General features: G+C 44.2%; 2 protein-coding genes across 4 annotated transcripts in view; one reads left to right on the top strand and one right to left on the bottom strand.

Moving 5' to 3' along the window:
• Positions 1–22014: 22014 nt before the first annotated feature.
• Positions 22015–55637, top strand: MAX (MYC associated factor X). Of its 2 annotated transcripts, XM_056545303.1 has the most exons (5): positions 22015–22337; positions 45905–46012; positions 46103–46150; positions 52471–52594; positions 54978–55637. In XM_056545303.1, the coding sequence occupies exons 1-5, from the start codon at positions 22302–22304 to the stop codon at positions 55163–55165; spliced, it is 504 nt and encodes a 167-aa protein (XP_056401278.1). In that variant the 5' UTR covers positions 22015–22301; the 3' UTR covers positions 55166–55637. The 2 variants fall into 2 exon arrangements, with proteins under 2 accessions (XP_056401278.1, XP_056401279.1); XM_056545304.1 differs by lacking the exon at positions 46103–46150 and having other exon boundaries at positions 22020–22337.
• A 9345-nt stretch (positions 55638–64982) lies between these two features.
• LOC130295132 (galectin-related protein A-like) overlaps positions 64983–72089 on the bottom strand; it is a 10789-nt gene continuing 3682 nt past the window's right edge. Inside the window, exons 1-4 of one of the 2 annotated variants that reach the window (XM_056545505.1) lie at positions 71014–71205; positions 69086–69174; positions 66456–66627; positions 64983–65392 (exon numbers count right to left, since the gene is read on the bottom strand). In XM_056545505.1, the coding sequence (XP_056401480.1) occupies positions 65249–65392; positions 66456–66627; positions 69086–69174; positions 71014–71073 (465 nt within the window). In that variant the 5' untranslated portion in view covers positions 71074–71205 and the 3' untranslated portion in view covers positions 64983–65248. Of the gene's footprint in view, positions 65393–66455; positions 66628–69085; positions 69175–71013; positions 71206–72089 lie in introns of those variants that run through there. The other variant, XM_056545506.1, reaches the window with a different exon arrangement.

Genomic DNA, 72089 nt, shown 5'->3' with positions numbered 1-72089 from the left:
CTAATGCGGACCAAATAAAAATATATATATATCAAGCTTTATTAATATTCAACAAAAATACATGTATAAACGCAACATGGCATGGACACAAAAGAGAGGTGGGAACCAGGGAGCAGGTGGGAGAGAGAACAGAATGCTGGATGGTGATCCAGCACATATGGACTACACCACAGTTAGGGTGTGTTACAGTAGTAATAGGTGTGTGATATCGAAAAAGTTACGTGAATCACAGAAAAAGATAACCAAGAATGGCAGAGTAAATAGAGGGAGCCAGGGAGCAGTGCCAGCTGGCGTCCAGGCTAATAAGCCACAGGTTACAACAGTGAAAGGTAAGTTACAAAAGGTAACAAGAGATGACAAGAAGCCCCCCACACACACTCCCCGGTAACACACCAAACCTCCAACACATTTCGCCCAGTGGGGCTTTGTCCAGACTCCTGGGCAAAACGCGTTGGACAAAACAGTGGCTATTTTCTTTGTTGGTTTCATTATTGATGTAATCTACCACAGGACCTTATTGAATCACATTTTATATTACCTGTGTGTATCACCCTCAAGCTTTTTGGTTAGGTTAAAAGAAAATAAATACAGATATGTAGCTGGTTTGTACTGCGCAAAAGAACCTCATATCTATCTCATATCTATCTATCTCATATTTATCTATCTATCTCATATCTATCTCATATCTATCTATCTATCTCATATCTATCTATCTCATATCTATCTATATATCTATCTATCTCATATCTATCTATATATCTATCTATCTATCTCATATCTATCTATATATCTCATATATATCTATCTATCTCATATCTATCTATCTATCTATCTCATATCTATCTATCTATCTATCTATCTATCTCATATCTATCTATCTATCTATCTCATATCTATCTATATATCTATATATCTATCTCATATCTATCTATATATCTCATATATATCTATCTATCTCATATCTATCTATCTATCTATCTCATATCTATCTATCTATCTATCTATCTATCTATCTCATATCTATCTATCTCATATCTATCTATCTATCTCATATCTATCTATCTCATATCTATCTATATATCTCACATCTATCTATCTCATATCTATCTATATATCTCACATCTATCTATCTTTCTCATATGAATCTAATCTATCTCATATCTATCTATCTCATATTTATCTATCTCATATGAATCTATCTCATATCTATCTATCTATTTATTTATCTATCTAACATTTTACGTATCTTTCCCATATCTATTTACTTATCTGCAAATAGAAGCAAAAGCCAGCGTGGATATAATAAAGTGCAGAGTCCCGTTTATTTCAGTAAAAGTCAGGAGACACAACAGTGAACAAGGAGTGACGCGTTTCAGGCGTTACCACCCTTAGTCGTACAACATAAGAAATTAAGTTCTTAAGTTAAATAGGGGAAGTGACTAAGGGAAGATGGGAAACACCTGTCCCAGGGCACTTTAACCCTTCACATACTAAAAAGTACCAAAGTACACAGAATATCAAAAAGATTTTTATTCTGCTGCCAAATGTGCTAATCATTAGGGTGCGTTCACACTGACTAATTCAACAGGAATTCACGAGGAATAATTTTGGTCAGGAAATTGTTGCCTTCTGTCATTTTATCCATCAAGCGGAATTCAAGTGTAATTTAAGTGGAATTTGAGCGGAATTCAAGTGGAATTTCCATGCGGAAATGAAGAGGAATGAAGAAGGAGGCTATTTAATCTACTTTTCTGAATTCCGCTTGAAAACGATGTCGGGCAGAATTTTTTTTTTACCATTGACTTTTCCTATTGGATTCTGCTCGCGGATTCCGCTTGAAGAATGAGCGTGTTCTTTCTTCAAGCGGAAAGGAATTCAGCATCGGAACAGGACAGCAGAAATAACATTAAAGTCAATGGGCAGAGGAGATGAGCATTAATTTGGAGCGGAGAATTCAAGAGGAATTACTCGAGTATTACTCAGTGTGAACGCGCCCTTAGATGACATATGGTGTATAGACACAGAGGCAACAGAAAATACAAGATCAATGAGCTGAACAAGCAATATAGTAAGAAAAATGTATTGAGAAAAATATATACAGGGTGCGCCATTTCTATGGATACACCTTAATAAAATGGGAATGGTTGGTGATATTAACTTCCTGTTTGTGGCACATTAGTATATGTGGGGGGGGGGGACTTTTCAAGATGGGTGGTGACCATGGCGGCCATTTTGAAGTCGGCCATTTTGAATCCAACTTTCGTTTTTTCAATAGGAAGAGGGTCATGTGACATCAATCTTATTGGGAATTTCACAAGAAAAACAATGATGTTCTTGGTTTTAACGTAACTTTATTCTTTCATGAGTTATTTACAAGTTTTTGACCACTTATAAAATGTGTTCAATGTGCTGCCCATTGTGCTGGATTGTCAATGCAACCCTCTTCTCTATATACTGCTATATACTACTATATACACCGCAGGAGAAATGCTAGCACAGGCTTCCAGTATCCGTATACACTGCTATATACTACTATATACACCGCAGAAGAAATGCTAGCACAGGCTTTCAGTATCAGTATACACTGCTATATACTACTATATTCACCGCAGGAGAAATGCTAGCACAGGCTTCCAGTATCTGTATACACTGCTATATACTACTATATACACCGCAGGAGAAATGCTAGCACAGGCTTCCAGTATCCATATACACTGCTATATACTACTATATACACCGCAGGAGAAATGCTAGCACAGGCTTCCAGTATCCGTATACACTGCTATATACCACTATATACACCGCAGGAGAAATGCTAGCACAGGCTTCCAGTATCAGTATACACTGCTATATACCACTATATACACCTCAGGAGAAATGCTAGCACAGGCTTCCAGTATCCGTATACACTGCTATATACTACTATATACACCGCAGGAGAAATGCTAGCGCAGGCTTTCAGTATCAGTATACACTGCTATATACTACTATATACACCGCAGGAGAAATGCTAGCACAGGCTTCCAGTATCTGTATACACTGCTATATACTACTATATACACCGCAGGAGAAATGCTAGCACAGGCTTCCAGTATCAGTATACACTGGTATATACTACCATATACACTGCAGGAGAAATGCTAGCACAGGCTTCCAGTATCCATATACACTGCTATATACTACTATATACAGCGCAGGAGAAATGCTAGCACAGGCTTCCAGTATCCGTATACACTTCTATAAACTACTATATTCACCGCAGGAGAAATGCTAGCACAGGCTTCCAGTATCTGTATATACTACTATATACACCGCAGGAGAAATGCTAGCACAGGCTTCCAGTATCCGTATACACTGCTATATACTACTATATACACCGCAGGAGAAATGCTAGCTCAGGCTTTCAGTATCAGTATACACTGCTATATACTACTATATACACCGCAGGAGAAATGCTAGCACAGGCTTCCAGTATCAGTATACACTGCTATATACCACTATATACACCGCAGGAAAAATGCTAGCACAGGCTTCCAGTATCAGTATACACTGCTATATACTACTATATACACCACAGGAGAAATGCTAGCACAGGCTTCCAGTATCAGTATACACTGGTATATACTACTATATACACTGCAGGAGAAATGCTAGCACAGGCTTCCAGAATCCGTATACACTGCTATATACTACTATATACACCGCAGGAGAAATGCTAGCACAGGCTTCCAGTATCCGTATACACTGCTATATACTACTATATACACCGCAGGAGAAATGCTAGCACAGGCTTCCAGTATCCGTATACACTGCTATATACTACTATACATACCGCAGGAGAAATGCTAGCACAGGCTTCCAGTATCCGTATACACTGCTATATACTACTATATACACCGCAGGAGAAATGCTAGCACAGGCTTCCAGTATCCGTAGTTTCAGGTGCTGCACATCTCGTATCTTCACAGCATAGACAATTGCCTTCAGATGACCCCAAAGATAAAAGTCTAAGGAGATCAGATTTGGAGACCTTGGGGACCATTCAACTGGTCCACGACGACCAATTCACTTTCCAGGAAACTGTTCATCTAGGAATGCTCGGACCTGACACCCATGATGTGGTGGTCACCATCTGGCTGGAAAAACTCAGGGAACGTGCCAGCTTCAGTGCATAAAGAGGGAAACACATCATCATGTAGCAATTTCGCATATCCAGTGGCCTACATGATGATGTGTTTCCCTCTTTATGCACTGAAGCTGGCACGTTCCCTGAGTTTTTCCAGCAAGATGGTGCACCACCACATTATGATTGGACGAGGCTGGACACACCCCCTTAGCACTCCAGACTGCACTTCCTGTGTTTGGACTTTGGTCCTAAGTCTGTGTATGAGACGGGGGAAAATGTGCTCTTGAGCTTTTTTAAGCACAAATAAAACATAGAAAACTTAATTTTTTTTAAACAATGTACACAAGTGCAATAGCAAAAATTTATTTTAATGAGAGTTACCCTTTAAATTGAAACAACGAGGCCTGAATATTTTATATCACCTTTGTGAAACCTTGTATTTTACAAGGATTTAATTAAAGTATTGTTGTTTTATTTTTTATATCACACATATTCATATAAGGGGGGGGGGGGGATATTTAGGGTATTTTATACCCGTGGCCTGTTTTTGTGGATTTACAGGGTTTGCTATATCCGCTCCATAGTAATGCCTATGTAATTCCAAACAGTGTGCCTCCAGCTGTTGCAAAACTCCCAGCATGCCCAGACAGGTATCACCCCTTTTCTCCATTTTCCAAAAGGGTAAATAAAACAAATTAATAAACATGTGTGGTATTACCGCATGCAGAAACTCCAAGCTATTAACATATCATGTTAATGATCCCGTAGAGTGAATCGCGTAAACATAAACAAAAAATAAAGTCCAATGTTGCTGCTTTTTTAATAAAAACGGCCCAAAAGTCACACTTACGCAAAAGTGGTACCGACAAAAACTACAGATCAGTCCTGTATACAAAAAAAATAAGATAAGTTATAGGGGTCTGAATAGGACAATTTTAATTCGTTTCTACAGTAAGAAATATCTGTTATGAATGAGAATGTGTGATCTGCAGATCTACCAGCAGGGGGCAGAGTGACGCAAGCTTTAATTTTTTTTTACCTGCTATAACCTTGGCTGGAGCTTTGCCAATTTCCTCTCATTCATGTTGCTGCATTGTAGTCCTATTTGTGCGCAGCCTGCTGAATAGCACTTAGGATAGTGTAATCCAAACAGAGTGCCTCCAGCTGTTGCAAAACTACAACTTCCAGCATGCCCGGACAGCCGACGGCTGTCCGGGCATGCTGGGAGATGTAGTTTTGCAACAGCTGGAGGGATTCTGTTTGGAAAACCTTAGGATCTCTATATTACATTAAAATATACATGAGAGGAGTATCCCTTTATTAAAAACTTACTGTAACCCCAAATTGCGGGGGTCCGATGAGTCAAGATGACGGCCGGAGGCCTCCTCACCTGCCTCCTGCCACTCTGGTGCAAATTTCTATTATGGTCTGCCTTCTGTGAGACCAGAGAAGTAGATCACAGATACTACTGATCCGCCATATGCTTATGCATTAGCACTCAGTACTATTAGCAATGAAGTGATTGCTATATATTTACATATAAAAAATTTAATGTTTGTAAAAATAAAACTTAAAATCCCCCCTTTTCCTGTTTTTCAAAAAAAAAAAAAATTAAAATAAAAAATAATAATAATAAATGAACATAAATAAACATGTGCGTAAATGTCCTAACTATTAATAGTAACTGATAATTATCCCGTACGGTGAATGGCGTAAACGTAAAAAAATAAAATAAAAAGTGAAAATTTGCTGCATTTTGGTAACATCACATCCCAGAAAAAAAAATGAAAAGTGATCAAAAAGTCACGTATACGCAAAAGTGTTACCAATAAAAACTACCGATTACGGTGTCTCATCCTCATACCGCCCTACTATACAGAAGAATAACAAAAGTTATAGGTGTCATAATAGGGTTAAAGTAAAAAAAAAAAAAAATTAAATCAATTGGTGCCAGAAAGTTAAACAGATTTGTAAATTAATTCTATTAAAAAATATTTACCCTTCCAGTACGTTTTAGCAGCTGTATGCTACATAGGAAATTCTTTTCTTTTTGAATTCATTTTTTGTCTTTTCCACATTGCTCTCTGCTGACACCCTTGTCCGTGTCAGGAACTGTCCAGAGCAGGAGAAAATCCCCATAGCAAACCTAGGCTGCTCTGGACAGTTCCTGACATGGACAGAGGTGTCAGCAGAGAGCACTGTGGACAAGACAAAAAAGAAAAGAATTTCCTCTGTGGCATACAGCTGCTAAAAAGTACCGGAAGAGTAAAGATTTTTTAATAGAAGTCATTTACAAATCTGTTTAACTTTCTGGCATCAGTTCATTGAAAAAAAAAATTTTTTTTCCACCGAAGTACCCCTTTAAGTACAATTATAGAAACTAAACATAGGTATTATTGCCTATCCTATTGACCCACAGAATAAATAGTGAAAACGACGCCCTTGCCTTCCCCCATTTTCAAAATTGTATTTTTTTGTTTTGCTTTTTATTTCCCACCACAAATAATATCTTTTTGGCTGCAGCACACAGTAGTATAAAAAATAAAAGGGTCATTACAAAGTATAATTGGCCACGCAAAAAACAAGCCCTCATATGGGTCCGTGGATGAGTAAATAAAAGAGTTATGGATCTTAGAAGATGAGGAGGAAAAAATGAAGCTGTCTCCCTTCTATGTGCTGTGCTTGAAACTACAATTCCCTGCAGCCCTGTGGAGAATGATCTCCCTCCCACCCATTGAAGCACTGCCATGCTCCCTTTCAACACCTGACTAGTGATGTAATGTCTCGGGACGCACTGAAACCTGCAAAAATCCAGAGACAACACTCATTTTGTATGCTGCTAAAAAATAAACATCACAGTCAAATAAAAAAAAAATCCCAGAATCCCCCTTTAAGGGGAGAAAAACAGTTTGGTGCATAAATCACAGCTACAAACAACAAAGACAAAATGATGTGTGGTTTTCCTACATTTATATGCATTATAGAAACTGATTTGTATTGATTCTATAGATGACGGGTGCGCGGTGGTCCTGCACAGGCACTTTGTAACAGGTTAAAAGAAAAAGGACCTGCTAACTGGATGTTGAATGGAGCACAACTAGGGCTGCCACCTGGCCAGTATTTTATTGGCACAGCCGGTATTTTGCCCACCCTGCCGGTATTTTATATAAAAAATACTGGCAATGCAATGGCCGGTATTTATACAACCAATCCTCCAACTCCCGGAATGTTGCACCATATACTATACCAGTGTTTACCAACCACGGGTGCCTCCAGCTGTTGCAAAACTACAAATCCCAGCATGCCCGGACAGCCAAAGGCTGTCCGGGCATGCAGGGAATTGTAGTTTTGCAACAGCTGGAGGCACCCCTGGTTGGGAAACACAGACCTATACTATATATACTACATAGTCCAACATGCTGGGAGTCGTTCATTTTCGTTTGGGGCAGCTGCTGAGCCACAGGCTGTATCACGGCATGCTGGGAGTTGTAGTTAGTAACTAACTGCAACTCGCAAATTTAATTAAAAATTATTTTTTTTTTAAAGTGATCAAAAAGACACATCAAAACAAAAATGGTACTGTTAAAAATTACAGATCGGGGCACAAAATCATACAGGCCCATATAAGGAGAAATAAAAAAAGTTATAGGAGTCAGAATAGGACAAAATTTCCCCCACATGTGTGCATCCTGTGATGTCACGCATACATAATTAATTATACAAATTAGCATGGCCGGTATTTTTCGGAAAGAAAGGTGGCAACCCTTAGCACAACAGATTCATCCAGCATTATCTACAGTTCTATTTTCTGATACCAAACTCGGGCATAAAGTATAAAGTGTTGTCTAAATGGGATCGTACGCAAGGGAACACGTGGCTTTGCCACAAAAGTCTTCATAGATGTGGTGGAGTTGTCATTTTAAAAAGTTCTAAATTAAAGGGGTATTCTCCTGGTGCCAGAAAGTTAAACAGATTTGTGAATTACTTCTATTTAAAAATCTGAATCCTTCCAGCACTTATCAGCTGCTGTATGCTCCTCTTTTGTTTTTGAATTTCCTTTCTGTCTGAACACAGTGCTCTCTGCTGACACCTCTGTCCATTTCAGGAACTGTCCAGAGTATCCACCCCATTGCGACTCCTAGTTTGGTGTCTATACAGTCACCAAATCTAAATGGATTATGTTTTAAGACTAGAAATACAACAAAATGTTATGCGTTTATAGCATAGAGAAAAAGAAAAGCTAAAGATAAGCAAGAAAAGTCCCGCCCTTTGGATAAGGGAGCCGCTGTATCCCCTGCTGTGCTCTCGGCAGGTCACCTGCCCTTTACTCTACAGTGCCTGGGGCTGCAAAAGTGCGGCCCTCCCCAATACAAAGTGGAGTATATACCCTAATATACCCAAGATATATACCCACCTGGAACCATGGCATCAGACCTGGGCTCCAACTTGGAGGAGGAAGCGGAGTCTGATTTGAGGGAAGTTACTGGGGACATGAACCCAGCGAGGAGGAATGGGAGAGAAGAGAGATTGTATGGGCTTCACAAGGAATTTGACTGGGGGTATACAAGGAATGTCTGAGGGTATAAATTGGCAGTGTAGGGGTATACTGGGGAAGTCTGAGGTACACAGGGGCAGTGTAGGGGTATACAGGGAATATCTGGGGGGATAGAGGGGATGTCTTGGGGTATATCGGGTATGTATGTCTGAAGGTATAAAGGGGCAGTCGGAATTATACAGGGAACGTCTAGGGGTATACAGGGAAGATGGGGAACAAGTAATTTTTTGGTTTTTGGCCAAGCACATCCTGCATTTTCAGTTCCGCACCACAATTTTCCATTTCGGTGCACTGCTAAGACCAAACCTAGGGCTTGACAAAGGAATGCTATGGTTTATATATCCTTTCCCACGTGCAACAGAAATGTCTTAATGGCCGCTATCCCATCACCATGTCTGATATGGGTATATAGGCTGAATATATCAATTGTCGCCTGACTATCACCCTCCAAGTCATGTGTTCAAAGTTCTTTAAAAAGGCTTTAGTGTCCAGCAGGTAGGACGGGACATTGTAGGGAGAGGTGCACTAAGGCAAAACCATGGTCTTGTAAACTTACGGCAGGCAATACCAATAAGGCTTAGAGGGACTTAAAGGAATTACGTTTTCAGCCCTTTGCTGAGACATTACAACCTTCTCCACCCTCTTCTCAACTTCTATGTAAAACCTTGGGTGGGGTCAGTGTTAGGTATCGCAAATGTTTATCCTTTAATTGGTGCAAGGCGTCTTTGACATACATCTCACAGTCCACAATCACGATATTCCCTCCCTTGCCCACAGGTAAGTACCTTAAAGGGGTACTCCACTCTTAGACATCTTATCCCCTGTCCAAAAGATTGGGGACAAGATGTCTGATCGCGGGGGTCCCACCGTTGAGGACCCCTGCGATCTCCCTGCTGCACCCGGCGTTCGTTTAGAGCGTCGGGTGCAGTGCCGGAGGCTCGTGACGACACGGCCGCCCCCCCCTCAATGCAAGTCTATGGGAGGGGGCGTGACAGACGTCACGCCCCCTCCCATAGACTTGCATTGAGGGGCGTGGCCGTAACGTCACGTGCGGGGCGTGACCGTGACGTCCCGAGCCTCCGCCCTGCATCACCAGTCATCCGGCACGGAGTGAAGTTTGCTCTGTGCACCGGATGTCTGGGGTGCCACAGCCGAGATCGTGGGGGTCCCCAGCAGTCAGACATCTTATGGATAGGGGATAAGATGTCTAGGTGTGGAGTACCCCTTTAAACCATATTAAGACCTTTTCCTGTCTGTAATATTTATAGGACTAGTGGGGTATTTAAGGGCATTACACATCACCACTTGCAGACAAGGGTGGAAAAGGATGCGGCTTTACACCATCTGTGAACTCCTTACTTTCCCAGGAGCCAGAAGGTGACCCTTGTTCATCATTCTTGTTCGAATGTTTCAAATCATCAAACAAATTGTAATATTAGACTAAGACAACCCAAGTAAACACAAAATGCAGTGTTCAAATTATCTTTTAATTCATTATGGGGGAAAAGGTATTTGAACCTTCATGGCCCTATGTGAAAAAGTCATTGGCCCCTTAAACCTTATAACTGGTTGTGTCATCCTCGGCAGCAACAACTCCAAAAAAGCATTTGCAATGAGTCTTTCCCATCACTATGGAGGACTTTCTGAATGTTTAGGAGCATTGTCCTTCTGCAGAACCCAAGTGCACTTCAGTTTGAGGTCATAAACTGATGGCCGGACATTCTCCTTCAGGATTTTTTTGGTAGAGAGCAGAATTCATGGTTCTATCAATCAAAGTGGTCCAGGCCCTGAAGCAGCAAAGCAACCCTAGACCATCACCCTACCACCACCATATTTGACTGTTGAGGTAATGTTCTTTTCCCAGAATGCTGTCACGCCCCCTCCCATAGACTTGCATTGAGGGGGCATGGCTGTGACGTCACATGCCTCCGGCACTGCACCCGATGCTCTAAACGAACGCCGGGTGTAGCTCCTTTGGATAGGGGATAAGATGTCTAGGGGCGGAGTACCCCTTTAACTGAGACAAGTGAGGCCTTCTGTTCTTTAGATGTTGTTGCAGATTCTTTTGTGATTTCTTGTAGTCTTTGTTCATGGGGTAGTTTTGGAAGGTCGGACACTCTTGGGAAAGTTCACCACTGTCCCAAACTTTCTCCAGTTGTGGATTATGGCAAATTGGGAATTGTTCTTTAGTGAATTTTAGTTTTTCAACAGCTGGAAGCACCCTGCTTAGAAAACTCTGGTCTATTGTTCACAGCAAAACATGGAAGGCAGCTCACCTGTGCTTCAATGGGTGGGGTGGCTGATGGGTGATAGGGAGAAAAATGACCTCACACTTAGAAACAAGGCATTATGGGACTTGTAGGTTGACATAGGAATTTTCTAAAGGAAATAGCCATTTCACAAAAAGATAGCCTTAGCATTATGGTGGACTCACAAAATAGCCATTTAGCCCCAAGACAAGGACAAATTCCTCTTAAGCATGTCCATTACTGTCTGGCAGGTAAGTACTCAAATTACCTTATGGTGGAGAACCCCTGTAACAAGGGCCATGAGGATAGCGTTTTTCCCCATAATAAATTAAATGATCACTTGAAATACGGCATTTTGTGTTTACTTGGGTAATCCTGGTGTAATATTAAAATTTTAGTTTGAGTTTAACATTTCAGAGTGACAGACGTGCAAAAATGATAAGAAATCATAAAAAAGGCAAATACTTTTCACAGCACTATAGTTCCAATAGAGTCTGTCTATTCTCCACCTGTACGTCGTCACCCAAAACAAAACCCAAAGGGCCTATATAAGCATCATTATCCACATCAGGCATATCCAAATTTGTATGCATATGTATATATTTTATGTAGATTGAGATTATGCAAGGATGTGATCCGGAGCCATAGTAAATCCTGTGGTAAACCCTGTGTAGTGGGCCGAGTATAATGCTTTATGTGCGATTTCCCAGCAGGCCCCAGGGAAAGCATCTGTGTCACGTGAAATTTCCATAGGGCTGTTTGTGTACTAAAAAGTTTCACATACGTCATCCTCTGGTCACAAGATTTCAAAATGGTAGCAAGAGCTTCAGACATAGGGGATAAGATGTATGATCGCAGGGGTCCAGCCGCTGGCGATCCCCGCGATCTCGGTGCAGCCCCCGACATTCTAATCATACATCTTACCCCTTTAAATCCATATAGGCCAGAACTGCTGATAAATTTACCTGCAGATTTACAGCCACAGTCAACAGTTGTAAATCCAACCCTGAATAAATGCAACTATAGAGCCACACAGGGGCCCAGTAGGTAATGGCACCCACTAGGGGTTGGCGACCGTATAGTAAAGAACGCAAATGATTACAATGGATGACTGCTCACCCGGTATAATGAGGCCCTGCCTCTTCCTTGACATATTCACAAGTGATCTAAAAGGAAAACAGAAGGCGCTCCATGTGCAGGATCAGCAGGTCAGGCCCATAGGGGGGGGGGAGAGATCTATCCCACGCCGCTTACCAGAGTTGGTTGTGTGCACACACACAACAACGGGAAGCGCCTGAAAATTTATGTGTCCTCATCCGCAGCCCTCCTTAAGATCGATTAACTTGGAGATAGACCGTAGGAGTAGGAGATGTCGGCGCTGGATGAAGATGAAGAAGCCAGGAGAGGTAGTAGCATAAAATAAAGGTAGATTTTTTGGACGCAACGCGTTTCGCTGCATTCCAACTATCCCGCAACAACCCATCCACCCTCCTCAGAAATTAAAAAATATTAAAAACATACTATGCCGCTCCATGAATATCCGTACTCTGGAGGCTTTTTTGTTTAATTTTGAGCCTGCATTTTGTGACGTTGGTGGGCGGAGTCTTGTGTCGCTGCGCTGAGACCGGAGTTTACGTCAGGAAGGATGACAGCGCAGCACAAACAGGCACATAAACAATACTGAAGCCACAAAAAAAAAATAAAATGGATCGGTACATTACCCATCCCAATATTTGCATGAAGCTGTATTACTATGGATGTTTCTTTTTTTTTTTTAAGGAAACATTTTAGTGCCACATATGGGTTATTTACTTAGTCTGTAAAAATTCTTACACAATTATTTTGTGCCTTATTCTATTTAACACAACATTAATTTTAATATTTTGTGGGTACGCCAGCATGTACGTGTCCTAAAATGAACAAGGTGTGCAGTGTGTATTTTTAACCTTAAAATGAATAGTTATTAATTATATACCGTATATACTCGAGTATAAGCCGAGTTTTTCAGCACGATTTTTCGTGCTGAAAACACCCCCCTCGGTTTATACTCGAGTGAACTCCCCCACCCGCAGTGGTCTTCAACCTGCGGACCTCCAGAGGTTTCAAAACTACATCTCCCAGCAAGCCCGGGCAGCCATCGGCTGTCCGGGCTTGCTGGGAGTTGTAGTTTTGAAACCTCCGGAGGTCCGCAGGTTGAAGACCACTGCGGCCTTCAACATCATCCAGCCCCCTCTCACCCCCTTTAGTTCTGAGTACTCACCTCCGCTCGGCGCTGGTCCGGTCCTGCAGGGCTGTCCGGAGAGGAGGTAGTCCGGTGGGATAGTGTTCCGGGCTGCTATCTTCACCGGGGAGGCCTCTTCTAAGCGCTTCGGGCCCGGCCTCAGAATAGTCATGTTGCCGTGACAACGACGCAGAGGTGCGTTCATTGCCAACGTACTTCTGCGTCATTGTCAAGGCAACGCCTCTATTCCGGGCCGGAAGCGCGGAGAAGAGGCCTCCCGGTGAAGATAGCAGCACGGACCACCTCCTCACCGGACCACCTCCTCTCCGGACAGTCCTGCAGGACCGGACCAGAGCCGAGCGGAGGTGAGTACTCAGAACTAAAGGGGGTGAGAGGGGGCTGGATGATGTTGAAGGCCGCAGTGGTCTTCAACCTGCGGACCTCCGGAGGTTTCAAAACTACAACTCCCAGCAAGCCCGGACAGCCGATGGCTGCCCGGGCTTGCTGGGAGTTGTAGTTTTGAAACCTCTGGAGGTCCGCAGGTTGAAGACCACTGAGGGCGAATGATGAGAAGAGGATGATGAAGGGGGGGTGTGGGGATGATGAAGGGGGGTGGGGATGATGAAGGGGGGGGGGTGTGGGATGATAAGGGGATGATGAAGGGGGGATGTGTGGGATGATAAGGGGATGATGAAGGGGGGATGTGTGGGATGATGACAAGGGGATGATGAAGGGGGGATGTGTGGGATGATAAGGGGATGATGAAGGGGGGATGTGTGGGATGATGACAAGGGGATGATGATGAGGATGTTAATGACGGGTCTGGATGATGACAGGGGGGGATGAGGTATTTCCCACCCTAGGCTTATACTCGAGTCAATAACTTTTCCTGGGATTTTGGGTTGAAATTAGGGGTCTCGGCTTATACTCGGGTCGGCTTATACTCGAGTATATACGGTAATACATTTTTTCTATAAATAACATTAACATTAATGTAATAGCTTTGTTTCAAGATGCAGAACAAGAACAGTTGTTATAGTGGGTGTTAATGTCCTTTTCTGCAGACGTATGCACTTTCTGTAAGACAAGTTGGACCTGGAATACATATAAGACTTTTAAATGGATTTGATAAATACATGACCACTGCAAAGAAAAAAATCACTACGTGAGCAGAATTCAGAAATATGCTTTGGAAATAGCAAAAATCTAATAAACGCAGCATGAGGTTGCACGTCACGCAGTTCCCCCATATGGACATGATGACATCACACAGTTCCCCCATATGGACATGATGACATCACACAGTTCCCCCATATGGACATGATGACATCACACAGTTCCCCCATATGGACATGATGACATCACACAGTTCCCCCATATGGACATGATGACATCACACAGTTCCCCCATATGGACATGATGACATCACACAGTTCCCCCATATGGACATGATGACATCACACAGTTCCTCCATATGGACATGATGACATCACACAGTTCCCCCATATGGACATGATGACATCACACAGTTCCCCCATATGGACATGATGACATCACACAGTTCCTCCATATGGACATGATGACATCACACAGTTCTTCCATATGGACATGATGACATCACACAGTTCCTCCATATGGACATGATGACATCACACAGTTCCTCCATATGGACATGATGACATCACACAGTTCCTCCATATGGACATGATGACATCACCCAGTTCCTCCATATGGACATGATGACATCACACAGTTCCCCCATATGGACATGATGACATCACACAGTTCCTCCATATGGACAAGATTACATCACACAGTTCCTCCATATAGACATGATGACATCACACAGTTCCTCCATATAGACATGATGACATCACACAGTTCCTCCATATAGACATGATGACATCACACAGTTCCCCCATATGGACATGATGACATCACACAGTCCCTCCATATACACATGATGACATCACACAGTTCCCCCATATAGACATGATGACATCACACAATTCCTCCATATGGACAAGATTACATCACACAGTTCCTCCATATAGACATGATGACATCACACAGCTCCCCCATATGGACATGATGACATCACACAGTTCCTCCATATGGACATTATGACATCACACAGTTCCTCCATATGGACATGATGACATCACACAGTTCCTCCATATGGACATGATGACATCACACAATTCCTCCATATGGACAAGATTACATCACACAGTTCCTCCATATAGACATGATGACATCACACAGTTCCTCCATATGGACATGATGAGATCACACAGTTCCTCCATATACACATGATGACATCACACAGTTCCTCCATATGGACATGATGACATCACACAGTTCCTCCATATGGACATGATGACATCACACAGTTCCTCCATATGGACATGATGACATCACACAGTTCCTCCATATGGACATGATGACATCACACAGTTCCTCCTTATGGACATGATGACATCACACAGTTCCTCCATATGGACATGATGACATCACACAGTTCCTCCATATAGACATGATGACATCACACAGTTCTTCCATATGGACATGATGACATCACACAGTTCCTCCATATGGTCACACAGTTCCTCCATATGGACATGATGACATCACACAGTTTCTGCAGATTTGTCGTCTGCACATCCATGAGGAGAATCTCCGGTTCCACCACATCCCAGCGGTGATCTATTGGAGGAGATCTGGGGACTGTGGAGGCCATTGGAGTCCAGGGACCTCATTGTCATGTATCAGATAATGTGAACTTTGTGACATGATGCATTATGCTGCTGGATCAAAAGATGGGTCCACTGTGGTCATAGGAAGGACATGGTCAGTAACAATGCTCAGGTAGGCTGTCGTGTTTACACCATACCGTCAGGCCCCCTCCCATAGACTTGCATTTAGGGGGCGTGGTGTGACATATTGAGGGGGCGGGGCTATGATGTCACAAGCTCCTGGCGCTGACTCCAGCGTTCAGAACACTTTGTTCCAAACGCTGAGCAGCGGAGTATCCCTTTAACCCCTTAACGACGCAGGACGTATATTTACGTCCTGCGCCGGCTCCCGCGATATGAAACAGGGTCGCGCTCATCAACGGCCGGGACCCGCGGCTAATACCACACATCGCCGATCGCGGCAATGTGCGGTATTAACCCTTTAGAAGTGGCGGTCAAAGCTGCCGCCGCTTCTAAAGTGCAAGTGAAACTATCCCGGCTAGTCAGTTGGGCTGTTCGGGACAGCCGCGGTGAAATCGCGGCGTCCCGAACAGCTTACAGGACACCGGGAGGGCCCTTACCTGCCTTCTCGGTGTCCGATCGATGAATGACTGCTCCGTGCCTGAGATCCAGGCAGGAGCAGTCAAGCGCCGATAACACTGATCACAGGCGTGTTAATACACGCCAGTGATCTGTGTAAGAGATCAGTGTGTGCAGTGTTATAGGTCCCTATGGGAGCTATAACACTGCAAAAAAAAAAGTGTTAATAAAGGTCATTTAACCCCTTCCCTAATAAAAGCTTGAATCACCCCCCTTTTCCCATAAAAAAAATAAAACAGTGTAAATAAAAATGAAAATAAACATATGTGGTATCGCCGCGTGTGTAAATGTCCGAACTATAAAAATACATAATTAATTAAACCGCACGGTCAATGGCGTACAAGTAAAAAAAATCCAAAGTCCAAAAAAGCGTAATTTGGTCACTTTTTATACCATTAAAAAATGAATAAAAAGTGATCAAAAAGTCCGATCAACACAAAAATCATACCGATAAAAACTTCAGATCACGGCGCAAAAAAAGAGTCCTCATACCGCCCTGTACGTGGAAAAATAAAAAGTTATAGGGGTCAGAAGATGACATTTTTAAACGTATACATTTTCCTGCATGTAGTTATGATTTTTTCCAGAAGTGCGACAAAATCAAACCTATATAAGTAGGGTATCATTTTAACCGTATGGACCTACAGAATAATGATAAGGTGTCATTTTTACCGAAATATGCACTGTGTAGAAACGGAAGCCCCCAAAAGTTACAAAATGCCGTTTTTTCTTTGATTTTGTCGCACAGTGATTTTTTTTTCCGTTTTGCCGTGAATTTGGGGGTAAAATGACTAATGTCACTGCAAAGTAGAATTGGTGACGCAAAAAATAAGCCATAATATGGATTTTTAGGTGGAAAATTGAAAGGGTTATGATTTTTAAAAGGTAAGGAGGAAAAAAACGAAAGTGCAAAAACTGAAAAAACCCTGAGTCCTTAAGGGGTTAAACTTAACCTTTCTGAAACAGAACTTCTTGTATTCTCTCCATCAACTTATCTACATACACCTAACATTTCTATCTTGGTGTGTGGTGCTACCATAACTCCCGGGCAGCACGCTCGATGTCTCGGAGTTATGTTAGACTCCAATCTGTCTATATTCAATCCCTCTCACGTTCTTGTCACCTGCACTTCAAAAACATCTTTAAAATCTGCTAATTTCTCACTATTAAAAAAGCTAAAACATTTCTCGTTGCTTTGATTCATTCTCGCCTTGACTACTGTGAGGCAAGGTTTGCACAAAGGTTTTTTTTCCAGGCATTTTTTTTTGGAATACAGCCACTGCAGTTTTTGAGCCAAAGTCAAAAGTGTATTCAAAAGAAATGGAAAACATAAAGGAATAATCAATACTTCTCCTCACTGCTGGAGACACTTCTGAATTTGGCTCAATAACTGTAGTGACAGTACTCTGTGATGTCCCAGTACAGGACATGGTCCTGCACTACTGCCCTGTCAGGTTGAGTCCCTCAGTGACCTGGGGCTCTCCTGCAGTTTTTCCTCTGCTGTTACTATAATGTCATTTATTGTCATAGAATTGTAGTCCTGTGAGATGTTGTCTAAAGGACCTGTGAAATGTCACGTTATGTTGTCACATGATGTGACCCAGAGAGCCCCAGCTTAACCTATGACCCGCAGCTTTACCAATGGGCTTTGGCTCAGCCCCCCTCTATATAAGGGGCCAGCCATTACAATTCTCTCTCTTGTACCATCAGTCTTTACTGAGATCAGCCAACACCAGATACCTCAGTGCTAGTGACCAGCACCTGGAAGGCCACAAATCTACAGTCATTCCAGTAAGTCAAAAGTCTATGTCTGCTGTCACTACCCATAGTCAAGTCCAGTCTAAAGTCAAGCCTCAAGATAATTATCTAAAGTCTATTACCAGTCTAATTGGTCCCAGCAAGCTGCAAGGTCCTTCTGTGTTCCTGGCCACCTCTCTGGGAATCTGGCCTAGCTGTGAAGATAATACCATCTATCTAAACTCAGTAAAGCCTCCGTTAAACCACAGGTTTGTTGCGGACTCTCCTATCACTACCTAGCCATTGGAATAGCGGAGATACCGTTTGTGTGGTTCCGGTACCCAAAAAACACTCTGGCGTCACGAACACTAGGGGTTAACAACACCTTGGCCCGGGGGTTAATACCATCTTGCCCCTCCAAAATAGCCTAACTCTTTACTAATAGTTTTTCCCTACTCTACTCTAAACTCTGCCCTCTCCAGTCTATTCTAAATGCTACAGCCAATGCCTATTCTCTGCAGAGTACAGTGCAAAATCCTGTCTCATCCACAAAGCTCTCTCCAGTGCTGCACCCAAGGGCGTAAGTATAGGGGGTGCAGAAGTAGCAGTTGCATTGGGACCATGGGGCCCCAAGACACATCTGCCCCAAGAGACCAGTATTATAAATGGCACATGGGGTCCTGTTGTAGATTTTGCTTTGGCACCAAGACTCTACAAGTTACTCCAGTGCCTGCACCTCCCTACATTTCCTCCTTCACCTCTGTCTACCATCCTACACGTTCCCTCCGCTCTACTGATCTAAAACTAACATCTTCTATTATCTGAACCTCTTACTTCAGTCTCCAAGACTTTGCTTGTGCTCCACCAGTTCTCTGAAATACAATTCCCCAAACCCTCAGACTTATACCAAATATCTACAGTTCTATACAAGTCCTAAAGACACATCTCTCCATGCAGGTCTTAAACTTTCCCTGATGGGTCTTCCCTACTATCACTTTTCCCCTTTAGAAACCTCTGGGTCTTGAAGACATCAATAGTCCCATATTTGTCAGTCTCCCTCTACACTCTCTGCACATTAGACTTTCAGAGATTAGCTGGTGACTAGTCCACCTTCCGGTATGTAACCTCCTCTATTTATAAAACAAGAATGGACCATGATAAAGCACCTTCTGCCTTTATCTCCCCCCATTCCTCATAGACTGTAAGCTCTTGTGATCAGGACCCTCACTCCTCATAGACTGTAATCTCTTGTGATCAGGACCCTCACTCCTCATAGACTGTAAGCTCTTGTGATCAGGGCCCTCACTCCTCATAGACTGTAAGCTCTTGTGATCAGGACCCTCACTCCTCATAGACTGTAATCTCTTGTGATCAGGATCCTCACTCCTCATAGACTGTAAGCTCTTGTGATCAGGGTCCTCACTCCTCATAGACTGTAATCTCTTGTGATCAGGGTCCTCACTCCTCATAGATTGTAATATCTTGTGATCAGGAGCCTCACTCCTCATAGACTGTAAGCTCTTGTGATCAGGATCCTCACTCCTCATAGACTGTAATCTCTTGTGATCAGGATCCTGACTCCTCAGACTGTAAGCTCTTGTGATCACGGCCCTCACTCCTCATAGACTGTAATCTCTTGTGATCAGGATCCTCACTCCTCATAGACTGTAATCTCTTGTGATCAGGGTCCTCACTCCTCATAGACTGTAATCTCTTGTGATCAGGGTCCTCACTCCTCATAGACTGTAAGCTCTTGTGATCAGGATCCTCACTCCTCATAGACTGTAAGCTCTTGTGATCGGGACCCTCACTCCTCATAGACTGTAAGCTCTTGTGATCAGGACCCTCACTCCTCATAGACTGTAAGCTCTTGTGATCAGGATCCTCACTCCTCATAGACTGTAATCTCTTGTGATCGGGACCCTCACTCCTCATAGACTGTAATCTCTTGTGATCAGGACCCTCACTCCTCATAGACTATAAGCTCTTGTGATCAGGATCCTCACTCCTCATAGACTGTAATCTCTTGTGATCAGGATCCTCACTCCTCATAGACTGTAAGCTCTTGTGATCAGGATCCTCACTCCTCATAGACTGTAAGCTCTTGTGATCAGGATCCTCACTCCTCATAGACTGTAAGCTCTTGTAATCAGGACCTTCACTCCTCATAGACTGTAATCTCTTGTGATCAGGGTCCTCACTCCTCATAGACTGTAAGCTCTTGTGATCAGGATCCTCACTCTTCATAGACTGTAATCTCTTGTGATCAGGACCCTCACTCCTCATAGACTGTAATCTCTTGTGATCAGGACCCTCACTCCTCATAGACTGTAATCTCTTGTGATCAGGACCCTCACTCCTCATAGACTGTAATCTCTTGTGATCAGGACCCTCACTCATCATAGACTGTAATCTCTTGTGATCAGGATCCTCACTCCTCATAGACTGTAATCTCTTGTGATCAGGACTCTCACTCTTCATAGACTGTAATCTCTTGTGATCAGGATCCTCACTCCTCATAGACTGTAATCTCTTGTGATCAGGATCCTCACTCCTCATAGACTGTAATCTCTTGTGATCAGGATCCTCACTCCTCATAGACTGTAATCTCTTGTGATCAGGACCCTCACTCCTCATAGACTGTAATCTCTTGTGATCAGGACCCTCACTCCTCATAGACTGTAATCTCTTGTGATCAGGACCCTCACTCATCATAGACTGTAATCTCTTGTGATCAGGACCCTCACTCCTCATAGACTGTAATCTCTTGTGATCAGGATCCTCACTCCTCATAGACTGTAATCTCTTGTGATCAGGACCCTCACTCCTCATAGACTGTAAGCTCTTGTGATCAGGGTCCTCACTCCTCATAGACTGTAATCTCTTGTGATCAGGATCCTCACTCCTCATAGACTGTAATCTCTTGTGATCAGGACTCTCACTCTTCATAGACTGTAATCTCTTGTGATCAGGACCCTCACTCCTCATAGACTGTAAGCTCTTGTGATCAGGGCCCTCACTCCTCATAGACTGTAAGCTCTTGTGATCAGGGTCCTCACTCCTCATAGACTGTAATCTCTTGTGATCAGGATCCTCACTCCTCATAGACTGTAATCTCTTGTGATCAGGATCCTCACTCCTCATAGACTGTAATCTCTTGTGATCAGGATCCTCACTCCTCATAGACTGTAATCTCTTGTGATCAGGACCCTCACTCCTCATAGACTGTAATCTCTTGTGATCAGGACCCTCACTCCTCATAGACTGTAATCTCTTGTGATCAGGGTCCTCACTCCTCATAGACTGTAAGCTCTTGTGATCACGGCCCTCACTAGTCCTGTGTGTAATATTGCAATGTCTGATACTTTCCATTATGTGTACCCCTGAAATTGTAAACTCATGCAAAATCTTTTAGCGCTGTATAAATATTGTTATTTTTTGAGGCACAGTCACCAAAGGGTTAAGGTGGTTTTGCACAGACCCGACCCCCCCCCCCCCCCCCAAATCCCAGAGGCCCATGCACAGCAGGACACACTTAGCCTCTGTAGTTATCCTTGCCCCATAACATTGTCATCCCCCCCCCCCAAAACACTGCGACCCAGCAGCCTCCACGTGTCTCCAGCTGACTTCCGGGGAAAGCCTTTCCGAGCACTAGAACTACATTACCCGGCAGCCCCCTGCAGGACGCGCTCATTAGCCCTTCCCACGCTCTCCTCTCCCGGTGCACTCTGGGAGCTGTAGTTCCGCGCGCCGCCGCCTTCCTCGCAGCGCGGGCGCCCTGCGCACTACGCTTCCCGGCGTGCCCAGCGCGCGCCGGTCACGTGCCGGCTCTCCTCCGCTTCCCGGAGCCAGTGTCTGTAGTCACGTGTGGCTTCCGCTGATCTGTTTTTCCTGGGCACACATACACACAGTGAGGGGCGCCCCCTTCCTCTCACTCGGATTGTTTTGGTCTCCCCCTTCCCCCCTTTTGCGCCTTTTTATTTTATTATTTTAGTTTTGTTTTCCCCCTCCCCTCCCCCCCGGTCTGATCCGTGACTCTGGCCGGCGATCGCTTCCTCCTTTTTGGGTATATGAAAGCATGAGCGATAACGATGACATCGAGGTGGAAAGTGACGTGAGTGCACATCCGATTTCCTCTTAGATGGTTGTGTCCTGTGCACACGGTGCGGCATCGTACCGCTGGCTGTATGTCTATATATATATTTGTGTGTTCTCCTTTAAGGCCACAAAGCTGCTGGGACGGTGGCCGGGAAGGGACAGTGGGGGGGAAAAGATCTACAGGGCACTTGTATAGACTCATAGTATAGCGCCCCAAGTGGCTATGAGGAGAAAGTGTAGGAATACTGTCCTATAATATCACCTCTAACAGTTGGTAAACTACAACTCCCAGCATGCCCGGACAGCCGAAGGCTGTCCGGGCATGCTGGGAGTTGTAGTTTTGCAACACTGCTTTTATAGCCTGGATGAGCAATTCCTCTAAATATCTGGTGTGACCAGTCTGATCTGTGACCAATAAGACAGGAATGCGATGACAGACTGTGACTAATACTGCTCGTGGAGTGTTCACAGACTGGGCTAAAGGGGTCATGCGAGGAATAGAAAAACAGCACCGCTACTGTCCTCAGGTTGTGCGCGGTATTACAGCTCGCCTCAGTTTAATTTCAGCTGAGCTGCAATACCACACACAACCTGAGGACAAGGGTGGCGCTGCTTCTGGGAGAAATCCTACTATATTTGACTCATCCTGCAAGGCCAGAGCTGCAACCCACCTGAGAGGAGGCAGCGTCATGCCGGGCCGGTCAGCTGCAGTGGCAACCATTTGGGGCACAAGCCCCTTTTCCGATAAACTGGGTTGGCGTGTGACGAAGTCGCTGGGCATTGTACGGTTGCCTCGGCAACTGTTCCGCCAAGCTTGATGCTGCATCTGTTGGCACCCATCTGCGCAGAATGGACGAGAGCAGCTGTGGACTTTAAAGGGGTCATCCCACCTCGCTGTTTGTTTTTTTTTTTTTTTTTATCCGGGCGGCTCCTGCTTGTCTATGGCCGCTAGAGGTGGTCGAAAATGCCGGAGGCAGGGCTTGGCAAATTTGTTAGGAATATAGGAGACAGCCTAAACAGGTTAGGAGCCAACATGCCGCATGTGATGTCATATGATCAGGCATTACTGTCCCCTCATCACTCCGTGTCACAGTCATTATGTCCCCTCCTCTCCCCCTTTGTGACGTCACTACTATCCCCTCATCTTTCCCTGTGTGTCAGTCATTAGTGTCCCCCCTCCTGTCAGTCATTTGTGTCCGCTCATATGTTCCCATGTCAGTCATTTGTGTCCCCTCATCTCCCTTCCGTGTGTCAGTCATTACTGTCCCCTCATCTCCCTTATTGACAGTTATTACTATCCCTTGTGTCACAATCAATACTATCCCCTCATCTCTTTCCTGTGTGTCATACATTACTGTCCCATCATCTCCCCTGCGTGTCAGTCATTACTGTCCCCTCTTCTCTTCTGCGTGTCAGTCATTACTGTCCCCTCATCTCTTCCGCGTGTCAGTCATTACTGTCCCCTCATCTCCCTTATTGCCAGTTATTGTCCCTTGTGTCACAATCAATACTGTACCCTCATCTCTCCCGAGTGTCATTCTTTAATGTCCCCTCATCTCCCCTTCATGTGTCACTTCTTACTGTCCCATCATCTCCCCCACGTGTCAGTCATTACTGTCCCCTCATCTCCCCGCGTGTCAGTCATTACTGTCCCCTCATCTCCCCCACGTGTCAGTCATTACTTTCCCCTCATCTCCTCCACGTGTCAGTCATTACTGTCCCCTCATCTCTTCCGCGTGTCAGTCATTACTGTCCCCTCATCTCCCCCGCGTGTCAGTCCTTACTGTCCCCTCATCTCTTCCGCGTGTCAGTCCTTACTGTCCCCTCATCTCTTCCGCGTGTCAGTCCTTACTGTCCCCTCATCTCTTCCGCGTGTCAGTCCTTACTGTCCCCTCATCTCTTCCGCGTGTCAGTCCTTACTGTCCCCTCATCTCTTCCGCGTGTCAGTCCTTACTGTCCCCTCATCTCTTCCGCGTGTCAGTCCTTACTGTCCCCTCATCTCTTCCGCGTGTCAGTCCTTACTGTCCCCTCATCTCTTCCGCGTGTCAGTCATTACTGTCCCCTCATCTCTTCCGCGTGTCAGTCATTACTGTCCCCTCATCTCTTCCGCGTGTCAGTCATTACTGTCCCCTCATCTCTTCCGCGTGTCAGTCATTACTGTCCCCTCATCTCTTCCGCGTGTCAGTCATTACTGTCCCCTCATCTCTTCCGCGTGTCAGTCATTACTGTCCCCTCATCTCTTCCGCGTGTCAGTCATTACTGTCCCCTCATCTCTTCCGCGTGTCAGTCATTACTGTCCCCTCATCTCCCCTCATGTCAGTCATTACTGTCCCATCATCTCTTCCGCGTGTCAGTCATTACTGTCCCCTCATCTCCCCCGCGTGTCAGTCATTACTGTCCCCTCATCTCCCCCGCGTGTCAGTCATTACTGTACCCTCATTTCCCTTCTTTGTGTCATATATTACTGTCCCCTCATCTCCCCCATGTGTCATTCATAAATATCCCCTTATCTACCCCTCGTGTGTCAGTTATTGCTCTCCCTTGTGTCACAATCAATACTGTCCCCTCATATCTCCCCTGTGTGTCATACATTACTGTCCCCTCAACTCTCTCCCTGTGTATCGGTCATTACTGTCCCCTCATCTCTCCCCCTGTGTATCGGTCATTACTGTCCCCTCATCTCTCCCCCTGTGTATCAGTCATTACTGTCCCCTCATTTTAAAAATAACAAACAAAAAGCTGTTTTACTTACATCTATTCCTGCACGTATCCCTTGTTGCGCCTCAGGTATTCAGTATCGGATATCTTTGGTTCGTGCTCCAGCGTCAGGTGATGGCCACAGCCAATCGGCAGCCTCCCCATGACTCAGGAGTACGGAGCGCCACCGCCAAGACCGCTGATTGGCTGCGACAGTCACATAACGTGTCATGGCAGATTTCGGCTTTCACTGCACCCCTAATGGGGGAGATTTAACAAAACCTGTGCAGAGGCAAAGTTAACCAGTTGCCCATACCAACCAATCAGATCACTTTCATTTTTCAGAGGCCTTTTTAAAAATGAAAGTAGCGATCTGATTGGTTGCTATGGGGAACACAGCAGCTTTTCCTCTGGTCGGTTTTGATAAATCTCTCCTGGTTATTTGTTAGATTTTGGGAAGGTTTGGATTCCGGGAGAGGATTACACATGTTCTGTCTTCTGCCGCAATCCATCAGGACAGTCCTGTTTGTCAGTGGGACCGCAGTTATGTCACCAGTAAATTGTCACAGACAAAAGCGCCATTTCCAGGACATTTCCGCTCCGTTATGGATCCGCGCTGAATCTCCTCACTGGGAACAAACCTTAAAGGGATAAATATCTGGTGTGACCGGTCGGATCTGTGGATGGTTCACGGGATCGACAAGAGTCACGGCGAGGAACGCAATGACTGCGCACAATTATTAGTACAGAGGTGTTCACACCTGGCTGATACGCTGCAGATTTTAGCTTCCCTATTGAAGTTAGTTGGGAAATGAATCGGCAGCAAATCGGTCTCTGCGCACAATTCAGCAAAATTCCCAGCAGATTCCGCTGTGTGAACATAGATAGCTTAAAGGGGTACTCCAGTGCCAGAAAGGTAAACAGATTTGTTAATTACTTCTATTCAAAAATCTTAACCCTTCCAGTACTTCTCAGCTGCTGTATGCTCCAGAGGAAGTTGTGTAGTTCTTTTCTGTCAGACCACAGTGCTCTCTGCTGACACCTCTGTCCATGTCAGGAACTGTCCAGAGTAGGAGCAAATCCCCATAGTAAACCTCTCCTGCTCTGGACAGTTCCTAACATGGACAGAGGTGTCAGCAGAGAGCACTGTGGTCTGACAGAAAAGAACTACACAACTTCCTCTGGAGCATACAGCAGCTGATAAGTACTGGAAGAGTACCCCCTTTTAAAAGAGTTATCCAGGGTTGGAAAAGCAGAGCTTGTCCCCAGGATGTGTGGTATTGCATCTCAATTCCATTGAAGTGAATAGAGCCAAGTGGTAATACCACACATAACCTGGGGACAGACGTGGCACTGTTTTTCCTCTGGAAATTAACCCTTTTAATGAGGCTGATGCCTGGGGAGGGGGAGGGGGGGTGCAGACCTCCGAAAAGATCCACCCAGAATTGCATTGAAGTCTATGGAGGCAGCGATGCAGTCTGCTTGGTCCTAAAGCCGCCAGCTTGATCTCCGACAGAAATTCTGCCCAGAAATTCCACAGTGTGAACCCAGCATTAGGGTCTATTCACACGGTAGCATTTCTGCTTCCGGAATTTCACCTCAAATTAAAGCCCATAGACCTCTATGGGATTCCGCACTCCCATTCACACGTCTGAATTTCCCCAAGCGGAATTCCGCCTCAAATTAAAGCCCATAGACTTCTATGGGATTCCGCACTCTCATTCACACTTGCGGAATTCCACCTCAAATTAAAGCCCATAGACTTCTATGGGATTCCGCACTCCCATTCACACTTCTGAATTTCTGCTTGCAGAAATTCAGAAGTGTGAATGGGAGTGCGGAATCCCATAGAAGTCTATGGGCTTTAATTTGAGGTGGAATTCCGCAAGTGTGAATGAGAGTGCGGAATCCCATAGAAGTCTATGGGCTTTAATTTGAGGTGGAATTCCGCAAGTGTGAATGAGAGTGCGGAATCCCATAGAAGTCTATGGGCTTTAATTTGAGGCGGAATTCTGCAAGCGGAAATTCTGCCGTATGAATAGACCCTTAGTGTTCTCTTTATTATGTGGTTCTATACGAATAAAATGATCCCCATGGTTACATGATGGTCTGTTCCTTTTTTTTTAATTTTTTTAAGTCAAACTCAAAATACATTTGGTAATTTCCCTATGCTGACTATAACTTTCTTACTTTTACATATTTGCCGCTTGATGGCTCATTTTTTACGCTGTTATCTGTAGCTTTTATCTGTACCACTTCTGTATACATGGGACTTTTTGATCACTCTTTTTATTTTATTTTTTTCTGGCATGTGTTATGATTTAAAAGCAGCGCTTTTTCTATTTTGTCACATTTACACCTTGACTGTACAGGATCATTAAAGAGTACCTGTTAGGGATCGACCGCTTATCGGTTTGGCCGATATTATCGTCCGATAATCGCGATTTTGGGCACCGCACCGCAACCCCTCCCCCCCCGGACCCGCCGCACCGCGACTGCCCACCCAACCTGCCGCACCGCGTCGCACCCCCCAACGTAGTGCTGGGCGGTATACCGGTATGGATTTTTGCCCATACCGCTATACCGGTCGGGCCCCTCCCCCACCCTCCGAGTCAATAAAAAAATTAAACTTGCCCGTAATGGGGGTGGTCCGGGCCATCCATCCTGTAATGTCCGGCGGCATTCCGGGTGGAGGGTGAACCGTTCCAGGCTGTCCTTCTTCTCCGGGGGTCCTTCTTCTCCACTCCGGGCAGGCTCCGGCCTAGTACGCTGCATAGACGCCGCTACGCCGTGACATCAGGTGCGTCGCTGCGCAAGGGGGTCACTGCGTAGCGGCGTCTATGCAGCATACTAGGCCGGAGCCTGCCCGGAGTGGAGAAGATGACCCCCGGAGAAGGAGGACAGCCCGGACCCTCCACCCGGAATGCCGCCGGACACTACAGGATGGATGGATGGCCCGGACCACCCTGACAGGTAGGGGGAGAGAAGCGGGTGGTGGCGGCGGCGGCCTATGGCACCACAAAAGCCACTGCAGTGCATCAATGATCTGCAGCGGTGTCGCGGGGGGATAAATAGCCGATAACTTATACCGGAATATCGGTATAAGTTATCGGCTATCGGCCCTAACCTCCACCAATTATCGGTATCGGCCCTAAAAAACAGATATCGGTCGATCCCTAGTACCTGTCATCAAATTTTTTTTTCATATTTTATAGCTTATTGTATATAGCTCTGTTTTTTATTAAATTTTTTTTAGACACGTTTCTATGCGGGTATATGGTACCCTCCTCAGTAACCTCAGCCTGATGATTACTGGGCAGCTGATAGCATAGCAACCAATAATCGATAAGTTATATTGTAACCTGACAGATTTCTGAATTGTTGCTATGGAGATTAGCTGCTTCAGCAGTAACTAGGTCACAGAAGTGAAAGTGTTGCCTATGGCGACCAGTGAGGTGCATTTCAGCAATGATGCCTTTTGATCTGGTTGCTATGGGGATCACTGCCATGTTTCTATGCCTTCTCCACTGTCCACTGCTATGGCTTGTGTATTGTACAGTGCCTAGAAAACACCTTTTTCCTGTTTTCGCCTAAAAATACTGACCCAGCCTTAGGCCAGGTTCACACAGGCATTACCAGGCCCGACCTGGTTTTTTGATGACCTGAACTGATAGCTGACCGATATAACCGCGCTTAGTCTGGCGCTTTCGGACATAATGTAGATGCAATAATGTGGCTATATTACCTGTGTGGAACTGGCCTTAGGGCCCATTCACACGGCTGAACTTCCCACCTGAATCCAGCATAAAAATTTCTGCTCCGAAATGCTGGTGCAGCAGCTTCCCATTGCTACGAATAAGATTTGGCTGCAGCGGGCACACGGCAGAGTTTTTGTGGCGGAAAATTCTGCCACGGAAATTTCAGAAAGAATGAACATGTCGATTCCTTTAGCGAAATCCCCATGCAAATGCATTGCCGTCTATGGAGATAGCGCATTTCCGAGTGGTTCTAGCACTGACTGATTCAGGCGGCACTGCCGCACATAAAATGTCCTTCCGAAATATTCCTGGGTAGATAGTCTGCTGGCTGAATGAATAAATTACTATTATATATTACTTTGATATTTTATTTTTGTTTATAATGGTGGCCTATATTTGTATTTTTTTCCTTTTTGTTTTAGGAAGAATCGTCGAGATTTTACTCGGTATGTCCACTTACTTGGTGATCCATTTATTTTATTTATTTATTTTTTTATGTTCTCGTCTTTCAATGAAGTATAAGTGCTATGTTCAGATGGGGGAATGTCCGCATGGAAAATCTCCATGCAGGCATTCCCCTGACAGCAGAATGGCGGCAGAACATGCCGAAGCTAGGACCGCTCGGAAATGCGCCGTCTCATAGACAATGCATTTCCATGCGGAGTCCGCAGAAAGAATAGACATGTCTATTCTTTTTGCGGAAACCGGAATTTGGATTTCCGCTCCAGATGTTTCCAGCACAGAAATTCTGCTATTTGAACAACAGAATACCATTAAAAATCAATGAGACACCGCTGCTGCAGAGTCTCCGTGCGGAATTACATAGCCTTAAACCCTTATTAAAGGCGTTATCCAAGTCTAGAAAACTAATCACATTTCTTGGGCACTGTCACATCTAAAATCATTTATATGTTGTTACTGATGAAAATTAAAAACCTTTTGTATTGTTTTTTTTCTTCTTTTTTTTTTTTTTTTTAATCTTGAATATTTTAAGGAAAACTGTAGTGAAAACAATTTCCTTTAGCCCTGTGTCCAGGCTGCAAAAACAAAAAAACAAACTTTAACTCACCACCCTACATTCCCCTGTTGCGCCGATTTTGGCATCCCGGTCCCCCGGTGCTGGTCTTCCTCCTGCTTTCTTGGGACGGTGAGTCATACTGCGCTCTGCGTATCACTAGCTGCAGCGATGTCCCGCCTTGGCCGGTAATAGGCTGAGCGCACTGTCATGTAAGGAGCCCGGGCAGCAGGGAGAAGGCAGGCCCCAGGCTCCTTACATGACAGTGCGCTCAGCCTATTACCGGCCAAGGCGGGACATCGCTGCGCCCGGCGTTACGCTGAGCGCAGTATGACTTGCCGTCCGCAGGAAGAAGACCAGCACCGGAGGACGGGGACGCTGATATCGGCTCAACTGGGGGAACGTAGGAAGGGGAGTTGAGAAAATTTTTTTTTAAAGTTTTTGCAGCCTGAGCACAGGGCTAAAGGAAAGTTTTTCACCACAGTTTAATAAAGAAAACTGCTCATGAAAATCCCACCACTAGGAGTCCCCATACCTACTAGGACACTAACCAGTCCTGCATCAGTTTGTCCATGAGTCATGGACAAGAGAGGACTCATGGACAAAGCTGCATGAGCAGACCCACAATCACCTCCCACCACCACAAGGGAGGGACACGCCCACTCCCACCACACACCAATCACCTCCCACCACCACAAGGGAGGGACACGCCCCATCCCACCACACACTAATCACCTCCCACCACAAGGGAGGGACACGCCCCCTTCCTCTGAGAGGATTTCTAACACTGTGTACATGGTCAGGGTTAGGTACGGGGTAACATTACTATTTATGTTTTTAATAATTTTTTTTGTGGGATCTGACAGTTAAAAAAAAAAAAAAAAAGAAAAAAAAAAAAAAGTACCCCGTTAATGAAACTGAGCTGCAATACTGCACACAACCTGAGGACAGGTGTATTGCTTTTTTAAATATTATTATTATTATTATTATTATTATTATTTATTATTATTATTATTTTTTTTCAAATCAACTGGTTCCAGAAAGTTAAACAGATATGTAAATTATTTCTATTTAAAAAAAATAACTCTTCCAGTACTTGTCAGCTGCTGTATGCTCCCCAGGAAGTTGTGTAGTTCTTTCCAGGCTGACCACAGTGCTCTCTACTGACACCTCTGTCAATGTTAGGAACTGTCCAGAGCAGCAGAGGTTTGCTATGGGGATTTGCTCCTACTCTGGACAGTTCCTGACACAGACAGAGGTGTCAGCAGAGAGCACTGTGGTCAGACAGAAAGGAAATTCAAAGAGAAAAGAACTTCCTGTGGATCATACAGCAGCTGATAAGTACTGGAAGGGTTAAGATTTTTTTTTAATAGAAGTAATTTACAAATCTGTTTCACTTTCTGGAGCCAGTTGATTTAAAAAAAATGTTTTAACCTATATTTTTCCAGCAGCAATGGCATTTTAGTATTAGTATATTGATCAGTCATTAGAAACATAAGGGTCATTCCTATCAGTAATACAACATACAACCTGAGGACAGGGGTGGTGCTGTTTTTGGAAAAAAATTGGGTCTGTTATTTTTTTTTTTTTTTCCAAGATAAACCCTTTAATACAGAGGTTACACCTGAAGATGGCCTGGTTCGTACACCACAGTGATCGCTTGGGGGGGGGGGGGTGGTGGTAATTTTTTGGGACCCTGTCCTGTGTGATTTCTGTGGGACTCTGGCATGGTCTGTACCGAAGAATCACAGCGACATTTATATTATAGGCACAAAAACAATTGTCTTTTCTGTTTTAATTCCTATAATTCATCTAATCATATTTGGGGAGATTTATCAAAACCTGTGCAGAGGAAGAGTGGTGTAGTTGCCCATAGCAACCAATCAGATTGCTTCTCTCATTTTCCACAGGCCTCTTTAGAGGCCTGTGGAAAATGAGAGAAGCAATCTGATTGGTTGCTATGGGCAACTGCACCACTCTTCCTCTGCACAGGTTTTGATAAATCTCCCCCATTATATTGCGGTGATTTGCGGTCTATTGTATTCTGCAATATTTCATATTTAATGGTATTTTGGGGGCCAGGCAATGCTGAGATTAAAATCTACTGTAAAAGTTTTATGAAAAATGATTATAGTGCAGCACTATAATTACTTTTATTTATAGTGTCTAAATACGTGTATGCGACCTCAGGTTTTCATGCTACCAGCAGCTTTTAACTTTGCGTTCAGAGACAGCCTTCTGCTCTGCCTCCATCACACTCATAGCCAGTGCGAGGCATATCGCCATAAAAACTCATTATACTGGTTCTTGCAGAGGCTACGGGTGCTTCCTTCTCCATATCCTAATGCACTGTTATGAGTGGCCAGCAGCGTGGACAATGGCTGCTTCATACAGTTATTTAGACACCAATTTAAAAATGAAAGTAACTTGGAAAAAATTAGCATTGTGCAAAGTGCTGCACTATAATAATTTTTTTTTTTTTTTTCTTTTTTTTTTTTTTTTCTTTCTTCCTGTTCCCTCGGTTCCCATGTTTCACCTGATTGTCGGCTGCCATGCACCAATGTCGGGCCCCTCCAGCCCCTGGTGCATCCACTGTTGCTCCTCCCAGCAGTGCCTAGCGCCAGGAGAAAAGTGACTTAACCCATTAATGACTGACCACCGTATTTATACGACACAGCCGTGCGGCAGCTCTATCAATCGGAGTTGAGGAGCTGAGCCCGCTTCATCCCCGTTTGGAGTGGCTAATGCCGGGTATCGCCAATCAAGTCGATGTCTGGCGTAAACACTTTAAACGCCGCAATCCGAGTTGATTTCAATGGCTAAAAGGTTGAAAATCAAGTGCTGGTTGCTCAGTAGAGCTTGTAGGTTCCCCTGCAGCAGAACCGTGGGTCCGATTGTCGCTCCAATAGTGCAGGCATCCTTAGCAGCCCCGATAAGGACATAAAAAAAAAACAAAAAAAAAAAACATTTTTTTTTAAAGGAATAAATGTAAATAAGCCCCTCCCCTAATAAATGTTTAAATCACCCGTTTTCCCATTTTTCAAATAAAATGTAAACAAAAAATAAGCATGTGGTATTATTGGGTGTGAAAATGTCAGAACTATTAAAACATAACATTAAAGGACAAGTCCCTCAGCCGGGACCCCAGTGCTCCCAGGGGTGGGGGTGGGTACCCTATAAGGGCACAGCCTATTTTTTTTTTTTTTTTTTTTTTTTTTTTTTTTTTTTTGCATTTTTATTTTTTCCTCCTCCTCTCCTTTTAAGAAGCATAACTCTTTATTTTTCCCTCTACAGACCCATACGAGGGCTTTCTTTTTTTCCAACCAATTGCTCTTTGTAATGACCTCACTCATTTTACCATAAAATGTATGGCGCAACCCCCCCCAAAAAAATAATTATTTGTGGGAGGAAATTGAAAAGAAAACCACCATTTTGAAGATTTTGGTGGGTTTTGTTTTTATACTGTGTACTTTATGGAAAAAAATCAAGAGTACCTGCCGCCCAACTAAACTTTTAATACATATTGTAGGGATCGACCGATATCGTTTTTTTAGGGCCGATACCGATAATCGGTGGAGGTTAGGGCCGATAGCCGATAACTTATACCGATATTCCGGTATAAGTTATCGGCTATTTATCCCCCCGCGACACCGCTGCAGATCATTGATGCACTGCAGTGGCTTTTGCGGTGCCATAGGCCGCCGCCGCCACCACCCGCTTCTCTCCTCCTACCTGTCAGGGTGGTCCGGGCCATCCATCCATCCTGTAGTGTCCGGCGGCATTCCGGGTGGAGGGTCCGGGCTGTCCTCCTTCTCCGGGGGTCATCTTCTCCACTCCGGGCAGGCTCCGGCCTAGTACGCTGCATAGACGCCGCTACGCAGTGACCCCCGTGCGCAGCGACGCACCTGATGTCACGGCGTAGCGGCGTCTATGCAGCGTACTAGGCCGGAGCCTGCCCGGAGTGAAGAAGAACCCCCGGAGAAGGACAGCCTGGAACGGTTCACCCTCCACCCGGAATGCCGCCGGACATTACAGGATGGATGGCCCGGACCACCCCCATTACGGGTAAGTTTAATTTTTTTATTGACTCGGAGGGTGGGGGAGGGGCCCGACCGGTATAGCGATATGGGCAAAAATCCATACCGGTATACCGCCCAGCACTACGGTGGGGGGTGCGACGCGGTGCGGCGGGTTGGGTGGGCAGTCGCGGTGCGGCGGGTCCGGGGGGGGGAGGGGTTGCGGTGCGGTGCCCAAAATCGCGATTATCGGACGATAATATCGGCCAAACCGATAAGCGGTCGATCCCTAACAGGTACTCTTTAATGATCCTGTACAGTCAAGGTGTAAATGTGACAAAATAGAAAAAGCGCTGCTTTTAAATCATAACACATGCCAGAAAAAAATAAAATAAAAAGAGTGATCAAAAAGTCCCATGTATACAGAAGTGGTACAGATAAAAGCTACAGATAACTAAGCTAAAAGCTACAGATAAAAAAAAATAATTATTTGTGGGAGGAAATTGAAAAGAAAACCACCATTTTGAAGATTTTGGTGGGTTTTGTTTTTATACTGTGTACTTTATGGAAAAAAATCAAGAGTACCTGTCGCCCAACTAAACTTTTAATACATATTGTAGGGATCGACCGATATCGTTTTTTTAGGGCCGATACCGATAATCTGTGGAGGTTAGGGCCGATAGCCGATAACTTATACGGATATTCCGGTATAAGTTATCGGCTATTTATCCCCCCGCGACACCGCTGCAGATCATTGATTTAAAGCGGGCGCTTTAAATCAATGCACTGCAGTGGCTTTTGCGGTGCCATAGGCCGTCGCCGCCGCCACCCGCTTCTCTCCCCCTGCCTGTCCGGGGGTCCTGAGACCTATCACTGCCACCGCTCCCCCCCCCCCCCGCTGCGCCGCACCGTGCCTAGGGGTGCCTCCAGCTGTTGCAAAACTACTACTCCCAGCATGCCCGGACAGCCGTTGGCTGTCCGGGCATGCTGGGAGTTGTAGTTTTGCAACAGCTGGAGGGCCTCAACAGCTAGAGGGCCTACTGTAGGTATAGTATATTATACAGACCCCTGTCCATCCCAGAACCCTGACTCACCTTCCCAGTTGCTGCAAGGACCGTCCGGGCAGGGTGGTCCGGGCCATCCATCCATCCTTCCTGTAGTGTCCGGGGGCATTCCGGGTGGAGGGTGAACCGGTCCGGGCTGTCCTTCTTCTCCGGGGGTCCTCTTCTCCACTCAGGGCAGGCTCCGGCCTAGTAACGCTGCATAGACGCTGCTGCGCAGCGACGCACCTGACGTCACGGCGTAGCGGCGTCTATGCAGCGTACTAGGCCGGAGCCTGCCCGGAGTGGCAAGAGGACCCCCGTAGAAGGACAGCCCGGACCGGTTCACCCTCCACCCAGAATGCCGCCGGACACTACAGGAAGGATGGATGGCCCGGACCATCCCCATTACGGGTAAGTTTAATTTTTTCTATTGACTCGGAGGGTGGGGGAGGGGCCCGACCGGTATAGCGGTATGGGCAAAAATCCATACCGGTATACCGCCCAGCACTACGGTGAGGGGTGCGGTGGGTCGGGGGCGGTCGCGGTGCGGTGCAGCGGGGGTGGGGGCGGTCGCAGTGCGGTGGGGGCGGGGCATTATCGGCTTATCGGCAAGGTAATTGCCGATACCGATGATGCCCAAAATCGTGATTATCGGCCGATAATATCAGGCCATACCGATAATCGGTCGATCCCTAATATATTGTTCCTTATGTAATTATAAGACACTTATTTATGTTTTTAATGTTATTGAAAAACAACCACTAGGTGGCTCTGTTCTGTTCCCTGCACAAGTCAAACAGTTAGTTTGGTCTCCTCCCGGCCTGGCAGGAGACCAAACTCAGGAGGTGTGTGCGGGGCATGGCGAGGCACAGCTCTCCCATGCTCCATGAGACATTGCGCCTGCTGGGGAACGCCCACTTTCTCCTGCTGGGAGCTCACACAATGTGAGCAAGGGGAAAAGTATGATACACAGCTTTTTAAAGCTCGGAAATTCTTTTTTTTAAGGGCAGGAGGGGTGTTAGAAGTAGTTAGGGAACTCTTTTAAATGAAATTTTGATTTTGTTGGTCAATACTTTTAAAATGATACCCATGTTTACGTGCTTGTCTATTATTGTACTGCTTTAAAAAATACAAACTATTAAGTATGTTTAAAAAAACGTATTCTGACCACTGTAAATTTTTTGTTTTTTTTGTTTTTGCGTAAATGGGGCTGTATGGGGGGGTTATTTTTGTGCTGTGATCTGTAGTTTGTATCAGTACCACTTTTACGCATTTATGACTTTTTGATTCGCTGTTTATTCCATTATTTTCTGGGATGTAATGTGACTAAGATTAAGCAATTTTGGAGTTATTTTTTTTTTTCTTTCATAGTTCGGACATTTCTGCACATAAATGTTTTTTTTGTTTTTTTTATTTGAGAAATGGGCAAAGGGGTGATTTAAAAAAAAAATTTAGTATTATTTTATTTTATTTATTTATATTTTAAGCATTTTAAAAAAAATCTTATTTACACTTTTTAAGTACCCATAGAGGACTTTAACATGCAATGTCAAGATTGATAACACTGAATTATGGTATGATATTACATAGCTTTACTCAGTGTTATTGGCATTCACCTGTTAGAGCAGTGTTTCCTAACCAGGGTGCCTCCAGCTGTTGCTAAGCTACAACTCCGGGCATGCTGAGAGTTGTAGTTTTGCAACAGCTGGAGGCACCCTGGTTGGGAAACACTGTGGTGGAGCCCAGGACATTGCATAAACAGCATAACACCACAAGCTACGCTCGGTTTCTTTATCCTAGCGTGCAACTAGTTGGTTTTCCTTTTATAATGTAAATATTTTGCTTGCTCTGGGGTTGGCATGGTAACATGGTCTAGACTCACCTTTATGTGCTTAAACAATGACCTTCATAACAGTAGAGATCATGTTTAGAAGAGTTCCCGAATACAGTTCCCGAATACAGCTGGGAGGAGGGGTGGGCGGGGCTTAATCGCGGCGTCCGCACTCAGCCGTATTCGGGAACCGTATTTAATGTATGTCTATGAGCCGACCGGAGTGAACCGCAGCCTCCGGTCAGCTGCGTTTTCGGCCATATGCGGTTTCCCGACCGTAGGCAAAAACGTGGTGGTGGAAGGTGATTGGTGTGTGGTGGGATGGGGCATGTCCCTCCCTTGTGGTAGTGACATCTATTTAAAAATCTTAACCCTTCCAGTACTTCTCAGCTGCTGTATACTACAGAGGAAGTTCTTTTATGTTTTTGAATTTCCTTTCTGTCTGAACACAGTGCTCTCTGCTGACACCTTTGTCCATTTTAGGAACTCTCCAGAGCAGGAGTAAATCCTCATAGCAAACCTCTCCTGCTCTGGACAGTTCCTGACATGGACAGAGGTGTCAACAGAGAGCACTGTGATCAAAAATAACTGTACAACTTTCTCTGGAGCATACAGCAGCTGATAAGTACTGGAAGGGTTAAGATTTTTTAATAGAAGTCATTTACAAATCTGTTTAAGTTTCTGATACCAGTTGGTTTAGAAAAAAAATAGCTTTCCATTGGAGTACCCCTTTAAGGAGCATATTACATAAATAAAATAGTGTGGGCAGGGCCACACATGCTATTACTGGATTATTTGTGTGGCCCTTTGCTCATCCCTGAGATGATCGCTAGGGCCGTTACATAAGTCACTTCATACAGATCCGTTTAAAAAAATATATACCGGGGCCACAAAGTTGTTTGAAAATGAACCTGGGGTTCACTAAAAATAAGAAACAAACCATACTCATTTGACTTGATCCCCTGCAGCTCCTGGTCCCCACTGCTTCCTTCTTTCCTTTATGGTACCGAAACATCACTTTAAAGGGGTACTCTGTCCCTAGACATTTTATCTTTTTTATCTTTTTTTTAGGGGGGGGGGGGATAAGCCATTGTAGTGCTGGGCGGTATACCGGTTCATACCGAATACCGGTGTGTTTTCTTTTTATATCAATTTTTCCACTCCAACATGGGAGTCAATGGGAACCGTACAGAACGGTATGTGCATACAGTTCCATCCGGTTTTCACCATACGGTTTTTGACTTTGCACAGTTTTTTTTTCTTGGAATTTCAATCAAACAAGTAAAACTTTATTCAAAATGTAGTGAAGTTAAAAACGTGTAAGTTTTTTAAAAAAAAACGGATGCAACCGGATGTCAGTTTTGAAACCGTATACGGTTTTTAACTGTATATGGGTGAAAATGTGTACACTTGTTTGATACAGTTTAGTCAGGTTTTGAGGAATCCGTCTTTCCTCACAAACCTGATACAGGAACTTTATTGCAAAAACGTGGTGTGAATGCAGCCTAACATATGATTAGTCCCAGACAGGACAGAGCGCTGCGGCTGATAATTTATTTGGGGGGGGGGGGAGCAGAGCAGCGCCTGCGGGTCATATATGATTAGTCCCCCGATGTGAGGATAGAGCGATGCGGCTGATAATTCATTTGGGGGGGGGGGGGGAGCAGCGCCTGCGGGTCATATATGATTAGTCCCCCGATGTGAGGATAGAGCGATGCGGCTGATAATTCATTTGGGGGGGGGGGGGGGGAGCAGCGCCTGCGGGTCATATATGATTAGTCCCCCGATGTGAGGATAGAGCGATGCGGCTGATAATTCATTTGGGGGGGGGGGGGGGGAGCAGCGCCTGCGGGTCATATATGATTAGTCCCCCGATGTGAGGATAGAGCGATGCGGCTGATAATTCATTTGGGGGGGGGGGGGGAGCAGCGCCTGCGGGTCATATATGATTAGTTCCCCAGGCCGGGGGGTCGGTAATCAGTGGGGGAAAAAAAGAAAATAGCGTTAAATACTGTGAAACTGCGATAATTTGGAAAGATACCGTGATATCAATTATTGGTCATACCGCCCGGCACTAAGCCATTGCCCCCTTTCCACATGGAAAACAGCACAGCGGAGCAGCCACATACCGCTATAAAGGGCTTATTACTGTTTACAGGGGTAAAAAGAAAACATTGACTAAATGGAGGATATAGTATAAAAGTAAAATCTATTCTATTACATTATATTTAATATTGGCTATTTAAAGGGGTACTCCGGTGAAAACCTTTTTTTCTTTTAAATAAACTGGTGCCAGAAAGTTAAACCTATTTGTAAATTATTAAAAAATCTTAATCCTTCCAGTACTTATTAGCTGCTGAATGCTACAGAGGAAATTCCTTTCTTTTTGGTACACTGATGACATCACGAGCCCAGTGCTCTCTGGTAACATCTCTGTCCATTTTAGCAACCATGCATAGCAGATGTATGCTAAGGGCAGCATGGTGGCTCAGTGGTTAGCACTGCTGCCTTGCAGTGCTGGGAACTTGGGTTCAAATCCCTCTAAGGACAACAATAAATAAAGACTTATTATTATTATTATTATTATAATAATAACGTCAGCAAAGAGCACTGTGCTTGTGATGTCATCAGAGAGCATTCCAAAAAGAAAAGAATTTCCTCTGTAGTATTCAGCAGCTAATAAGTACAGGAAGGATTAAGAATTTTTAATAGAAGTAATTTACAAATCTGTTTAACTTTCCGGAGCCAGTTGATTTAAAAGAAAAAAGGATTTCACCGGAGTACCCCTTTAAATAGAATTTAAAACCAACTAGTGTGTGGGGCCATCCAACTTTATTTCGACAGATGACGTCGGGGGAGATTTATCAAACGTTTTAGGCTGGGTTCACACCACGTTTTTCAAATACGGTTACCGTATACGGTTTTCCGCTAAAAAACGTATGGCAAAAACCGTATGCAACCTTATACAACCGTATGACTCCAAATTAAAACGTATACGGTTTTTCCCCGTACGGTTCTATCCGTTTGCATCAGTTTTTGCCAACGGTTTTGCTATTTTGTTGGAATTCGTTATCCAGCAATTTAATAAAGTTACTATTGTTCTATTGAAATTCCAATCTGCGCATGTGTCAACTCCAAAAACGGATTAGAAAAACCGTGTGCAACCGTATTCTGAAATTCTGTGTACGGTTCTCATAGACAACAATGTTAAAAGAACCGCATACGGTTTTCCAACTGGAGGCAAAAACGTGGTCGACAGCGTTTTTGCCTACAGTTGAAAAATCGGCAAAACCGTATCCGAGGCAAAACGGATGCAACCGTACACAACATTTGGAATACGGTTTACAATGCATTCTCTATGCATACGGTTTTGGATACGGTCGTATACGTTTTTTTGCGGAAAACCGTATACGGTTACCGTATTTGAAAAACGTGGTGTGAACCCAGCCTTACACTGCTTTTTGCCATTGACTTAGATACATGGTCAGAGACTTATGACTTCCTGCCCTAAATTACGATACAAACCTTCACCAGCCCTGACCTGGCTCAGGCCGCATTCACACCACGTTTTCGCAGTACAGTTCCCGTATACGTTTTCAATTTGAAAACCGAACTGAACCGTTTTGAAAACCGTAGGCATTGACTCTCCATTGAAAACCTTATGCCAAACGATGCATCAGGTTGTGTACTTTTTGCGTCTTGTACAGTTTTGTCCGTTTTTGTTCCCGTACCCAAAACCGTAGCCTACCACAGATTTTTTTTTTGTCCGGCTGAATAACCGTATTGATATACGGTTCCTTTAACATGGGAGTCAATGAGAACCGTATGTGCGTACGGTTCCATCCGATTTGCACAATACGGATTTTGACTTTGCTCATGGCGCAGTACACACCGAATGGATTGAAAGGTTAAAAACGTATACTTTTTTATTTTATTTATTTTTTAAACGGATACAACCGGACATCATTTTTCAAACCGTGTACGAGTTAAAATTTGTAATCAGTTTAGTCCGGTTTTGAGGAATCCGTTTTGCAAAAACTGTATTGCAAAAACGTGGTGTGAATGCAGCTTTACAAAACTGGCTGTTAGAGATGAGCGAACTTACAGTAAATTCGATTCGTCACGAACTTCTCGGCTCGGCAGTTGATGACTTATCCTACATAAATTAGTTCAGCTGTATCCACCTTTTCCAGCTCACCGGAGCACCTGAAAGCTGAACTAATTTATGCAGGATAAGTCATCAACTGCCGAGCCGAGAAGTTCGTGACGAATCGAATTTACTGTAAGTTCGCTCATCTCTAGCAGTTCCCAAAAAGTCGCACAGGTGAAAAGTCTAAAACAAAACAAAACAAAACAAAAAACAGCATGTAAGAAATACAAAGTGGTGGTCTGAAGTGAAGTTTCTCCAATAAGTGTACTAGCCCCCTAGTTTCCCAACAAGGTTGCCTCCAGCTGTTGCATAACTACAACTTCCAGCAGGAACGGACAGCCGAAGGCTGTCCGTTCCTGCTAGGAGTTGTAGTTTTGCAACAGCTGGAGGCAACTTGTTGGGCAACACTGCTTTAGGATCAAAGTGTAAACACGTATACATTTAAGAAATTACACCAACAAATTGATTATATTAGGGCCATTATAGTCTATGGTGTCGGTGCAGAAATACGTTGGGATCCCATTTTGACGCTGCCCTAAAAGACCCCTTATACAGAGAACTTACTAAGTCCCCTTTTTGCCATCGAGTAGGGGAAGCAGAGCCCTTCTCTTGCCATCGCTACTTTAGGAGGCACCAAGTCCTCTCCAATACCGTGTGAATCCCAGTTATTCGCTATGGTGTCCCCTGAAGACGTCACGGCCCTGCGTGTGCATTCTGTAAGAGTGTTTTCTGCCGTGCATCCAAGATATCTCCGTCCTATATTTCACTTCCCGGCTGACCTCAAAAGCCTTAGGCTTTTTCTGTTTCAACATCTGTTGCAGAGCTTTACTACTGTTATCACGGGCAAAGTCCTATGATTTTAACCCTGTGTAGCCATAAGAAGTACAAGCACCATCGACCATAGGGTCTGTAGAAGCCAAGGACCCCATATAGTTAATTTGTATGAAGTATTTGCAGAATTGTGATTTTATTCTTAAAGCTGGTGGAGATGTAGTACAATAAGGAGACGTTGGTGAATTTGTTCTGCGCAGCTGCCTATCCCAACGTGTTTCTCTCACTCTCTCACTCTCTCTCTCACTCTCACACTCTCTCTCTTCTAAGGCCCCTTTCTCACTACAGGTATCATCCTGCTTTTTTTTACTGCCGTTATTTTAAAATAAAAGATGGGGGAAAAAAACCCAGATGCAATAACGGATGTTTTTTTTAATGAACATCTGGTTCCCATAGACTTTAATTTTAAAGGGGTTATCCAGGAAAAAACGTGTGTGTGTGTGTGTGTAAATTCATAAGTACTGAAAGGATTAAGATTTTTTTAGTAGAAGTAATTTACAAATCTGTTTAACTTTCTGGAGCCAGTTGATATATATATAAAAAAAAAGTGTTTTCCTGAAATACTCCTTTAATGTCCGGTTTTCCCTTTTTTTTTTTCTTTTTTTTTTTTTTTTTTTTTTGCCGGACCAAAAAGTAGTGCATGCGAGATGCAAAAGGATGTTCAAAAAATCCCGTTGACATGAATGGGATCTTTTGACGGCCGTTTTCAGGACTTTTTGCCGGGAGTAATAATGGAGGATTTTTACAGGATGATACCTGTAGTGTGAAAGGGGCCTTAGGCTACATGCACACCACGTTTTCCCTACGTTTTGAACCATATACGGCTCGGGAGAGGGAGCGGAGAGTCGGGGGCGGGGCAACCGCATGCGGTCCCCTATCTAATGTATTTCAATGAGCGACCACAGTGAAACGCTGCCTCCGGGCGGCTCCGTTTTGCCCCGTATACGGTTTCCCGACCGGACCTACAAACGCTGTCGACAGCGTTTGTAGGTCCGGTCGCTAAACCGTATACGGGGAAAAACGGAGCCGCCCGGAGGCAGCGTTTCACTGTGGTCGCTCATTGAAATACATTAGATAGGGGACCGCATGCGGTTGCCCCGCCCCCAACTCTCCGCCCCCTCTCCCCAGCCGTATACGGTTCAAAACGTAGGGAAAACGTGGTGTGCATGTAGCCTTACTAGAATTGCTGCAAAGGCATCGAAACTAGGACACAAAGTCTTGTGTGTTTCGGTTGTATTTTTGGAGGTAGTGGGATCTTTACGGTAAAACATAAGTGACGGTAAAGCTCCACTGTGCCGTAAAGACTAAGACTCCTGTTGTGACACAGCAGTGTGATGGACGTCAGGAAACACGGGAGAAAAGCGGAAGAAAAAATAAATCATGCAATGTCTTTTTCTCCCGCTACTCCCGTCAAAAAACAATGGCGCCCGACGGACCCCATAATAGAAAATGGGATCTGTCGGGACCCGTTGTGCCCTATCCAGATAACGGACGTTAAAGGCACAAAAAAAAGAGAGAAAAAAAGTGCCTAACAGACCTTTTCCGACGAGGCACTACGACCGTGTGAAAGGGGTCTAAGGCCGAATTCACATGGCAGAATGTCCGCACAGTAAACACACATTCCACAGACATTCCACACATTTGCCTGATCTCAAAGACGACAATGCAATTCTGTGCAGAGTCCGCAGAAAGAATAGACAAGCCTATTCCTTCTTCTGATGCCGGGATCTGAATTTCCGCAGCAGAAAACTTTGGCGCGGAAATTCTGCCGAGTGAACAATGTAGCGGATTCCCATTAAAAATTAGTGGGACTCTGCTGCAGTGGAATGTCCGTGCGGAATATTCAGTGCAAATTCTCCAATGTGAACGTATCCCAAGCGGGAACTGAGAGGTGAAATAAAAATCTGTGTGCTACCAGTATCTAGATTTTTATTTTTTTTTTGTAGACCAAAAGACAAAAAAAAACCCTTCTTTCCTAACAATCCATAATCCTGATAATACAGGATTGCATACTGTTACCCCCTTTTTAAAGAAGTCCTGTGGCCAACCCCCCAAAAATTAGGATAGCATGATCATTAAGTGGGTACTTCCCTGCTCAGCGTTTGGAACAAACTCCCTGACTGTATAATCCCGCCCATCACCTGATAGTCACTCCCCTTTTTAAAATTAAGTTTACGCCCATCTGACTGGTTCCCTCAATTGACAAATTTTAAAACTATGAACCCTCATATTCCAGGAACGGGAGAGCATTTCAAGAAACTGTGGTGACCCGGGCACCCTAAGCTATATAATGACAGAAAAATAAAAAATAAATTTATAAAGTACCTGTCACCAAACTAAACTTTTAATATATTGTTCCTTATGGTTTTATAAGACACTTTGCTATTTACTTGCTGTTAAAATTCTCAACCTTTATAGGTTTTTAATGTGATTGAAAAAACAGCCACTAGGTGGCCCTATTCAGTTCCCTGCTGCAAATCAAACAGTGAGTTTGGTCTCCACCCAGACTAACAGAAGTCCAAGCTCAGGAAGTGCGTGCGGGGCATGGTGAGGCACAACTCTCACAGGCTTCAGTGATGTTGCGCCTGCTGGGGAACGCCCACTTTCTCCTGCCGGGAGCTCACACAATGTGAGCAAGGGGAAAGGTATAATACTCAGCTTTAAAAAAATGTAAGGGCAGGAGGGGTGTTAGGAGTAGTTAGGGAATATAATCTGAGATAGTTTAGAAAATATGGTTGATGACAGAATAAAAATCTCAATTATTTTGGCTACAGATTGATTGGAACATATTGCTGTGCACTCAGATGATGGGAGGTGGTAAAATTTGGGTGGCGTTGGGAGAATGATAGGTAAATTCGGAATAGGCCCGTCCTTCACGATCTTGGGCCTGACACCTAACTGAAGCCCCAGGGCAAGGGTTGATATTAGGGGATGTTCACACGGTAAAAAATTTCTGGAATGTCTGCCCAGTCAGACAATCGGCACATTTGAAAGTCCGGCGGGCGCTAGGACCGTTTGGAAGTGCGCCGTCTCGTAGGTGGCAGTGCATTTCCGAGGTAAATCCACTGAAAGAGTAGCAAAGTCTATTCTTTATGCGGACGCCGGAATCAAAATTTCCACCGCTGGATGTGCAATGCAGCAGAATCCCATTAAAATGAATGGGACTCTGCTGCAGTGGAGTGTCCGTGTGGAATATTCTGGCAGAATTCCACATGGACATTCTGGCGTGTGAACTCTTAGTGGGACACTTTATAAGAGTTTTGAGCTAACTTGCAGAAAAGGGCAGGGATGCCAACCTTCTCTTTTTTTTTTTTTTTTTTTTTTTTTTTTGTGTGTTTATTGTATCTCCCTGAATGTATATAAGGGACCATGCATAGTATGAGGGATTTGGTATGGAATGAGTAGAGATATAAGGCCTGAAGGGAAAAAGAACAGAAGTATTGTGGAAAAATTGTGTGTGTGTGTGTGGGGGTGGGGGGGGGTGGGGGGGGGGGGCTACCCTACCCTACCCTACCCTACCCTACCCTACCCTACAAGGTGTACTCTGCCCCTAGACATTGTATCCCCTATCCAAAGGGGGTAAGCTGTCTGATCGCAGGGTTCCCGCTACTGCGACCCCCCGCGATCTCTGTGCAGCACCCATTTTTATATAATACTTATTTTTTTTTTTTACAATATGCTATATTTTGCTTTGGTACTCTTCTTCTTGATTACAGAACAGCATTTTGAGGGGTACTCCGCTGGAAAACCTTTTATAAACAGAATTTTAAATTACTTCTATTTAAAAATCTTAATCCTTCCAGTACTTATCAGCTGCTGTATGTTCCACAGAAAGTTGTGTAGTTCTTTTCTGTCTGACCACAGTGCTCTCTACTGACACCTCTGTCCATGTCAGGAACTGTCCAGAGCAGGATAGGTTTTCTATGGGGATTTTCTCCTGCTCTGGACAGTTTCTGACATGGACAGGGGGTGGCAGCAGAGAGCACTGTGATCAGGCAGAAAAGAAAACACAACTTTCTCTGGAGCATACAGCAACTGATAAGTACTGGAAGGATTAAGATTTTTAATAGAAGTAATTTACAAATCTGTTTTAACTTTCTGGCCCCAGTTGATTTAAAAAAAAAAATAAAATTTCCAGCTGAGTATCCCTTTAATGAAAAGTTTGTTTAATAATTGAGAATTTTTAGAGTCTGGAAAGCAAAATAAAAATGTGATTTACGCGCCATATTGTTTCTTTTACAGGCAGACAAAAGAGCACATCACAATGCACTGGAGCGTAAGCGCAGGGACCATATCAAGGACAGCTTTCACAGCTTAAGAGACTCTGTACCTTCACTCCAAGGCGAAAAGGTGAATGGAACCTCATTCTTGGCACCATGTTTAATATGCTTTTTATTAACTTTAATTAATTTCCTTAATTTTATTTAACCCTTTAAATAGGCTCTACACTTTCAACAAACCTCGCGTAAGTCAGTTACACAAGCAACGGTAAGGGCATGTTAACACATTTAATACCCGCGTGGTTTTTGACATGGAAACCGCACTGATTTCTGCGTCAAAAACCACAAGGTGTCACTGTCAAAACCCCCTTCCCATTGACTTTAGTGGGAGGCAGGGAATCGCGCAGAAAAGAAATGCTGAAGCTCAGTGTTTCAGAGCTACCCCTTCCATGGGCATTGTTTGTGCCCGTGTCCACATGCCCTAAAAATCTTTGTAATATATCTTTTCAAAACTCATCAATCACTCTGAAAAACTGCTGTAGTTTGTTTGAAGAAGAATTAGCTTACTGAAGCATCAGGTTATCGCTGCCCATAGAAGTCTGTTGAAAGGGGAAAGTGCCTGGAGAGAGAGACAGAGGCAGAAAGATACACTAACATAGGCTTTAGAAGCTTGTAGTGAGTGTTATATCTCACCCATGTACTGGATTCCCAGCTTTACACTGCTTTATAATGTCCTTCATACTGCTGCTGCTTCTAAGTAAGTGGGAACTATAGTGATACAGTGGGGATCAAAAGTTTGGGCACCCAAGGAAAAAATCTGTATTAATGTGCATAAAGAAGCCAGGGAAAGATGGAAAAATCTCCAAAAGGCATGACATTACAGATTAGACATTCTTATAATATGTCAACAAAAGTTAGATTTTATTTCCATCATTTACACTTTCAAAATAACAGAAAACAAAAAATTTTGGGCACCCTGCAGAATTTATAGCATGCACTGCCCCCTTTGCAAAGCTGAGACCTGCCAGTGTCATGGATTGTTCTCAATCATCATCTGGGAAGACCAGGTGATGTCAATCTCAAAGGTTTTTTAATGCCCAGACTCATCTGACCTTGCCCCAACAATCAGCACCATGGGTTCTTCTAAGCAGTTGTCTAGAAATCTGAAAGTGAAAGCTGGAGAAGGCTATAAGAAGATAGCAAAACGTTTTCAGATGTCAATATCCTCTGTTCGGAATGTAATTAAGAAATGGCAGTCATCAGGAACAGTGGAAGTTAAAGCAAGATCTGGAAGACTAAGAAAAATATCTGACAGAATAGCTCGCAGGATTGTGAGAAAAACTATTCAAAACCCACGTTTGACTGCACAATCCCTCCAGAAAGATCTGGCAGACACTGGAGTTGTGGTACACTATTCCACTATAAAGAGATACTTGTACAAATATGGTCTTCATGGAAGAGTCATCAGAATAAAACCTCTTCTACGTCCTCACCACAAAAATCAGCATTTGAACTTTGCAAGAGAACATATAGACAAGCCTGATGCATTTTGGAAACAAGTTCTGTGGACCGATTAGGTTAAAATTAAACTTTTTGGCCGGAATGAGCAAAGGTACATTTGGAGAAGAAGGGGAACAGAATTTAATGAGAAGAACCTCTGTCCAACTGTTGAGCATGGGGGTGGATCAATCATGCTTTGGGGTTGTATTCAAACCAGTGGCACAGGGAACATCTCACGAGTAGAAGGAAAAAATTGATTCAATAACATTTCAGTACATTTTGGATGCCATCTGTGAAAAAGCTGAAGTTAAAGAGAGGATGGCTTCTACAAATGGATAATGATCCTAAACACACCTCGAAATCCATGGGGGATTACATCAAGAGGCGTAAACTGAAGGTTTTGCCATGGCCTTCACAATCTCCTGACCTCAACATAATTGAAAATCTATGGATAGACCTTTAAAGAGCAGTGCGTGACGGCCCAGAAATCTCAAAGAACTGGAAGACTTTTGTAAGGAAGAATGGGCAAAGATACCTCAAACAAGAATTGAATGACTCTTGGCTGGCTACAAAAAGCATTTACAAGCTGTGATACTTGCCAAAGGGGGCAGTACAAGATATTAACTCTACAGGGTGCCCAAACTTTTGCAGATGCCATTTTTTTTTTTTCTGTTATTTTGAAAGTGTAAATGTTGGAAATAAAATCTAACTTTTGTTGACATATAAGAATGTCTAATCTGTAATTTGATGCCTTTTTGGAGATTTTTCCATCTTTCCTTGGGTTCTTTATGCACATTAAAACAAATTTGTACCTGGGATGCCCAAACTTTTGCTCCCCACTGTATAAGGAAGCAGCATCCCCTCTTCTGTATGTGTGCAGTGTACGAAAACATTATAACAACTGGCCTTCACCCACTAGCTAAGGGACAGCTAAGAATAATAGAGTGACCCTGCAGGGGGGAAAACTGATGAGAAATGTCATAAACAAGTTATATAATGCTTGGAAATAGGCCTACTCCTCATGTAACCACGTGGAAGCTTGTTCTGAACAGTCACCTGAAAGTGCAAGTATGCTTTAAAGGGGTACTCTGCTGCACACATCTTATCCCCTATCCAAAGCATAGGGGATAAGATGTTAGAAAACGGGGGTCCCGCCTCTGGGCACCCCAGTCATCCGGTGGACGGGGGGAGCTCTGCTCCGTGCCGAATGACTGGCGACTTCAGTCGCCACGCCCCCTCCATTCTTGTCTATGGGAGGAGGCGTGACGGCTACGTAGTAGCCGTCACACCTCCTCCCATAGACATGAATGGAGGGGGCGTGCCGTGACAGCACGAAAGCTGAAGCTCCAAAGTTCCATGTTATTCGGGGCATGGAGCGAACTCTGGCGATGCAGGCTGCCACGCCCCCTCCCATAGACATGAATGGAGGGGGCGTGGTGCGGCGTGACGCCATGAACACAGAAGCTGCAGCTAGCAACCCACAGATTGCGGGGGTTCCCAGCAATTTAACATCTTATGCCCTATCCTTTGGAAAGGGGATAAGATGTGTGCAGCGGAGTACCCCTTTAAATGGGTCATCCCATAGGGTAATCAACCCCCCCCCCACCCCAAAAAAAAAATTAAATGTAGCTGCCAGAAGTTTGCTTAAAAAAAAAAAAAAAAATCTCAGCTACCGCTGCTGTAACTCTGTTCATTAGCTGTTGTGGATTGGAGCTGAAGCATGGGGAACAGATTATTCTGCAGTGGCCACAATAAAGTGCACCTGTCATTTGCAAAAACTTTTCATATAATGTTGATACTATTATATGTATATTTGTAATATACAGTTGTTAAACAATTTGTATTTTTTGGGGGGTAAAAAAAAAACACCCAGTATCTTTTTGGAAATTGACCTGCAAGGCCGATTTTAAAGGGGTTATCCAGGAGTAGAAAAACAGCGCTAATTTCTTTCAAAAACAGCTCCACGTCTGTCTCCAGGTTGGGGTGGGGTTTTACCACTTTGCTCCATTCACTTCAATCGAACGGAGCTGCAGGACCACACCCAACCTGCAGACAGACGGGTTTTATAAGAAAGTAGCTCTGTTTTTCTATTCCTGGATAACCCCTTTAAAAAGTACCTGTCACCAAGTAAAATTTTCTAAACGAACGCAGGCTATGTTCCCTAACTACTCCTGACACCCCTCCAGCCCTTTAAAAAGCTGTGTATCTTACCTTTTTTCTTGCTCACATAGTGCAGATTCCCAGCAGGAGAAAGTGGGCGTTTCCCAGCAGGCATGATATCACTGAAGCCTGCTGGGGGACCACTCCGCCCTCACATGGTTGCAGTGCTGTGATGAATATAAGTAAAGATGAGCGAACTTACAGTAAATTCGATTAGTCACGAACTTCTCGGCTCGGCAATTGATGACTTATCCTGCATAAATTAGTTCGGTTTCAGGTGCTCCCATGGGCTGGAAAAGGTGGATACAGTCCTAGGAGACTCTTTCCTAGGACTGTATCCACCTTTTCCAGCTCACCGGAGCACCTGGAAAGCTGAACTAATTTATGCAGGATAAGTCATCAACTGCCGAGCCGAGAAGTTCGTGACAAATCGAATTTACTGTAAGTTTGCTCATCTCTAAGTATAAGACCTCAGGCTCTGCGCATGTTTCAGTCTGCGTTGCAATCAGTGAGGCTCTTTGCAGCTTTCAGCCTGTGCAGCTTTCTGTTAGAATATGTGGAGCTTAAACTTTCTGTGCAGCTGTCAATCAAGCTCAATGCAGAGAAGCGCTTCCTGAGTTTGGTCTCCTGCCAGGCCGGGAGGAGACCAAACTCACTGTATTGTGGCAGGGAACAGAACAGAGCCACCTAGTGGCCGTTTTTTCTGTTACATTTTAAACATATTTATGTTGATCATTTTAATAACAAGTGAATGGGAAAGTGTCTAATTACACAAGGAACACTGCATTAAAAGTTTTATTTGGTGACAGGTACTCTTTAAATCTGCAGCAGGTCAGTTTGGGTTGCAGATATATTGACTGTATCCATTGGTCTCAGTGGTGGAGACTGTTGTAGATTTCTCTGCACTTCTGCAGCTACAATCGAAAGTTTGGTGTCAAATTGCTGGTGCAGATTGTCCATTCACAATTCCAGAAAATATGCAGCATTTCCATGCAATGTGGTTTTATCCCTTATTGAGCTGTGTTGGTTTCACACCTCAGCTACATTTAAATGAATAGGGCTGGGCTGCATCACCTGATACGGCTCTATCTTGGGTTTAAACTTAATAAAATGACTGTCTTTATCTAATTTTGCCCCTTCACAGTTTTGCACACCAGGTTAAAGTGTACCTGTCATTTGCAAAAAACATTTATATTATGTAGATAATACTATTATATGTTTATTTGTAATATACAGTTGTTAAATAACTTGTATTTTTTTTATTAATGCTTGTCCCTGCAGCTATTGCCTGTGTGCAGAGACAAAATACAGGAAGTGTGGATGGGACAAGCGGGGCTCTGTACACTGAGGACAGGCGGGGCTCTGTGCACTGAGGACAGGCGGGGCTCTGTGCACTGGGGACAGGCGGGGCTCTGTGCACTGGGGACAGGCGGGGCTCTGTGCACTGGGGACAGGCGGGGCTCTGTGCACTGGGGACAGGCGGGGCTCTGTGCACTGGGGACAGGCGGGGCTCTGTGCACTGGGGACAGGCGGGGCTCTGTGCACTGGGGACAGGCGGGGCTCTGTGCACTGGGGACAGGCGGGGCTCTGTGCACTGGGGACAGGCGGGGGTCTGTGCACTGGGGACAGGCGGGGCTCTGTGCACTGGGGACAGGCGGGGCTCTGTGCACTGGGGACAGGCGGGGCTCTGTGCACTGGGGACAGGCGGGGCTCTGTGCACTGGGGACAGGCGGGGCTCTGTGCACTGGGGACAGGCGGGGCTCTGTGCACTGGGGACAGGCGGGGCTCTGTGCACTGGGGACAGGCGGGGCTCTGTGCACTGGGGACAGGCGGGGCTCTGTGCACTGGGGACAGGCGGGGCTCTGTGCACTGGGGACAGGCGGGGCTCTGTGCACTGGGGACAGGCGGGGCTCTGTGCACTGGGGACAGGCGGGGCTCTGTGCACTGGGGACAGGCGGGGCTCTGTGCACTGGGGACAGGCGGGGCTCTGTGCACTGGGGACAGGCGGGGCTCTGTGCACTGGGGACAGGCGGGGCTCTGTGCACTGGGGACAGGCGGGGCTCTGTGCACTGGGGACAGGCGGGGCTCTGTGCACTGGGGACAGGCGGGGCTCTGTGCACTGGGGACAGGCGGGGCTCTGTGCACTGGGGACAGGCGGGGCTCTGTGCACTGGGGACAGGCGGGGCTCTGTGCACTGGGGACAGGCGGGGCTCTGTGCACTGGGGACAGGCGGGGCTCTGTGCACTGGGGACAGGCGGGGCTCTGTGCACTGGGGACAGGCGGGGCTCTGTGCACTGGGGACAGGCGGGGCTCTGTGCACTGGGGACAGGCGGGGCTCTGCGCACTGGGGACAGGCGGGGCTCTGCGCACTGGGGACAGGCGGGGCTCTGCGCTCCGGGGACAGGCGGGGCTCTGTGCTCCGGGGACAGGCGGGGCTCACACAGCAGGCTGATTGACTAGCCAGGAGCCTGCACAGAGCCCTGTTTGTCTGTCCACACTTCCTGTATTTTGTCTCCACACAGACTCACAGGCAATAGCTGCAGGGGTAACTCTCTGGATAAGCAACAACTCTGACAACTCTTTTGAAGTTCGTCTTGACCTGTGTTTTCCAACCAGGGTGCCTCCGGCTTTTGCAATACTACAACTCCCAGCATGCCCGGACAGCCAAAGGCTATCCGGGCATGCTGTGAGTTGTGGTTTTGCAACAGCCGGAGGCACTCTGGTTGGGTAGCACTGGTCTTAGTGATAGTCTATGGGTAGGTTACATGCACTTTGGGAAAATTTCTTGGTGCATATTGACAATGTATAGGCAAATCCGTGATTGGTCTGGTCAAATCCGTGATTGGTCTGATCAAATCCGTGATTGGTCTGATCAAACGATCTATTAAATTGAGATTATGTAATCCCTTTTTTTTGTAAATTTTTAAGGCTTCGCGTGCTCAAATACTGGACAAAGCAACAGAATATATACAGTATATGAGAAGGAAAAATCACACACACCAGCAAGACATCGACGACCTAAAGAGACAAAACGCTCTATTAGAACAACAAGGTATGGACGTGTATGGCCAGCAAGTTTACGTTGTTATATGTGCTTTCCGATTCCAGTCGGCCTCCGCACTCCAGCTTCTTTCTTTAGCTGCACCTGGAGCGTTTTCACATCGGCCATTGTTGTTAATGTCCTGCTATAATTTTATTACCCCATATAGTGGATGCATGGGCACCAAGGAAAGGTTTGTATGCTGTATTGGTAGAAAGGTAGGCCATGGAATCCCCTCATATGAACCAGTGACTATACCAATAATATAGAATAGTATAGCAAACACACAAATGTTACCCTCTCTGATGTTCCTCTAGCCTGGAGCCCTGGCCACTAATCCAAACAAAGTTTTTCCAAGAGAAATATTTCAGCAAAAGGAAACTTAAAGGGGTACTCAGCTGGAAAACTTTTTTTTTTTTTAAATCAACTGGTGCCAGAAAGTTAAAGATATGTTAATTACTTCTATTTAAAAATCGTAATCCTTCCAGTACTTATCAGCTGCTGTATTCTACAGGGGAAGTTCTTTTCTTTTTGAATTTCCTTTCTGCCTGGCCACAGTGCTCCCTGCGGACACCTCTGTCCATGTCTGGAACTGTCCAGAGCAGGAGCAAATCCCAATAGCAAACCTATCCTGCTCTGGACAGTTCCTGACATGGACAGAGGTGTCAGCAAGAGAGCACTGTGGTCAGCTGATCAGTACTGGAAGGGTTAAGATTTTTACATAGAAGTAATTTAGAAATCTGTTTAACTGTTTGGCACTACTTAATTAAAAAAGAAAAATGTTTACCCCTTAATTAAAACTTTGGCTTATTGAACATCTTTATAACCGTGTATCTCCATTGACACAAGAACTATAATCTGACGTGTTTCGGTCAGTGCAGAACCTTAATCATGATCTATGATTAAGGTCGTCATGGACCAAAATGCGTCGGGTTACAAAAATTGATGGGATTGTTCTTTAATATTAGACAAGTGGGGATTCTACTCTCGGGACCCCCTGCTGATCAGGTAATAAAAGGGTTATTCCAATCTGGACATTTATGGCTTAAAGACAGAATAGGCCATTTATATCTATCTGATAGATGTGAGTGCCCATTGGCATGGTTGCGGCTACCGAAAGTGATTGTGAAGCCATTGTTATACGCAGTTTGCATAACTCCCATCAACGTTCACAGCGAAAAAGTGTTTCCGCTTGGTATTGCAGCTAAGTCTTATTTACTTGGCACCTTGCAAATTGAAAAAGTCTAATGTTAAATTTGGCTGCATGGGGGAGAGGGATGTAAGCCACTGCCAGACTCCTTGGCCAGCGGCTTATTTTTCTTGAGAACAAAAGTATCAGACATGTTGAAATAAAGGTCACCATATATACAGTCTATAGCCAGCTGGTCCTACCTAAATCGTCAGGATTGTCTCATGTCTACCTAGTAATCTCTGACAAGGTATCGACCATAATAATTTGTAAGAACACTGAGTGCAGGGAAGTGTAAAGTAACTTCTACCCAAGGACATTCAAGGGGTACTCCGCCCCTAGACTTCTAGAAATCCTTTGGATAGGGAATAAGATGTCTAATGGCCCGACCCCCGCAATCTCGGCTGTGGCACCCCAGACATCCGGTGCATGGAGCGAACTTCGCTCCGTGGCGGATGACTGGCAATGCGTGGCAGAGGCTCGTGACGTCACGGCCACGCCCCCTCAATGTATGTCTATGGGAGGGGGCATGACTGTCACCACGCCCCCTCCCATAGACTTGCATTGAGGGGGCGTGACCGTGACGTCACGAGCGGGGTGCGGCTGTAACGTCACGAATCTCCGGCGATGCACCCAGATAAGAAATAATAGTAAATAAGATGTCTAGGGCCGGAATACCCCTTTAAAGGGGATATCCAGGAAAAAAACTGGCTCCAGAAAGTTAAACAGATTTGTAAATTACTTCAATTAAATTTTTTTTTAATCCTTTCAGTACTTATGAGCTGCTGAAGTTGAGTTGTTCTTTTCTGTCTCAGTGCTCTCTGATGACACCTGCCTCGGGAACGGTCCAGAGTAGAAGCAAATCCCCATAGAAAACCTCTTCTACTCAGTGCAGTTCCCGAGACAAGCAGAGATGTCAGCAGAGAGCACCATTGCCAGACAGAAAAGAACAACTCAACTTCAGCAGCTGATAACTATTGGAAGGATTAAGATTTTTTTTTTAATAGAAGTAGTTTACAAATCTGTTTAACTTTCTGGAGCCAGTTGATATAAAAAAAATTTTTTCCCTGGAATACCCCTTTTAAGGTAAAATAAATTTAGCATTTTTATTTTGCACGCTTTTTTCACATTTTTTTGTATGTGGTTTTTAGCTTACAGTGACACTCATTTATAACACATCATTTACCATCTGGTCTGTTTTCGCAGTCCGTGCTCTGGAAAAAGCAAAATCCAATTCCCGGCTCCAGTCGAATTACTCTTCATCCGACAGCAGCCTTTACACCAACCCCAATGGCAGCACCATATCCGCCTTTGATGGAGGATCCGACTCTAGCTCCGAGTCCGAACCCGAGGAACCCCAAAGCAGAAAGAAGCTACGGATGGAAGCGAGTTAAGCAAACACAAGCAATAAAACCAGCAGCCTGTACCAAGCTTATCAACGTTAGCCCCCTCCATAGCCCACCGATAGGCCCCGTTCCGCTCATTTAAGGACTTCTGCCTAATCTTTTATTTTTCGTTTGTCCCTCGCCCTTCTTTTTTCTCTTCCTCATTGAGCAATCGGACTGCATTTCTTTCCTTTTTTCGCCTCTATATCTCCCTCCCCTATATGTTATTTAAGCCTCTAACACATCCACGCTTATGTTACAACAATACAAATCTGCACTGTGCGCGTTTTTATTTTTTCTATTATTTTTTTTATTTTTCCACAGACGCGCAATTACCCAGAATTCTTGTCTGCAGTTTGACATTTGTATGACCAGTGTCACAAGGTGAACAAAACAGGTTAGGGAAGCCTGAAAAAACACCCAAATAAGGTTTATTTTGTTTATTTTATTTTTTATTAATTTTTTTCTTTTTTTTAAATAATACTTCATTTACGCTTCCATTAGGATAACTTTTGCAGAAGGAGGAGGAGTTTCTGTGCCACATAAAAAAAATAAAAAAACAAGAACTTTGGCTGTAGTTGCCCTCCTGGGTGTGAAAATTTGCATTAATGCTTAGAATTTTTTTTATTTTTATTTTTTGTGTGTGCATTTACTTTTTTTTTTTTTTTTTTTTTGCATTTGTTTTCACATACAGCATGTCCACAAATGTGGCTCTCAAATCCAATTGAGATCGTTTTAAGTGGTGTCTGCTCGTTGTCCGGAGACAGGGTTGGGGTTTTTAAGTCCCTATCTCCCCCCCCCCCCCCCTTATATATTAATTGTAATATGGATCCTGTTCTGCCAAGAAGACCCAGATTGATCCTGTAGTGCAGCAGTGGGCGCGATACCCCTTGCTGAGCACCACCTGATGCTCAGGAAGCCATTCCTATGGCTGCAGATGTATTCAGTCCTCCAAGATCGCCCTCAGACTATAAATGTATTATACTACTACTTGTATAAAACCTGTGATTTGACCAACTTTTTTAAATTGAAATTAATTTTTGTGTGTGTGTTTTTCTGTATGTATTTGCCAAATTAAATTTTCCTCTGTGTGACAGGTAGTAGTCTTGTGTAATGTTCAATGCAGAGTACTAGAACTGACGGGAGCATCCGTGGTAAGACGTAATAGTCACATACAACCCCCACCCCTACACCCGTTGTCATGAAGCATAGCGCCACTTTGAAGAACAGCTTTGATCAGTGTATAGGGGGCTGCATTAAAGGAGTTCTCCAACTGAAATATTTTATCTCCCGCTGTGCCCGGGCTGTAAAACTATACATAATAAACTTTCATTTTACCTGCCTACGATCCCCCGTTGTTCCCATATCGCCGCCCGTGTTCTGGTCCCGGTCAGCTTCCTCTTCCTGCGAATCGGTGACTTCACTCTGTGCTCAGCCTATCAGTGGCTGCGACGGGACATTGCTGCGGCCGCTGATAGGCTGAGCGCAGAGTGAAGTCACCGACCCGCAGGAAGTGGAGGAGACCGGGACCGGAGAACGGGCGGCGATATCGGAACAACGGGGGATCGTAGGCAGGTAAGTGAAAGTTTATTATGTATAGTTTTACAGCCCAGGCACAGCGGGGTTTAAACATTTTTGCTTAGAGAACTCCTTTAAGGGATTATTTTTTTTTTAAAAATGGCTAAAAAAAATTCTGCCTAAAACAGCATCACATCTGTCCTCAAGATGTCTGGTGTAAGGTGTAATACCACATTCAACCTTAGGACAGGTGTGGTGCTGTTTTTAAAGGAGTAGCCCTGTGTAGAACAACTTATCCCCTATCCTAAGGATATGGGATAAGTTTCAGATCGCGGGGGGGGGGGGGGGTCCAACCACTGGGCCCCCCCCCCCCCCCCCCCGCGATCTCCCGTACGGGAGATCGCAAAGGGGCACCAGCAGTCGGACCCCCGCGATCTGAAATTTATCCCGTATCCTTAGGCTAGGGGATTAGTTGTTCTTCACTGGACTACTCCTTTAAAGGTGTACGCCGGTGGAAAATATATTTTTTTTTTAATCAACTGGTACCAGAAAGTTAAACAGATTTGTAAATGACTTCTATTAAAAAAATCTTTACCCTTCCAGTACTTTTTAGCAGCTGTATGCTACAGAGGAAATGATTTTCTTTTTGAATTTCTTTTTTTGTCTTGTCCACATTGCTCTCTGCTGACACCTCTGTCCGTGCCAGGAACTGTCCAGAGCAGGAGAGGTTTGCAATGGGGATTTTCTCCTGCTCTGGACAGTTCCTGATACGGGCATCAGGTGTCAGCAGAGAGCACTGTGGAAAAGACAAAAAAAGAAAAGAATTTCCTCTGTAGCATACAGCTGCTAAAAAGTACTGGAAGGGTAAAGATTTTTTTAAATAGAAGTAATTTACAAATCTGTTTAAAGGGGTATTCCAGAAAAATATTTTTTTTTAGATTAACTGGCTCCAGAAAGTGAAACAGATTGTAAATTACTTCTATTAAAAAAATCTTAATCCTTCCAATAATTATCAGCTACTGAAGTTGAGTTGTTCTAATCTGTCTGGAAACGGTGCTCTCTGCTGACATCTCTGCTTGTCTTGGGAACTGCACAGAGTAGGAGAGGTTTGCTATGGGGATTTGCTTCTACTCTGTACAGTTCCCGAGACACGTGTCATCAGAGAGCACTAAGGCTAGGTTCAGACTATGGAATTTCCACCTGAAATTTCGCTTTGAACCAGTTGATTTACAAAGAATGTTTTTCTCTGGAGTACCCCTTTAATAGAAATGAGCAGTTTTTCTACTCTTGGATATATCCTTTCAAGAGGCAATATCCTAGTAAAGTTTGATCACAGAGGTGCCAGAGCCGGATGACACTTAGAATGTTTTGGTAGATAAGAGCCTGGTCCCATCTTCTACGAAGAATCACCTTATGCCTATTCCAAGCATGCTTAAAGGGGTACTCCAGAAAAAAAAGGGTGTTTCAAACCAACTGGTGCCAGAAAGTTAAACAGATTTGTAAATGACTTCTATTAAAATCTTAATCCTTCCAGTACTTATCAGCTGCTGTATGCTCCAGAGGAACTTGTATAGATCTTTCCAGTCCGACCACAGTGCTCTCTGCTGACACCTCTGTTCATGTCAGGAACTGTCCAGAGCGAGAGGAAATCTTCATAGTAAACTTTTTCTGCTCTACACAGTTCCTGACAGGGACACAGGTGTCAGCAGAGAGCACTGTGGTCAGACTTGAATGAACTCCACAAATTCCTCTGGAGCATACAGCAGCTGATAAGTACTGGAAGGATTAGGATTATGAAATAGAAGTAAATGACAAATCTGTTTAACTTTCTGGCACCAGTTGAGTTGAAATCCTTTTTCCCCCCTCTGGAGTACTCCTTCACTGTATTTGCTGCAAATACCACTTTTACAGGAAGGCTATTCCATGCATCCACTACTATCTGTAGAGTAATACTCCCTTGCCCTTGTTCCTATAGGCCTCCATACATATTAAAGTCAGATGACGCAGGCTATCTACTCTATGCAATGTGTATGGTGGTCTCCCAACTCTCAAAAGAAGGATCAGACACATTGAATTTCATTGCCTGATCCTTTTATTTTCCCTAGAGATAAGCCTCCACTAGAGTCTGATAGAGACCTAGGACTGTATTTAATGGGCCGATTATGGGCAGAACTGGCAGATAGTAGCCTCATGTCATAGACCCAGTGATCAGCTGCGGATTGAATAACCTCTTTTTATCAGCTGATCTCTGGGATTATTTATGCTTGAAGGTCATCATTTGTCAGCAGGCTATCTCTATGTGTAAACGGGGGATGTGCTGCCAACTAGAGTTGAGCCAACTTACAGTAAATTGGCTCGTAGCGAACCTCGCAGCTCGGCTGTTGATTACTTTAGTCTGCGTAAATTAGTTCAGCTTTCCTAGGGCTCTGGTTGCCTGGAAAAGTCTGGGATGTCAGTCTTAGGTTTCCTAGGTCTGTATCCACCTTTTTCAGGCAACTGGAGCCCTTGGAAAGCTGAACTAATTTACACAGACTAAAGTAATCAACAGCCGAGCTGCGAGGTTCGCTACAAGCCAATTTACTGTAAGTTGGCTCAACTCTAGTGCCAACAATAATGAATGGCTGCCTGAATGATCTATCTATATATATATAGCACTTAGACAGAAGTGATCACCTTGAACATTGTGGATCGGCACTTGTATCGAGCAGAGACCTGCCCATCTAAAACAGCTGAAAACTTACCATGCACATGTGTGTAGGCTATCAAGATTAATGGCTGTCATACAAACACGTTTGGCTGACAACTATTGGCGCAGTATAGCGGCACCCTCTGTTATTAGACGTTATTTTTATTACCGATTGCCTCATACTTCCTGTCAAAGTCTGTTCCAAAGTGAAGTCATTTTCCGGTCTAAACTTATTTTCCCTTTTAAACATTTAAACAATTCGTTAGATTTTTGCTTTTTTTTATATATTTTTATTAGTATGTTCATTGTGATGTATTTTGTCTTTGAAAAATTGCCATTGGATAAAAGATTGTCCCGTCTTATCCCGAAAGGTTGCGTCACTCCGAATCGCTCGTGTACCCTTGTGAATGTTTGCGGTCCTGGAACACATGCACGTCTTCTTAGTTCTATTGTTGTTCCAATAACACTCCATGTGGCATAGGAAATAGAAATATTTGCGTTATCTGGTTTATTTAGCTGGAGTTTTCTTTAAAGGGGTAGTCCAGTGCTGAAAAACTTATCTCCTATCCTAAGGATAGTGGATACGTTTCAGATCGCGGGGGGGTCCGACCGCTGGGGCTCCCCAAGATCTCCTGTACGGGGCTCCGGCTAGCTGGCCAGATAGCGGGTGTCGCCCACCGCATGAAGCGGCGGCTGACACACCCAAGTTTTTCAGCACTGGATATCTCCTTTAAAGGGGTACTCCACTGCCCCAGCGTTCGGAACATTTAGTTCCAAACACTGGGAGTGGGCTGCGAGGGGTTGTGACATCACGACAGTGCCCCTCGTGACGCCATGCCCACTCAATGTAAGTCTATGGGAGGGGCGTGACTTCTGTCACGCCCCCTCCCATAGACTTGCATTGAGGGGGTGACATCACAACCCCCGCAGCCCGCTCCCAGCGTTCGGAACTAAATAATCCTAACAGGATTAATCTTTCTGGCTATTATATCCCTGTATGTCAACTATGCTTAGTCATTCTGTGTCACACCCTTATGGCCCCAAAGCTGGCCATACACAGAAGATAGCGGTCAACGGAATGCTTGTTCGGCCACCGGCTTACTCTGCTTATCTCCCCAAGAACAAATGGATTGCCCAATGGAAATCCAACATATCCGTTCCTTCTCTAGTCTCGTAGGGAGCCAAGAGACCAATGTTGAACATTCGATGGTTGGCCTGTCCCGTTACGTCTATGGGCAAAGCAGACCCTTATCTAAATGTGTATGGCCAGCTTTATACATTGTAAGCCAGATTTGCCATTTTGGGTGTTGTAGTGGTGGCCATTTTGCTGTAGTCCAAAAACAGCTGATAGAACTTGACAGACATTGACTTCAGTTTGCGCGTAGGGGTTACATTTCTTATCATTTCTTATAATAGCAATAGGGTTTATGTAGCAGGATGAGACAAAATTCTGGGGGGAAAAAATTGAGTCTGACTTATTTATATATTGATAAATCTAACGTTGGCAGCACGATCAGGCTTACAAGGCATCTTGACTATTTAAGTCCGCTGTTCTATAGCACAGCATGAGACTGGTGGCAGCTATTTTCCATTGTAAGTCTGAGAGGACGTATGGGGATGTCCATGCAGGAGATGTGTTAACACGGGGCTAGATATGTGTCTAGTTGTCAGTCTGTCGCCACTGTTTTGTTTTTGTATTGCTTCTTTATTGTTTTTGAAATTTATTTTTTGTGTTTTTAATTTAATTTTTTTTGTATGAGCGACTAACACCAAGACAGCCGGGGAGGTTCAGGATGGCCATGCCTGTCGCATAGTTTACCTTGTATGGTTCAGTGTGGGTGAATAGTTAAATGGTCATCCGTATTACTTTCCACACGTGACATTCTGTGCGCCCAAGACTTATGTTTCCTTTTTTACCCCCCCCCCCCTCCTCTTTTGGGATACTAGATAAATTGTACATAAGCCCAATTGGCCATCTTAAATTTTATGTTCGCCTTTACAATAAAATTATAAATAAAATCTTATTTTATCCTTATAAAGGCTCCACGCTTGTTTTTTTCTTTCTTGGATCCTTTTCTGTACACGTGGCTACATTACAGCTCCAACGCAACCTCCGAGTTGTATGATGATGTAACTTGGTACCAATAGAAGTCTATGGGCCGTATGGTACCTTCATAGGAGTCCAATTTATTATGGAGACATACATTGTATTTTCCTGTTGGATTCCGCAAGAAACCAATACAGGAGTGTACAAAGCCAGGACACAAAGGGACACCACTAGTCTGTGTATCGATCGTTGGTTGTACTTAGACCTTTTGTGCCCCAGTTGTGGTGTTCTACTACTTGATCCACATGAAGTTTTGGCTCATAAAAAAAAAAAAAAAAAAAACTGCACTGACGCATGTATGTAAAACCGCCCTTAAAGGGGTACTGCTCAGAGTTTGGAACAAACTGTTCCGAACGCTGGAGCAGGCGCCGGGAGCTCGTGATGTCATAGCCCCACCCCCTCATTATGTCACACCCCTCCCCCTCAATGCAAGTCTATGGGAGGGGGCGTGGTGGATGTCACGCTCCTCCCATAGACTTGCATTGAGGGGACGGGGCTATGATGTCACGAGCTCCCGGCTCCAGCGTTCAGAACAGTTTGTTCCAAGCGCTGAGCAGAGGAGTACCCCTTTAACCCCTTAAAGCGTTACTTTGCTGGAAAGCATATATATTTTTTTTTTTAAATCAACTGGTGCCAGAAAGTTATACAGATTTGTAAATTACTTCTATTTAAAAAATCTTAATCCTTCCAGAACTCATCAGCTGCTGTATACTACAGAGGTAGTTCTTTTCTTTTTGAATTTCCTTTCTGCCTGACCACAGTGCTCTCTGCTGACACCATAGCAAACCTATCCTGCTCTGGACAGTTCCCGACATGGACAGAGGAGGTGTAAGCAGAGAGCACTGTGGTCAGACAGAAAGGAAATTCAAAAAGAAAAGAACTTCCTGTTGGGCATACAGCAGCTGATAAGTACTGGAAGGATTAAGATTTTTCAATTGAAGTAATTAACAAATCTGTTCAACTTTCTGGCATTAGTTGATTTAAGAGAAAATGTTTTCTTGTGGAGTAACCCTTTAAAGACGCAGGTATTTTTCATTTATTGCACTTTAGTTTTTTCCTCCTTGACCCCTAACAGCCATACCCCTTTACATTTCCCACTCATAGACCCATATAAAGGCTTTTTTTTTGTGCCACCAATTGTACTTTGTCAGGAACAGCATTAAGTGAAGAAAAATTGTATGGTACTCGCCTAACCATGAGGTTCAGAGATAGCAGGGCATAACAGGCTACAGCCGTTTCACACCTAGGTAGGTGCTACTTTCGGCTTTCTACAGAATGCTGAAAAAAAGCACTTGCCTAGGAACGAAATTGAAACTTTTATTAGGAAAGGGACTTCTACACATTTATTAACCCTTTTTGGACGTTTAATTTCACTATTTAATTTCCTGCAATCTTTCAGTTTTATACACTGAACAATACTGTACCATAGCACAGCATTGATCAGTGTTATCGGCGCTCCATTACGACAAGCTGTTTAGGCTGCCTATAGTGTTGGAGCGCCAATTGGACCGGCATTTTATGTAGTGGTTGCACTAGATGGCATGCAGTGATATCCATAGTGGGCATCCATGGATTGTTCTATGTGGGATTTGCTTGTAGCGCTCTGTATGCTGCAGTACTAAAGAAAGTGCTTTTGTAGAATGGTAACCCAGTCAGCAGTATATACCATGGACATAGCAGAATGGAATAGTGTCCTTTTAATTACTTCATATCAAAATAACATTAACATTAAGAAATCACCATTTACAAGGTGGCGCTATGTGATCTGATCGCTTTATTGGCCACTAACAAGCAATCTAATGGGCTCAAGTTGTATCATTTTATATACAATAATAGCCTATGAAACTTCATCTAGCAAGCAAATAGAAGATGGTGCCATGTAGACTAATACCAAGCCAATAGTACTAAGCAAACATTGGATTGGTACAAGAAATTATACACAGGTATCGAGTAAGTAGTAGACTGGTACCAATTAAATAGTGGACTGATACCAAGAAAACAGAATGGCACCAAAAAGCAATAATAGGCAGTTATCAAGTAAGATAAGACTAGTACCAAGAAAACAGCAAAATGGTACCAAAAGGCAATAGTAGACTGGTACCAATAAAAAAAAAAAAAAAAAAAAAAAAAGGCTAATGGTAGACTGGTATTCATTAATAGAATGAAGGAAACCAAGGAAATACTAAACTGGTGTTAAGCAAGTAGTAGAATAGAATCGGGCAAACCAATGAAATAGTGGACAGAATGGCAGCATGGTACCAAAGAAATATTGGACAGGTATCAAAAAAGTCGTAGTATGGTTCCAATGAAATAAGAGAACTAGAGAATGAGTGCCAAGAGAATGGTTCAATGGCACCAGGTAGACTGGCCTTTATGTAAAAAACTCAACGTGTGCGTATGTATGTGTGTGTACCTACTGTATCTGTTCCAGTATAGCTTCAACATGGCTGGAGATATTTTGATGAAACTTTGTACACGTGTTACGAAGGCTCCTTTCACACTATATGTTGCTCCGTTTTAAAGACCCGTTACAATGTCCCCTTAAGAAAACTCTTAAAAACGGCCATTATTTGTGACTGGAGAAAAAAATGTTACATGCACTCATTTTTCTCCCGTCACAAATGACGTCCGTTATTCATAACGGGCTATAACGGGTGATATTGGATAATCAGAAAATACCATAGACTTGAATGGGATATTTTAAGGGCTGTTTTTAAAGGTTTTCTTAACGGGACATTGTAACAGGTCTTTAAAGGGTACCTTTCATCAAAAAAACTTTTGATATATTATAGATTAATGTATGCAGAATATAACTTTCCAATTGCATGTTATTAAAAAATATGCTTCTTTCTATTTAATTTTCCACTTTGAAAAAAAATGCCCACTAGAGGTCTCTCTACCAGTCCTGGTTGTAAGCCCCCTTTTTTTTTCAATAGATTTCAGACTCATGCTGGAGTCCTAAATCTCATACTGCAGCCGGGACACAGACAAGCTCAGCACTGCTCCCTGCCTGTCAATCAGACAGGCAGGGCCAGCACTGTGCTCCTAGCTCAGCAGGGCATACTCCTGACTCTGCCTTACTGCATGCCCTCATTCATTTTACTATCTGAGCTCCGATCTTTCTTCTCTCTGCACATGCAGTTGTAAACAGAGAGAAGATTCAGAGCTGCCAGCTGAGCTTGTCTGTGTCCCGGCTGCAGTCTGTGATTTAGGACTCCAGCATGAGTCTGAAATCTATAAAAAGGGCTTGCGGCCAGGACTGGTAGGGAGACCTCTAGTGGTCATTTTTTCAAAGTGGAAAATTAAATAGAAATAAGCATATTTTTCAATAACATTCCATTGGAAAGTTATTCTGCATACATTAATCTATAATATATCAAATGTTTTTGGATGAAAGTTACCCTTTAAAACAACAAATAGTGTGAAAGGAGCCTTATATGTCGACTAAAAAATATAGGATAGTTAAATAAACCCTAACTCACCCCCTTATGTGAGGGTGTTTTTTTTTTTTTTTTTTTTTTTTTTTTTTTTTTTGCATGAAGACCCCAAGAAACTTCTGGCAGTTCTGATCACGTTACTCTTGGTCTACAGAGGTTGCCCGGGACTTTTAGACAACCTGCTGACTATCTGGCAGAGAATACACTGCTAGTATTAAATAAATAATAGACTGGTACAGAGCTGTAGAAAGTTATCAACAAAGTAGAAACATAGTACCAGGCAAATAGTAAAATGAAGTGGGCCGGAGCTAAGGCAATGGCATGTTTTCTGTGCCCAGGGCTTCTTATGCCACCTTGGTAAGTCTAATGTCTCCTGTCACCCTAACACCTGTCACTGCTTTGAGCTGGGGCACACGGTGTGTGAAGTCGCAGAGTCCTTGTCCATCTACGAGGACCTTCATCTGTTGGTGTTCACAGAGGATCTCCATCTGGAATGAGAAGAAGCTTTGTTATATATCCGGCAGAGAACAGGGTCATGGAGAATGGACAAGGGGAAACTCTTTGTGAAGTTTAAAGGGGTACTCCCATGGAAAACTTTTTTTTTTTTTTTTAAATCAACTGGTGCCAGAAAGTTAAACAGATTTGTAAATCACTTCTATTAAAAAAAATCTTAATCCTTCCAGTACTTTTTAGGGGCTGTATACTAAAGAGAAATCCAAAAAAGAAATGCATTTCCTCTGATGTCATGACCACAGTGCTCTCTGCTGACCCCTGCTGTCCATTTTAGGAACTGTCCAGAGCAGCATATGTTTGCTATTGGTATTTTCTCCTGCTCTGGACAGTTCCTAAAATAGCAGAGAGCACTGTGGTCATGACATCAGAGGAAATGTATTTCTTTTTAGTATACAGCCCCTAAAAAGTACTGCAAGGGTTAAGATTTTTTTTTTTTTATAGAAGTGATTTACAAATCTGTTTAACTTTCTGGCACCAGTTGATTTAAAAAAAAAAAAGAAAAAGTTTTCCACGGGAGTACCCCTTTAAAGGGGAACTCCTCTGAAAACATCTTATCACCTAGCCAAGGGATAGGGGATAAAATATCTGATAGAGGGGGGGTCTCTGGGCTTGCTGCAGCGGCGGCCAGAACATGGAGCCTTGGAGCTTCCGCTTTCATGCCATCACGCCACGCCCCCTCCATGCATGTCTATGGGACCTCCTCCCATAGACATGAATGGAGGGGTGTGGCAGCTGAGGTCGCCAGTCATCCGGCATGGAGCGGAGTTCTCCCCGTGCACCAGATGACTGGCGTTGGAGATGGTAGCAGTCCCCAGCGGAGGGACCTCTGCAATCAGACATCTTATCCTCTATCATTTGGATAGGGAATAAGATGTTTTCCGTCAGGGTACCCCTTTAAGACCATTGATTGTAAATAATCTGTTCTGAGGGCAGACCCTGTAGCCCTACATACACAATTCTTTGGCACTGACAGATCTCATGGAAACAAACAATATATACAGTGAAAAGGTCCTCTGCTGTGACAGACAAGCTTCTTACCTTAAAGTTGTCTCCAGCTGTGAATGGGAAATAAGGGATTTTTTTCTCCTCTGCGCCCCAAATTCCTGCAAATTTTGCATTTCGGATTATAGATCTGTCCTGAAAGTTGACTGTCAGTAGAAAAGCGACATCTTCCTCTGCGTCTTTAGGACACAGCAACCCGACTGTAAAGCTGCATAGAGGACAGTATTAAATAGCGCCCCCCATTGAGGACTAAACACACATTTAGATTACTTTATATTCAATATTATATTATCACTTTTATATATGATCACTAGAAATAGTGATTTTTAAGGGGTTTGTCCTTAAAGGGGTACTCCGGTGGAAAACTTTTTTTTTTTTTTTTTAATCAACTGGTGCCAGAAAGCTAAAAAGATTTGTAAATTACTTCTATTAAAAAAAAAAAAAAAATCTTAATCCTTCCAGTACTTATTAGCTGCTGCATACTACAGAGGAAATTCTTTTCTTTTTGGAACACAGAGCTCTCTGCTGACATCATGACCACAGTGCTCTCTGCTGACATCTCTGTCCATTTTAAGAACTGTCCAGAGCAGGAGAAAATCCCCATAGAAAACATATGCTGCTCTGGACAGTTCTTAAAATGGACAGAGATGTCAGCAGAGAGCACTGTGGTTGTGATGTCAGCAGAGAGCTCTGTGTTCCAAAAAGAAAAGAATTTCCTCTGTAGTATGCAGCAGCTAATAAGTACTGGAAGGATTAAGATTTTTTAATAGAAGTAATTTACAAATTTGTTTAACTTTCTGGCATCAGTTGATTTAAAAAGGGGGAAAAAATTCCACCGGAATACCCCTTTAAAAACCCTAATAAAGGAGATTCCCTTATTTAGGACCCCAGCAAGGAAGCAGCTCCAAAAAGGGACTTAGCACGGAACCCAGCACATTTGCACAATTATTAGGCCTGAGCTACACAGTGATTTCTGGTTGTGCAATAAAAGCCATTGTGCCACGCAGCATCGTAAAGGGCATCACGTTGCCACCCACAAGTGGCCGCGTCCTTGACCCTGTGATCTCCTGGCTTTTTGACCTTTGGACTGTATCCTGATTTCCCGCTGCTGCTTATCCGGTTGATATGTGACGACCAGGTACTATCCCAACCTGCCATCTCTGGTTGCCTTTCCTTTTAGTCCCAGTCTTGTCACTAAGTTTAGGAACCAATGGCCACTTTGGTTTGGGTCACCCACTTATTGGATCGCGTGGCCCAAGAGCCGGGGACAGGTTAGGGCTTAACATCCCTGTCATTAGATAATGCAAATGGCTGGTGTGAACCTTCCTAGTCCTTCCTTTTATACAGGCAACATTACTTTACAAAGACATACTGTACAAAGTACGGGGTTTGGGATGCCATAAATTAGTGCTGGGCGGTTTACTGGTTCATACCGAATAAAGACTTTTTTTTCCTGGATGATATGAATTTTGCCCCATATTGCAATACCGGTTGAGCCCCTCAAATGAGTGAATTATCCGCCGCAGTGCGCTGTTCCCACATCGGGGAACTAATCATATGTGACCTGCGAGCGCTGTTCTGCTTTTCTTCCGCCCCCCCCCCCAATGAATTATCAGCTGTGCTGTCCCCACATCATGCCACCCGCAAGCGCTCCTCTGCTCATCCTCTGAGTTGCGGGCTGATGGTGCTAGAAATCTGTACTGTACTACAAATAACATTGTCCGGGCTGCAAAAATAAACAAAATGAACTTTAACTCCCCTTCCGATGTTCCCCGTTACTGGCCTCATGGTCCCTCCGCTGCGGTCCTGGGGATGGGAACGTCACAGAGTCGTCAACCTGTCACCGGCCGCAGCGATGTCCCGCCCCGACCGATGATAGGCCGGTGGCTCTGTGACTTTCTCGTCCTAAGAAAACAGCAAGAGGACCGCAGCGTAGGACAGGGAAGACAGTACCAGAGCCCGGGAAACGTTATATGTAGTACAGTACAGATTTCTAGCGCCGGCGGCCCGCAACTCATAGGAGGAAGAGCAGAGGAGCGTTTGCGGCGACATTATGTGGGGATACATGTGGGGACACCGCAGCTGATAATTCATTGGGGGGGGGGGGGGAGAATAGAAGCGGTGCCCAGGACACATGGGGGGGAGGGAATACCGTTAAATACCGTGGAACCGCTATCACTTACACAAATACCGTGATACACGTTTTTGCTCATAATTCCGCCCAGCTCTACCATAAGTTCAATTCTCAGACAAGGGGTCAGCTATGAATTTTGCTGCAGAGTCTCATCTTTTTTGTAGGGCGGAGCTTAGGGTGTGGCTAAATAGTAAGTTGCTCAGAACCCCACCTTTCTAAAGGAGCCTGGGGGGGGAGGGGGGGGGGGGGGAAGTAACAAACAAAGTGTCATAGAAACATGAAAAAAGTTTTCCTAAATGGGAGGCCAGGTGCTGAGACCCCCACCAATCGCTAGAATGGCCAGGGAAAGGCGAAGGTTTGAGTTCTGTTTCTCCCCGCTGTCTGTGCGCTGCTGCGTACAAACTCTATAGTAAGTCAATGGAACAATCCTCCTACATCAATGGCCAAAAAGCGGCATTAGCATATAAAAGAAAATAACTAAATAAATAATATATAGAAGTTACCATTTAACAATTCACTCAATTTATTTTACCTTTTGGGTCTGATATCTACGATTCCCATTATGATGATCTTCATTGCCGGCTTCATTCCTCCTTTGATGTCACCGACATATTTTTCTCCCTTAAAATGTTATAAAGCTTTGTCAGTAGAATATAATTGTGTGACTTCTTACACATTTAGGCAGATTTTTTAGATTTTCCAGGAATGCATCAGAGTCTCAATGCAGTGTACCAAAATACTGGCTAAAATGACTGGCACCACATTTGTTTTAAACACTTTTTTAGACAATTTTAGGCCTCACCTGACAAAGCACCGTGGCTGATAAACTGTGCACATAGCCTGAGAGTGTCACAAAAAGATAGGTAGGCAGGCAATGTAATAGAGCAGCAGGAAATGCTGGCAGAATGTATAGGGAGAGGTATTAGCAGTAGAGAGGGAAGTGCTCGTGGGTGTATAGGAAGAGGTATAAGCAGTAGAGGGAAGTGGTCATGAGTGTACTGGGAGAGGTATAAGCAGTAGTGTTGAGCGGCATAGGCCATATTCGAATTCGCGAATATATGGACGAATATTCGTCGTATATTCGCGAATATTTGCATATTCGTAATATTCTCATTTTATTTTCGTATATGCGAATTTTTGCACGTCAGTCTCACACAGTAGTATTAGAGCCTTCTTTACACCACACAAGCTGGAAGCAGAGAGGGGTGATCACTGTGATGTGTACTGTGAAAAACAAACAAAAACTAATATTCGTAATTACGAATATATAGCGCTATATTCACGAAATTCGCGAATTCGCGAATATGCGATATTCGCGAATAATATTCAAATTGCGAATATTCGCGAGCAACACTAATAAGCAGTAGAGGAAAGTGCTCATGGGTGTATAGGGAGAGGTATTAGCAGTAGAAAGGGAAGTGCTCATGGGTGTATAGGGAGAGGTATTAGCAGTAGAGAAGGAGGAGCTTATGACTGTATAGGGAGAGGTATTAGAAGTAGAGGGAAGTATTTTATTTTATCGCATATTCGCGAATATAGCACTATATATTCGTAATGACGAATATTGGTTGTTTTTTATTTTTATTTTTTTCACAATACACATCACAGTGATCACCCCTCTCTGCTTCCAGCTCTAATACTACTGTGTGAGACAGGTGAGCGAATGTTCGCATATGCGAAAATCTGTAGGCGCGACTTTTCGCATATACGAAAATTTGTATATATGAATATTCGCATATACGGAAATTTGCGCATACGAATTTTCGCATATATGAAAATTTGTGTATGCGAATTTTCATATATGCGAAAATTTGCATATGCTAATTTTCGTACATGCAAATTTTCGCTTATGCTAATTTTTGTATATGTAAATTTTCGCATATGTAAATTTTCGCATACGCGAATTTTCACATATGCGAAAATAAAACGAGAATATTACGAATATACGAATATATGACGAATATTCGTCCATATATTCGCGAATTCTAATATGGCCTATGCCGCTCAACACTAGTACTTATCCCTCTCTGTACAGAGCACTGGTGAGACCTCACTTGGAGTATTGTGCGCAGTATTGGATACTGGATTTCAGAGTTCATAGAAGATACTAAACTAGTAAATGGATCACAGGATAAAACGTAGCAGGAAAGGATAAAGGACCTTAACGTAGAAGAAAGATGAGACAGAGGGAAATAAAAGGGAATAAGTACAGCAAGGAGGAGAGGAGATTCAAAAGAAGAAAAACTACCACAAGAGGACATAGTGTTATATTAGAGGTTTCTGCAGTAATATCAGGAAGAATTCCTTTACTGAGAGAGTAGTGGATGCTCAGGGATTGTCTATGGTAATAATAAAAGGCTCGGGCAAACAAAGCTGCAAGACACCATGCGACATCTAAAATATCCTTCCATGGGCAAATCCAGAAATCACATTGTACAGATAATGTTAACGTCATTTTACCATAACTTGGCAGGATAAATCCAACCTCACATGAGAAGAGACCAGTTCAGAAAATAACATAGGACTCCCAGGGTTCAGGCCCTAGTGCCGGGGACCGATAAGGAAATCTAAGGTTCAAATCTCCCGCCTGCCCAATACAAGGACTGTATGCATCTTCTCAACTGTGTATAGGACATATAATCTAGTCTACAGGGAAATGGCACCATGATATACATACACTATATATTTATATATATGTATGTATATATATATATATATATATATATATATATATATATATTAGCCATGTATGTATGTATGCATATATATATATATTTATATATATATATATATATATATATATATATATATGTGTGTGTGTGGGTGTGTGTGTTTATATGTGTGTCACGATTCGGCTGGCAGGGGGTGGATCCTCTGTGCCAGAGAGAGATTGGCGTGGACCGTGCTAGTGGACCGGTTCTAAGCTGCTACTGGTTTTCACCAGAGCCCGCCGCAAAGCGGGATGGTCTTGCAGCGGCGGTAGCAACCAGGTCGTATCCACCGGCAACGGCTCAACCTCTCTGACTGCTGAAGATAGGCGCGGTACAAGGGAGAAGACAAGAGCAAGGTCGGACGTAGCAGAAGGTCAGGGCAGGCAGCAAGGATCGTAGTCAGGGGCAACGGCAGGAGGTCAGGAACACAGGCTAGGAACACACTGGGAAACGCTTTCACTGGCACGATGGCAACAAGATCCGGCGAGGGAGTGCAGGGGAAGTGAGGTATACATAGGGAAGTGCACAGGTGAATGGACCGATTAAGCCAACTGCGCCAATCAGCGGCGCAGTGGCCCTTTAAATCGTAGAGACCCGGCGCGCGCGCGCCCTAAGGAGCGGGGCCGCGCGCGCCGGGACAGGACCGACGGAGAGCGAGTCAGGTACGGGAGCCGGGGTGCGCATCGCGAGCGGGCGCCACCCGCATCGCGAATCGCATCCCGGCTGGGAGAGGTATCGCAGCGCACCCGGTCAGCAGGTCTGACCGGGGCGCTGCGATTGCGAGGATGTTGCGAGCGCTCCGGGGAGGAGCGGGGACCCGGAGCG

The sequence above is a fragment of the Hyla sarda genome, chromosome 11 (assembly GCF_029499605.1).
Source record: "Hyla sarda isolate aHylSar1 chromosome 11, aHylSar1.hap1, whole genome shotgun sequence".
Taxonomy (NCBI): domain Eukaryota; kingdom Metazoa; phylum Chordata; class Amphibia; order Anura; family Hylidae; genus Hyla; species Hyla sarda.
This window is presented reverse-complemented; position numbering and strand designations above follow the sequence as displayed.

Bases quoted from the DNA above. Each gene is read 5' to 3' on its own strand.
- MAX (XM_056545303.1), top strand. From the start codon at position 22,302: ATGAGCGATAACGATGACATCGAGGTGGAAAGTGAC. The intron at 46,013-46,102 runs GTGAATGGAACC...CCCTTTAAATAG, and splicing joins CTTCACTCCAAGGCGAAAAG to GCTCTACACTTTCAACAAAC. The intron at 46,151-52,470 runs GTAAGGGCATGT...TAAATTTTTAAG, and splicing joins AGTCAGTTACACAAGCAACG to GCTTCGCGTGCTCAAATACT.